Source organism: Brachyhypopomus gauderio, unplaced genomic scaffold (assembly GCF_052324685.1).
Source record: "Brachyhypopomus gauderio isolate BG-103 unplaced genomic scaffold, BGAUD_0.2 sc57, whole genome shotgun sequence".
Taxonomy (NCBI): domain Eukaryota; kingdom Metazoa; phylum Chordata; class Actinopteri; order Gymnotiformes; family Hypopomidae; genus Brachyhypopomus; species Brachyhypopomus gauderio.
Genome location: NW_027506880.1, coordinates 1,939,563 through 2,009,986, shown reverse-complemented (window position 1 = coordinate 2,009,986; position 70,424 = coordinate 1,939,563). Strand labels below are relative to the sequence as shown.

At 42.7% G+C, this 70,424-nt stretch overlaps 6 protein-coding genes and 1 long non-coding RNA gene across 14 annotated transcripts in view; 4 read left to right on the top strand and 3 right to left on the bottom strand.

Moving 5' to 3' along the window:
- Nucleotides 1–6,462, bottom strand: part of slc39a11 (solute carrier family 39, member 11) — a 110,272-nt gene extending 103,810 nt beyond the window's left edge. For both annotated transcript variants that reach the window (XM_076988014.1, XM_076988016.1), the window contains exons 1-3: nt 6,400–6,462; nt 5,699–5,816; nt 3,704–3,742 (exon numbers count right to left, since the gene is read on the bottom strand). In XM_076988014.1, coding sequence (XP_076844129.1) covers nt 3,704–3,742; nt 5,699–5,806 — 147 coding nt within the window. In that variant the 5' untranslated portion in view covers nt 5,807–5,816; nt 6,400–6,462. The remainder of the gene's footprint in view (nt 1–3,703; nt 3,743–5,698; nt 5,817–6,399) is intronic.
- Nucleotides 6,463–10,496: 4,034 nt separating this feature from the next.
- Nucleotides 10,497–12,980, top strand: LOC143488954 (somatostatin receptor type 2). Its single transcript, XM_076987962.1, has one exon. The coding sequence runs from the start codon at nt 11,104–11,106 to the stop codon at nt 12,148–12,150; it is 1,047 nt and encodes a 348-aa protein (XP_076844077.1). The 5' UTR covers nt 10,497–11,103; the 3' UTR covers nt 12,151–12,980.
- A 4,177-nt stretch (nt 12,981–17,157) lies between these two features.
- Nucleotides 17,158–24,030, top strand: sstr2a (somatostatin receptor 2a). 4 transcript variants are annotated; one of them, XM_076987937.1, is made up of 5 exons: nt 17,158–17,717; nt 19,049–20,147; nt 20,550–20,652; nt 20,834–20,879; nt 22,790–24,030. In XM_076987937.1, the coding sequence occupies exons 2-5, from the start codon at nt 19,131–19,133 to the stop codon at nt 22,863–22,865; spliced, it is 1,242 nt and encodes a 413-aa protein (XP_076844052.1). In that variant the 5' UTR covers nt 17,158–17,717; nt 19,049–19,130; the 3' UTR covers nt 22,866–24,030. The 4 variants fall into 4 exon arrangements, with proteins under 4 accessions (XP_076844052.1, XP_076844054.1, XP_076844053.1 ...); XM_076987939.1 differs by having other exon boundaries at nt 20,550–20,665; XM_076987938.1 differs by having other exon boundaries at nt 20,550–20,665; nt 20,834–24,030.
- Nucleotides 24,031–28,962: 4,932 nt separating this feature from the next.
- On the top strand, nt 28,963–32,804 carry tnfrsf13b (TNF receptor superfamily member 13B). Its single transcript, XM_076987973.1, has 5 exons — nt 28,963–29,190; nt 29,570–29,713; nt 31,035–31,151; nt 31,529–31,777; nt 31,935–32,804. Exons 2-5 carry the CDS (start codon nt 29,599–29,601, stop codon nt 32,189–32,191), a joined length of 738 nt encoding a protein of 245 aa, XP_076844088.1. The 5' UTR covers nt 28,963–29,190; nt 29,570–29,598; the 3' UTR covers nt 32,192–32,804.
- A 43-nt stretch (nt 32,805–32,847) lies between these two features.
- Nucleotides 32,848–60,551, bottom strand: usp22 (ubiquitin specific peptidase 22). Of its 3 annotated transcripts, none has more exons than XM_076987968.1 (13): nt 60,097–60,551; nt 53,446–53,578; nt 48,705–48,818; nt 48,275–48,376; nt 45,809–45,975; nt 38,259–38,406; nt 37,537–37,639; nt 36,974–37,132; nt 36,463–36,589; nt 35,583–35,674; nt 35,060–35,122; nt 34,707–34,856; nt 32,848–34,469 (listed from the first exon to the last, which is right to left on the bottom strand). In XM_076987968.1, the coding sequence occupies exons 1-13, from the start codon at nt 60,214–60,216 to the stop codon at nt 34,427–34,429; spliced, it is 1,521 nt and encodes a 506-aa protein (XP_076844083.1). In that variant the 5' UTR covers nt 60,217–60,551; the 3' UTR covers nt 32,848–34,426. The 3 variants fall into 3 exon arrangements, with proteins under 3 accessions (XP_076844083.1, XP_076844084.1, XP_076844082.1); XM_076987969.1 differs by lacking the exon at nt 60,097–60,551 and adding an exon at nt 54,130–54,760 and having other exon boundaries at nt 37,537–37,642; XM_076987967.1 differs by having other exon boundaries at nt 32,849–34,469; nt 37,537–37,642; nt 60,097–60,550.
- A 1,294-nt stretch (nt 60,552–61,845) lies between these two features.
- On the bottom strand, nt 61,846–68,965 carry cops3 (COP9 signalosome subunit 3). 2 transcript variants are annotated; one of them, XM_076987971.1, is made up of 12 exons: nt 68,855–68,965; nt 66,642–66,771; nt 66,208–66,320; nt 65,832–65,881; nt 65,267–65,359; nt 64,397–64,576; nt 64,132–64,272; nt 63,730–63,903; nt 63,500–63,586; nt 63,205–63,318; nt 62,386–62,466; nt 61,846–62,161 (listed from the first exon to the last, which is right to left on the bottom strand). In XM_076987971.1, the coding sequence occupies exons 1-12, from the start codon at nt 68,946–68,948 to the stop codon at nt 62,108–62,110; spliced, it is 1,311 nt and encodes a 436-aa protein (XP_076844086.1). In that variant the 5' UTR covers nt 68,949–68,965; the 3' UTR covers nt 61,846–62,107. The 2 variants fall into 2 exon arrangements, with proteins under 2 accessions (XP_076844086.1, XP_076844087.1); XM_076987972.1 differs by lacking the exon at nt 68,855–68,965 and adding an exon at nt 67,479–67,658.
- On the top strand, nt 67,625–68,873 carry LOC143488967 (uncharacterized). Its single transcript, XR_013124599.1, has 3 exons — nt 67,625–67,778; nt 67,991–68,082; nt 68,395–68,873. It is a non-coding gene; the product is annotated as an uncharacterized LOC143488967 (long non-coding RNA).
- Nucleotides 68,966–70,424: the final 1,459 nt, after the last annotated feature.

The window sequence follows — 70,424 nt, the reverse complement described above, 5'->3', positions numbered from 1 at the left end:
TGTTGGCATTAACCATAACTACAAAGGCATTTGGAATTCACTTGCACGGCAACACAGTAAGAAATGTGCTGAAACCTATAAATCATCATCAAAATCATGCAACCCCTTTTTAAGGATCTAGGGTTACAGTGCGATGTCTGCTAAATACCAGTTTATTCCCCTGAGCAAACCTTGCTCAAAATATTCTACATAATAACTAAAATATAATGTATAACATCTTATGATTGCCTGAAAGACAAAAGTATCATGGGTATAAATACATATGCATGTATTACTGTGTATATGGTACACACCAGGCTGTTTGTTAGAAACATGTATTTATTAGGAATGCTTTGGCATACATATGGAGACTATGGTCCCTCTGTTCCCATGCACAGATTGTGTTAACCTTTTTCAGGTGATACACTTCTCTTAGACCACAGTAGTGACACTGAGACATGCAGTGACTCAGGAACAATCCCAAAGCGGCTTAGCATACAGGCTAACAATGCTAACCGTGCTAACATTGCTAATAAAGGGTCATGCAGCTGCCCAAAGCTGATGGGTGGTTACCACCCTAACCCTAAATATAACCTAACCCTAACCCTAATTATCTAACCTAACCCTAACACAAACCTCTGATGCTTCATTCAAGTTCATTCCAAAGAGGTCAAATACAATTAATATCAGGCAAATGTGCTGGTCAAATTCTCATCATCTGACCCTACTATCAGCACACCGTGAATGCGTGCCCTGACCCTACTGTCACAAGTCTCCAGCATTCTAGAAGGGCAGCCTACCACCCACACACCCTGTTAAATTAAATTCATCTGACTTTCATCAAATGTCTGGTCAGTACACTCTGATTTTGATCATGAATATTGACCTTACAACTTGATAGGTCGATATTACACTTACAATGACCAGAATTGGATTCTGACCATTTTCTGACCAGTAATAATAATAATGTTTTTTTGTCCAAGTTGTCTGCCCTGACCTAGTCCTGGATTTAAACTGAACTACAAAGCAATTTTGAGAATGAAGCAGTTTATATGTCAGTATTATGGCACCTGTCAATATCCCTGTTATGACAATGGTGGTAATTCTATGATATATTGTGTAGCACTTCAAAAAGCCATAAACACACATACTTTCCTTCTCATTTTTCTCCAAAGCGTCTGGTCTCATAATTGCTTTGTCTATTACTCCCATCAACTTCTTTATTAGCCATTGAACTCATCGATGAGAATGTGAGTCTATGTCCCATTTCAACAGCAACAGATGCAATATACTTGCATATACTTCCATCTCAGCCTACTGGGGCGGGGCTGCTCACTAGGGGTTCAACCCACTCAATATCTAAAGAGACTGGCAAGACAACAGAGCAAAAAGTTTACAGTGCCATGCATCATGATGGCAAGTCTGGGTTCACTTATCCAGTTACTCGCATTCAAATGAGGAGCATGCGGCTCCTTCGCTAGGGGTCAGAAATATTTACACACTGCAGGACTGCTGCTGCCCCATACAGATCTGACCCAGAAAACCCAAATATTGAAGAGGGTCAGCAAAGTGATAAAGTTAGAGAGTTAGCATAGCTATACACCATGAAGACCTCCTCATTACTGTGTAGAGAAAGCAAAACATAAAGTGTATATTTATATAGGGTGCCAGAGTGAAAGTAATGATAACCTTGGGTATTCATTAGGATCTTTAAAAGATACTGCTCCTAAATTATGCTTTTATATTAAGACTGTCTCATTTCACCAATTATTTGGTGAAGTCTGCTTCCGCTGCCTTAGCCTATGACTGCATTTCTCGCAAATATACACGCCTACTTACCAAAACGCTAGCGCAGTGACACTAATGGCCAGGATATAGCTTCAGGAAGCAAGTAGAACAACAACAGGTTTTGTTTGTGTGTTTAACTGTTTGGTTACGAGTACATTGAAAAGAGTCATGATGAAGGAATGCGGCCTAAAAGGGCGAATGCCTCTGACTCAAAGTAGTGTAGCTTTAATCAGCTCTCCTGAGAGTTACAACAATGACGGAAGAGATCTTTGATACATAAGGGTTTGATGCAATGGCTCCTTGCTTATCACAAACATCAGTTATAGAGATTTCATGACCTTTCATCTCACTCAGCAAGGCAGCAAATGGGCCCTTCGCATGCTGCTGTGAATATTACATCAAAATAGAGGGTTTTCGATCCACCGAGTTTTTGCGCATTTTGAAAATGCGCATGAAAAAAGCTGGATGGAAAAAGACCAAAATTCGAAAAAAGCCCCAAATATCGCAAAAAGATTTTTACGCTAGGAGGAGTTGGAAAAGTTAGACTATCGCATCGCCAAAATTCGAAAAAAACTGGATGGAAAAGGGTTTTTCGCATAAACGATGACGTATCATGCCTCAAGTCATGTGGTTCTGTACATGATCGCGATGTAAAGATAGCAAATGCATGCAAAAACAGTTCTGGAGAGAGCAAAAATTGAATTTAACTTCACCATGTATAGAAAAGAAAAAGAAAAATGTTTCAAAACCTCAACGTGCAAAAATGCGTAACTGCCAGATGGACGTAAAACCACTATTGTTTTGTCGTCCTCTCACGTGATCTAAAGTTTATTCGCATAACTGTAATGAATGGAAACAAGGCTTAATTTGCATTGTTTTCTGCCGAAACTTGGAAATTGCGCATTATTTTTTCGAAAGGTTTGGATGGAAACCCGGCTACAGACTAGTTTACATCACAGTGAGGAACAGGACATTTAGAGAATAGTGCAAACTGAAACAATGTTATAGGTTTGCCCTGCAGCCGTGCAAACTTGTAACCTGGCAAACACAACGTCTAACTGATGTCTGGAACATCAATGGTTTTAATATCTAGTCTGGGCTTCATCATCCTTACAGGCCTCCAAGTTCCCATAAGTGTCTTGGAGATCTCAGATGTGGGAGGTGTTCAAACGAGGCCTACCTTCACCAACTCTCCATTCGCCCAGGTCAACTTTCAAACTCTATCTCATTAAATGGGAGTTTGGTGTGGAGTTTGGCATTTAATTGTAAATTCCTTTTGCAAGAAGGGACTTTTGGTAATTTGCTTGTTCAAACTGCAGAGTAAGCCAGCTTAGAACACAGAACAATAAATGTTCAAGTCATTACACATTAGTCAAGATACCAGTGAGTTTTCACACGACAAACCTTCCCACACGACATGTTGACACCCATTAGAAAAAACATTTACATTTACATCTGCGGCAAGTGGCATTTTTAATCAACAAAAAAAAAAAAACAGATTATATTCTCTTGTTCACATTTTAATAAGCTGAAACAATGGAAACTTTCTGACTTATTGGTCTGCTGGAATAGCGTAGACCCTTCTAAATGTTGAATATAGAATGACAAGCAGGAGTGGCAGAGTAATTAAATCATGCTCCAATGACAAATAACATCTGTCCTAGAAAACTTTTACTGGAAGTGTAAAACTGGGAAAGACTGGCCTCTCTCCACCTTCTAACACACACTCTAAGACAGCTGGGTACCACAGGCCTCCTCGGCCAACACATGCCCTCCCTCAAAATAGATTTTTAAATCAATGTTCCCCTCTTTTGTTGTGAAGAAAAAAGATCAACAGGTATGTCAACAAAAGGGAGGGTTACTGTGGAGAACAGTTGGTGGGAGACATGGAGCAAAGCGAGAAAGCTCAGTATGGTGTTTGGAGGTGCTCTCTTACCCCTGCCGCGAAGCCCAGGCTGCCATCCAAGATCCGCTTCTGTAAAGAACGAAAGAACAAGGCAGAAATAGAGAGAAACCATCAAAATGTGAAGCCGTCCTTGCACTGTTTTCCACCTTATCTTTATTCAAAAGGAAGATGGGGTTGAACTCCCCAGGCTTTAGAGAGGCTATCAGGCTCAGAATCAGAAGTGTTGCTCATGCCGAAATGTTTAAACAGCATTTTATCACAGAGACAGAGCCGTCACTGCAAACACGTCACAGCATATCTGTGTACCAAGCTAACAGCCAGTTGCAGCAGTCTATATGAACAGGGTAAATGGCCACTATGGAAACGCTTATGCTCGTCTTTTTCAATTGAAATACAATCATCAGAGATGCTGAAAAAAAAACTGGAGGTCAGATCACATTGATTGCATTCACACATGACACTAGTAACCTGTGTGAACTCTGGTCAGATAGAGACCACACTGATTCTCCCTACACTGTCATATGGAAAAGGGGCTACTTGTCAACTAAAGTGGCTGGATTCACAAATGTAGCACTGGCTAAATGAACCGCGCTGCTTGCCATAGCCAGGGTGTGGGCAGTAACAGAGGATTGAGATGTTTTAAAGCATTTAAAGGATATTTTAAAGCAAACAACTGCTCACTCAGATAACACCCTGAAAGCATGTCTGTGCAATGCTTACAGCACACAAGTTCACTCCTCATTGATGCTTCTGCAGCAAGGCAGAAATATCAGATTGTTGGATGCATCTGGTACACATGTGGATGGGAGAGTGCAGTCAGGAAGGGGCCTACAGGAAAACGAAGTATAATAGTTTTAACACTGTTCAATTTTACTATGATTTATTTACAGGCGCACTATATAACCAAAATATGTGCACCACCAAATCAATTTGAACTTGTTGGACATCCAGTTCCAAAAACCTGGACATTAACATGGAGTTGCACACCCCTTCTACTCACTTCTGGGAAGGTTTGCCAAAACATTCTCAAATGTGTGTGTGAGGGCATTTGCACCCAGTCAAAGCATTTATGAGGTCAGGCACTAATGCTGCATGGACGACCTTTCTCACAGCTGACATTCCAGTATATCCTGAAGGCCTTCAGTGGGGATGAGGACACAGTCTGTGCAGGCCACTCATCAAACCGAGTCCTGATGGACCTCGCTTTAGACAATGGGGGCATAGCCATGCTGAAACAGGAAGGGAACTCAATCCCAAACGTTTACCACAAGGTCTGAAGCATCTTACTGGCAAAAGAAGCATCTTACTGCATCAAAGCCGCTTAGCCAAAACCCTGAAAGCGAGCCCCTTTACCATTATCTCCTCCCCAAAATCATTACTAGTTTTATGTATTCCAGTTAGTATTAGCATTCCAGCTAGCATCCTCCTAACATGTGCAAAAGCCTGATAGTGAAACATAAATCATCACTCCTAAAGAACACACTTCCACTGCTTCAGAGTCAGTGGTTGCATGCTTTACACCAAACCTGCCCATGGCACTGCATACAGTGTTTTCAGGGTTGCTGCAAGACTTCAGCTAGGCTGTCCCCAAACACACTGCTCTACTGACATCACCTCCACAGGCAGTAATGAGTGATGTCTACGGACGCATCTGTTAGCAAAGGGTGTGGCTGAAACACCTCAGATTAACAATAACAGTGGCTGTTTAAAATACGTTTGGCCATACAGTTTATCCAAGGATAGAAGGCACAAACATCAGGCAAGTGAAGAAAAAAAAGCTCTAAACAAAAACGCAGAACTTGTTGCTGACGTGTGGCTCCAGACGCGTGGCTGGAAGTTTCTAGAAGCTTCCAAGTGGAAGCCAAAAAGCTGTGTCATGTAGCCCCACCTGACAGCTTCCTAACAATTTGTCCACCCATAGGTGTTACCCATTAGGATAGCCAAGCAAACAAAGCCCAGTAATAGAAATAGAATAGAAGTCTGTGGTACCCATAGAATAATATACTTATTTCTTTTCCAGCCTACCTGTCTGCCAGAGAAGACGAAAACCAGTGCAGCCCCTGCAGCGGTCAGCCCCCAGGTAAAAAGGGTTCCCAAGAGGGCTTGAACCACAGGACTGTGGCCCGGGAGCATGGTACCCAACCTGTCATAAGACGTGAAAAACGCTTTAAAAGAGGCAGGATATCAAGCTTACTTACGACTTTAATCACAAGACAAGACAGTGTGTGACATACTTATGTAAATCTTGTTTTCTTAGCTAGTAGATAGAACACGAAGCTTTTTAACTTGAATATAACCGCAGGCATATTTCATACAGGTGAGCCAAGGAGCCAATTAATGGTTTTTTAGACACTTTTGTTTTCCTGATTAACTTAGGCTGTCTTTTTAAGCATTCTCTTCTTACGCGTTCAACTGTTTCAAAATATTGTGTCCACACAAAATTAAGCAAACACTGTGTCTAAACTGAATTAAGTGGGGACATTCCTCGTCTCTTCGTATTAAGTTGACTTGCCTGCTGACTTGCAAGTGAGAGTCACTCTTGCAGACTAACTTAGCCAGCTAGCAGGCAAGCTAAGTTACTTGATTATCATGTAACCCTTGTCAATACTTTGCAATTTTCAGCTATTCGTAATTTTGTCGTCGGAAAACGTGATACTATGTTATAACGCCCCTGTCTATTCGCATTTTAATTCATTTTAACATAAACAATCCCGTGCTATACTTACTGTCAAAGCAGGTACCAACCGCCAAAGTCCAGGATATTTACTTCCTGCTTCCCTGTACACGTGTCTCCTCGCAAGCCCCTCCTCCCCTCTAATACTATTGGTATTAGTACCTCTGAGTACGCTGGTTATTTTAAATGGCCATTTTAAATTAGGATGGGTTTACGTATCATATTTTAAAGTACCAAATGACATATGTTTCTATATTCTTTATAGAATAATTCTTTACATAATTTAATCACAGAACAATTACACTAAATGGCGCTCATTAAATCAGTATCATAGTTTTAATTTAGGACAAATCCAAAAAGTAGCAAAATTGTAGGTTTCTTCCAGTTTTATAAGATCAAGTATTGACTGCCATAGCATTTAAACACATTTTGTCTCATTGTTACCCTAAAGGGATTGTACATACATTTCTATCTTGTGCTGTTTATGTCTGTTTCTTTGTTGCCTAAAAGCCATTTTGTGTTTAGTTTGACACGCTTTTATGAAAAATGTATAAATCTAGTGACATTTGTTACCTGGAAGCGCATAAGTGCATATGCTGGCAGCTACCTTTCTGAGAAATGATGTTTATTGTTTAAAGTTTATTTGTCTGTTGTTTAAAATGGGGCACTTTGTCAATCTTGGAATACAACCAACAAATTGGATGAATGCATCCAATAACAGAAATGTTAATCAGGATTAACATCAGAAGCCGCTAGTTTTCCAAGAAACACTCAGCAGATACATATAAAATACCTGCTAGCTGAACTTATTCCAAAGCTTTTCTGCTCTACTTGATTCTCTCTTGTATCCATGGACTCAATCTGTAATCAGAGAACTAAAAGACCTCTCGGCTTGTGTGCTGTGCTGTATGCAGTTGGCTGCCGCTTCTCACCGGTGTGTTGACCAGATTGTGTAGTATGGTATAGTGTATTGATTGTAAAGCATCTTTGGGTATCCCATATACTGCCTGAGAAAGTCACTATACAAGTGTAAGTTCATTCATTCATTCATTCATTCATTCTGCTGTCATTTCACCCTCAGATCCTGCTGTTGGATCTTCTGTTATAAGCTATGTTAATTTAAGGCTTGTTCAAGATCATTCATTTTGCACTGCATGGCCATAAAAAAACATGTGTATTGGCTTAAAAAAATGTGCATGTCATGTTTAAGTTTTCCTAAAGCTTCACAGGTCAATAATCAGATTGCTGCAACTACCATGTTTGGTATTCTTTCACAGCAATAACAATTTTAATTTTTCATGCAAAGCATTTGTAGCTTCTACATTTGTAGATATAAGGGTGTTTGTAGGTGGCATCATAAGTATTTTAGACCTTTTTTGAAAACTGTTGAAAGCTAGCACAGGCTCTATTGAAAACTTTCATTGAATCTTTTTTTTTCAGAAGCACTCTCTCAAAGCATCTCCATAGTTAAAAGCATCTTTCTGTATTGTGTCAATAAAAAGCGTCATCCTGCATTGTAAAATTGTCTGCAGATGGGGAAAGAAACAAAGTAAAAGGTTCAATATGTTTTTGGCCTCACACACATTGCAGAATGTCCTGAACTGATGGATGGAATTTAACCTCATAACCTCTGAGGAGTTTATCCTCCACTTCAGGCCGTTCACCCTTCATGTTCCACCATTCAGCAAAACAGAAAAACACAACTAATCTTAATTATCACTTCAGCAGTGGCCAAACATCATTCCCTCAAAAAAAAAAGAAAACAAAACAAACAAAAAAAGGCTATTTTCTTGTCTTGGCATATGGAAACTATTATTTACGACCTGATATATCTTCTGGTAGATAGACAATAACTTAAGACCAAAGGAATGACTTTGTGCAGTGTCTGGAATAAGAAAATATGCTAGAACTTCGAGTGTAATGCAAGAGCTGTGTTGTGGTCCTCTTCTGGCCTCTGTCACTTGGTGATTGAAAGGGTGTTATTTTAAGATCTGTGAAAGACAAGATCTATTGAAGGTGCAATTCTTAGATAATTCCACATAATTCTCATTGAAAATGTTGAAAACATCCTAAGCATGCTGATCAGAATGACTCGATGCGAAGCATCTTGTTATAACAATGAACCACTACGACACCAGGAAGCTCAATTTGGAGTCAAAAGCCAAACGCAGCGGTCACGCTGACAACATGATGAATAGGTCCAGCAAACACACATCACATTAACATGTGGATGCAGCCAAGGGCCGTAGGATATCTTAGAGGCTCATTGTAACAGCAAGGGTGACACGGCATTTGGTCTGTAATTACGGAATGCTTCTGCTCTCACGTTTGACTGAATTTGAAAACCTAAATTAATGGCATTCAGTCAACAGGTCAACAGATTTTAGTGTTATTTCAGTTTACTGCTGTAAATGATGCATTTTTGCAAGATCAGTTCATTTTAAAAATTTATGTAGCACCTCTATAATGTATCAAGTCCTGGATAATGTTTTGCTTGCACTGAATCTTCAGGCATTTCTACAAGCTAACACTCTATTGCATAAATATACCGTCAGCACCCTATCAATCACTAATACTGATATAAACCAGCCCTGCTATTACACTACATTACTGGAGCCTCTCTAGATTTACTAGGGCCCCTCTAGGGTTTACTGGGGTGCCTCTAGATTTACTAGAGCTCCTCTAGGTTTACTGGGAAATGTGAGTGACAATCTGACTGGTACACTGTAACCCTGTCATAAGTCAGTACTACAAAGACATCTAGTAGTTTCCTGTCGTGACTGGAAGACCCACTAAAACTGTGGAGAACTTCCTCTACCACAAGTTCATTCACCCACTCCCCATACCAGGCAATGGTGCTTCATCAAAGATGCAGTCCAGAAAAGATTTGTTTCAGTACTTCCTTCTGTTAAGGTGGAAGTACCTTTCCAAAAAGCATCTAAAGATAAAGAACTTTAAAGACACAAGAATTACATAATATTAGATTTGTCAACAGGTCAGTATAACAAAATCTATTCCTGTAGCAGACATTAAAAAGCTTTTTTTCCAAGGTCAGTAGAAATTTCTCAGAATTCTAAGTAGCTCATGTCCTTGGAAAAAAGGTTCACTGACACTTTTTGTTAAAATGTGTTAGGATGCCAAGGTGCTTAGATGAGGGAATTTATCACCCTTTCCCATAAGTTGTGAATATGTTGCCGGGTCCATACACCAAAGGCAGTCACTAAACTAAGACTTATGAAAGACACAGATGTGCCAGCTGTGCCAGATGGCTAATGGAATTTGCAAGAGAAGAAACCCGATACATAGAGGTGGATCTGATACACAAAAAGATAAAGGACTTTATCTGTGTCATGAAGATGGATCTGGCAGGTGGAGGTGGATCTGATGCATGGAGGTGAATCTGACGGGTGGAGGTAGATCTGATGCGTGAAGATGGATCTGACACTTGGTGGTGGATCTGATGTGTGGAGGTGGACCTGACGTGTGGTGGTGGATATGATGCATGTAAGTGGATCTAACGCATAGAGGTGGATGTGGCGGGTGGAGGTGGATCTGGCGCATGGAGGTGGATCTGATATGTGGAGGCATGGGTGACGCATCTTACTCCGCCACCTCCAACCTGCCCTTCCTCCTTCTTGCTGGTTCATCTTGCCTTTGACATGGCACACCTTATCTGTGCAGTGCCAGCCACTGCTGGCGGGGGTGGGCGGTCATTCCAGCAATGCATGTCGGAAGAGGAACGGTGCAGAGGTGACATGATTCATGAGCTCCACTGCTCCCACAGCTCCTTTCATCTGCTGCTTCTCCCCACATCATGGCCCACAGCACTGCCTCCAGGTGCTGGAGGATCCCTCTGAGCACCACACAAGAAAGGGCCCAGAGACAGATGAGATGCCTAACGGAGGAGATTTTTTTTAAGTGTGATTTTTTTTTAAAAAGGCAGCAGAGAATGGAAGTGTAGAGTGTCTCCACCTCCAGGACCGGTCCTCTGGGAACATGTCTGAAAGGTGGGTGGCCCTGAGGGGGAGCTTGTTGGGGGTGGAGGAGCACGGGGGACGTCCAACCCCCCACTGAACTGTGAGGGAAGGAGAGAAACAGAGGGGTGGAGAGAGGAAAAGGGGAGAAACACACGCAAGGGAGGGAACGTTGGGGGAGATGAAGAAAAAGGCTGGAGAGCACTTTAGAGAAGCAAACGTCTAGTTATGAAAACAAAAAGTAGTGCAACAGACGGCACCTTGGAAACCACATGACAACGGATTGGAAGGAGTCAGCGCAGCTTATCAGATAAACAGCCCAGACGGAATAAGGCTGTCACCGCCTCACTTCTCTCTCTCTCTCACACACACACACACAGATAAATGAGCACCCTGTGAATGCTGCTGAAGAGGTATATAAGAACTCGTCAAGAGGGTTTATCACCCGCTACTACTCTCTAAAAGGCTCTGGAGTACTGTGGGTATTTTCTTCAGACAGATCTCCTAACATCTAACCAGTGGTTTGACTGCTAGAGGGGTTGAAAAACCTTCAAGGTCGAAAGGTGTGACTCCACAAAACTTTGTACTTTTAATTCCACACATTTATTCCTTGGAGCGCGTGGCAACGAAGACTGGTAAAACAAAGCAACTGATTTTACTTGTTATTTCAGCAAGGAAACCAAATTTTGAGATGTAAACTTGCTAAATACAGATTAGCGATTATTTGGAAGAGCTTTTGTAGTCTGTGTCTTTTTAAATTGAGTCTGATACTTTGATGCAAAATGGAGGCTTCTGAACTTTTACAAAGATTTTCAGACAACGAGTCCACTCTGGAACTAGACGGCAAGTCATTTCACAGCTTTGAGGCTACCCAGACCATTGATGCCTTCAGCGTGAGCATGGCTGTCCTCCACCTAGCAGTTTGTATTATGGGATTGTGTGGAAACTCCTTGGTCATCATTGCCATTCTCAAGCTAGATAAAATGGCCTCCACAACAACCGTGTACATCTTCAACCTGGCTTTGGCCGATGGCCTTTTTATGGTGGGGCTCCCATTTGTGGCCTTCCAGAACTTCCATAACCAGTGGATCTTCGGCGACCTGGCCTGCAAACTGGTCATGGTCCTGGATGGAATCAACCAGTTCACCAGCGTTTTCTGCCTCACAGTTATGAGCGTGGACCGATACATGGCTCTGGTAGACCCTGTGCGCTTTGCTCGCTGGAGAACCCCAAAACGGGCGAAGATCATCTCCGCTTTTCTGTGGCTGTTCTCTCTGCTTCCCGTCCTGCCCATCGCACTTCACTTCTCCGTGCACTACGGCCTGTGCATGGCAGACACGTTTGTAGTCAAGTGGTGGATGACGTTCCTCGCCTACACATTCGTGCTGGGCTTCGTCCTGCCCTTCCTGGTGATGATCGTCTTCTACACAGCTCTGGTGATGACCTTGAGAAGCTCCAGACAGCAGGGTAGGAGCTCACCCTCACAGGACAGCTTGAGGTTGGAGAAGCAGGTCACCAAGATGGTAGTAGCTGTGGTTGTTGTCTTTGGAATATGTTGGCTGCCGTTCTATGTCTTCAACTTCTGCGCATTATATGGAACCAACATCATGCTTGCCTTTGCCCGGGGCTTTGAGATTGCAGTGCTGCTGTCTTATTCTTGGAGTTGTGCCAATCCGATCCTGTATGCCTGCCTGTCAGAGACCTTTGGCAGGTATTTCCGCATTCTGCTCTGCCCCCTCAAGGACTCCTCCAGTATGTATTGCAACAGGGACACTGAGGGCTATGACCTACGTGACACTAATGGACAGGATGTAAGTGTGCTTACTTAGAACTTTCCTGAACTTTGAAAGCTAGAAAGAACTTTACCTTTGAAGCATTTATAGTTTTATGTTTAATTTTGCAAAACCATATCTTCCTGTTTGATTTTGTTAGTAATAATCGATGTGCTTAACGCTAATCTAACTACACATTTTGAACTGAAAGATTTGCCTTTGAGACTTCCTACTGCTGTGACAGGCGTTATGTACAATGAGATGTGTAAGACTTTGATGATTTAGGGAAAACAAATGTACTTTGTGCCTATATGGGAACAAAACCTCATGATGGAGATAATACAGCATATCATGTGCCTTTTGCATATGAGTGCATTCCGGTCTCATTGGTAAAAGAATGACCTGTTGCCATGATATTCAGGTGGACATGGATACCACAAGGTGAGCTTTTCATTTGACTGTTGCACAATACTAGATGACTGAAGAACACAAGACATAAGGAGTTTGTTTGAAGAAATTATTGGACTTGCTGTGTTGAGAATTGCTTATATTGTCGGCTCTGCCCTGTGTTGTAAATCACTGTCTGTTTCCGCTCAGAGAGTTTAATACATTCTTTTGCTTTGAAATGTAAAATAATAATGGTAGCATTGTTTGGAAAACAAATATCATTTTACATTATGTTTTCTGCTTCCTGCTGTTGACATGGTATCATTGTACATGTTATTTTGCATTTCTGTGTATTTGCATATTGTGTGGTATTTAATAGCATTTTTTTACTTCTTATATAATAGCTCCTCTATAAACAATGTCTGCTCATAACACATTCATCATACAGCAACTTAATAAAATATTGCATTGTTTATTTGCAGGACAATATTAGTGTTTTATGTTTGGGGAGAATGCAAACTTTTTTATATAAGTGTGTACTGTTATCTGGCTAATCAAATACAATAAAACAAATAATAAATCAAAAGTATTGAAAGAAATACAAGGAAAAAACAAATAAAAATATAAAGGAAGAAAAATAACCAACCACATATATAGTCATTAATATAGCACATTTAGAAGAAAGGAATCAGTTTACTGGCGTTTCAGGTGAGTGAAATCTCTTGGCTTCCTGTTCAGATGTTAATTTCCAGTAAAAGCCACTGTGGTCTCAGCCTGTTGACGAGGTTGTGGTACATTACACTGAAATCACACACTGGAGGCAAAGTTGGAAGCTCTAAGGAGATGTTCACAGGGGAAGAAACCCATAGGGAGTGTCTGGCATTGGGCCTGTGTTTAATAAAACCCCTCCTTTATTCAACAGTGAAAATTAACAGCTGAAGTGAACCATCAGGTTCAGCCTTGGACATAACTCACAATTTAAATAAAGTCCCTAAATCAAGAGCTTTAGTCAGCCTAAGAATATTAAATAGATACATGTATTTATAGCAGAACATTACATAGTTTGTAAACGTGATAATGTGTGTAATTTTTTTTTCTAAACTGACAATAGTAGATACACAGGTACAGCCCACACACACACACACTTCCAGAAGGTCTACAAACAATTGTATTTGTCTTTATTTAAAAGACACACACACATCAAACTTCCCTTATAGGCACAAGAAGAGGAATGATTTAACATTTAGCAAGTGAAATGCCATCACGTAAGTCTAAGCATTTAATCATGTCTATAATAACACTGTTATGACAGCTCCTCATGAACCATATCCCTTTTCTCAGAAATGCAGTGTGATTTTAACACTACATTAAATATCAATCATATTGCAGCATTGACTGGTACTAGTTTTTATTTAGATTGCTTGGCAGTGTGTAAAAGGTTGTGATCTTATATTTCATTAGATTGTTTTATTTTAGCACCTTTTAATCATGATGTTTATAATCGTGCATTCTACATTGTTATCAACACATTTGAATTTGACTCAACACAATCACCAAACTTAATGTAGGCCTACTATATATACGTAGACAGTCCATTCTGAGTGTTTCTTAGTAAAGGGAGTGAGAGAACTGAAGAAAACAAATGAGAAATTGAAAAACTGAAGAAAGCAAATGGTCACTGCCCCTGATACACACCAAAGAGTCTCTGCAACATTTGTGTGTTGTTATATATAATGAAATGGGCTCTCAGAATAAAGGTGAGAGGTGAATCTTGTCATGGAAATGTACTTTTTCTGTGATTTATGATGTGCTTTCCTGTAACCCAAATGCTTGAAATAGTAATGTAATGTAACCATGCGATGTTCCCAGCAAGTGGACTCCATATTGTTTCCTAATATGCACTGGCAGAATGAAACCACTTAACACAGAACATAAAGCAGAACCTCTGTGATCAAAATAGTCACAAATCAGTACAGAAAGAAGCATCACTCTCACAGAGATACCTTATCACGAGATGTTTCAAGAAGTATTTTAAAGCATCGTCTCACGAGAACGAAGGAGCCGAATCTCACTGTCACTGGGAGGCCATGTCTTTCTCATGAGAGAACACCGAGATGATCGCTCAACAGCACATAAATAAATATATAAATTCTGTATTCCAAGTCAGCCAAGCACACAGGAAGCTTTAAGATAAACATGGCAGAGGTTTATTTGTCTGTGAGGAAAACTGGAAGTCTCCTTAACTCTGAGTTAAGTTTCATTTAAAGATCAGTCTTTCTTGTACAGTGCTTCATAAGCCTTACAGGGTTATTAGGAACATGCAAAAAAAAGGTCATTTTCATCTTGCCATTCAGGAGACAGTTTCTACTGAAACATTTCAAGCTATGTATCTGCTTTCCTGAAACAGAAATCATTTAATTTACTCAGATGCCATCAAACATCAAGCTGTGCTGCTAAAGTTGAGATAGGATCAGAAAGTAAGTAATCAGTCCAGACCAGAGTCTTTCCTCTGAAGTGCTGTTACTGTCATTACATTGTAAGATCACTTGTAAGAATCATTCAGATTTTCAGCAAGCATCTTGTACCAAAAAATATTTTTTTTCAAGCTACAAATGACAAACTTTTCATTTTGGGTAACACTGATCATCACATCTGCTCCTCGTCAGCAAAGGAGTATTAAGATGATCCAAGAGTGTGTTTAATGTGTTGTTCACTAACACATCTCACAGTGTATTTTTTATCATCTAAATATGTTACTAAACTTGATAGTCACGCAGAAGCTCCTTTAACTCATAAATAACTCTTAATGGCTGAAGGATTTTGTCCCCTGATGAACCGTATCTAATTCACTAATAGTTCTCACCTTTAATCCAGACTTCATGAGTACCTTGGCTGGATATTATATGGTTCTACAAAGGATCACATTTCAAAGTCTTCTTTCTTATAAATTGTTTTTCTATGCAACACAATGGTTGGCTGTAGCAATCAGAGATGTAATCTAACACATGTACACACCACCACCATCACCACCACCACCTCCACCACCACCATCACCTCCTCACACTTTACTGGCCATTATTTTCCTCATCACCATTTTGTTATTTGATGTCTGAATTCTGAACATATTTGCTCAGTAACTGCAATTTGCTGATTAGTTTCCTTAATATGCAGTAGGCCTACTGTCAGTTTCACTAAATGTTCTATTTTTATTAAAACAAAATGTTTTAAAACATCCATTTCAAGTTTATTTCAGCACATGCGTTCCAGTTTTAGTTTGCTTTTGCATGTTTGTTTTCCTACGCTATGATTTGCCTTTCCTCAAGGTTATTCAAGCTCTATCAGTCAGTGCCCTTTAACTTCACAAACCCTCAGGATCTGTTTTGCTTTGGCTGATTAATTGACCGCAGTTGAAGGTAAAGGCCTTTGTGTTAACCATCTCTCTCCCTTTAGTGTAAGTGTTGTACATATAGGCCAGGCCTACGACGATGCTGTTAACAGTATCTTTTCAGTTGAATCTTTCTGAAGGCTGGGGGCTCAATGTCAACAAATAAGGAGTGAAGGCTGAGTAATAGAAAATGAATAGAAAGTGATCATGTTTAACAAGGAGTGGGTTTCACGATTAATGACACACTGCAAAGCCAATATAGTAAGATGGCTTGTTGAATGAACACACTACTTACTACTGTCCCCCGAAACCTTGATAATTAGTTTCTGGAATACTGCTGGAATCCTACTGTGGTCTTAATGGATAAGAAATGTGGGGCATTACAACCAAATCAGTATGCCAGTCTTGGACTACTTCAATTTTAGTCAAAACGCAACATGGTAAACAAACAAACAAACAAAAAAAATCATGTATACATCCTGTGTAGAAAGAGATTGGGAAAGGCTCCTAGGTTTGATGTTTTCAAGGTCTACATCCTTCTTTGTTCAGAAGCCATAGACCAGAAAATATCGTTTGAGTTGTGTTTCAAATCTATTCAGTACTGAGGCTTAAAATGCTGTCACAAGCACAAAAAATTCCAAACATCTAGTACTCATCTGAATTAGCTGTTACAGAACATTTGTTAAAATTTTATTATTTAGTCAGTTGTTGCTAATGTAATTATTTCACTCTTTAGTTTTCTACATCTTTGATTTAATTTATTTGTTTTAAACCTTATAATCAAGCGAAATGTACTTTTGGCAATACACAAAAATACACTATTTTGTGAACTGATTTTAGCGTTTAGTTTTAGACTAGATTTAAAGAAACGACGTTTTCTCCTGTGCCTGTGATTTTGTGCTGATGTTGCTTAAGTGCGTGTAAACGTGCCACACCGCCTTGACCTGCCGACCTGCAATCCGTCCTTAAATAATGATCTGGTTACTATTCTACCCTACTCGAAGTTTCACAGATCGTGTGTAACTGCTATTTTACTGTTATTAACACGATTTGGTCCGGCGTGTGTAACTCCGTTCAGTTCAGCCTATTGTTTGCCAAGGACTGGCCTGTGTTGGCAAGTCGTGCCAAGATTTAGTGATTTAATCTTCCCACAAGCGTTTATTTTAAACCCAGATTCAAGGGCTCTGTTGGGATTCGTTTGACGAATTATTTTGACCCCTGTCATTACCCCTTATCGCTGTCAGAAGGACACACGGGATAAATAGGCTACCTCAAATTAGCCCGTATTCGGAATTTGCATACGGTAATGCATCTTTGTTTTTCTCCGCGACGGGGAATTTATTAACCTGCACCAGCTCGGATGCTGTCGCAGTGCAGCGAGTGGTCATCGCCGAGAGGCAGATGAAGTTAGCTCGGTGGGTCGGTAGCTCCATCTGCACGTGGAACGGCACGCTGCAACAGTCCAGATGTCACGGGGCAGTGCGCGCGCAACACGCGCGAGGCGCCGACTGACCGCTTCTTCGCTTTGAACAGACGAGGAATTCATTGTTTTATTTTTGCAATAACACAGAAGTGCTTGGTTCGCTATTCGCAAGAACAGTCTTAACTTTTCCTATAATATTTAGCCATTTGGTAAATGAAAAGGTGTCTAATACTGATGAATCGTCGATAATCCTGGAATCTGGAAATTCACAAGCGAGAAGTAAAACAGGTGAACAAAGTGCACGCGGAGCCGGCAACACGTTTCTGAGTGGATTTGTGCTCCGTCTCTATAGTTCACAATGATCAGCAGAAGGGAATTCTAAAAATGTTACACAGCTCAAATGGATTTCGTGGCGTTCCGTGACACAAGGTAAAAAAAAGTCTTTTTGTGTCCGCAGAGAAGCTTATACCTCTCAATATGACATTTTAATAGCTAATTTAGTTCAGATCTAAGTTGATTTGTCAGAATGCAGATGTATATAGTTTTGAAAAAATTGCAATTATATAAGTTCGTTGCACTGTAAAAATGTAAACACAGAGCAAGTTGTAAAGAGATCATACATTTAAAACAACAAACCACTACTTAATTGCACAAAAGGATGGCGTTCGTGCTTCGTTCCCCAAAATGTAAATCTATGGATCACTATTGTTTCCGAGCCACGTCGGTAGTGCGCAGATTCAACCGTGCGATCAAGTGCGTCTGTTCACTCAATTCGGCGTATAAGCTTTCAGAAACGCAAGCGTATTTTTATGTATTTCTCCCTGTGGGATTTTGACGAGGTACATTATAACTCCCCAAACTAATATTCAAACACAAGATGAATCGGTGTCAAATAATGGGTCTCAGCTGAGCGCAAAACTAAACGTGCTAGGATGCTCAAATTGTGTCCAGGAGAGTTACGCTCGTTCTGATATCAAACCAGCATCAGCTACAAAGACTAGAACCAGTTCGGAATGTGTGCCTTCAAGATATAAGATACAAGGATATCGTCTTTCTAATTTAGGCTTTGCTTTTATTATCTACCATGAGCATCTTTCTAATTCTGAAATTACAAATGTTGCATGTCGCGTTGCTGTATAACATAATCCAGGAAAAGGTGTAGTGACAGCAGGAATGTGGACGTTACGCCGGAATATTAAAAAATATATATTTTTTAACATATTTTAGGCCATTACGGGCGTTTGCTCAACGCAAATCAATTAAATCAACACTTGTCACGGTGCTGCCACAGGACTGGAAGATGAGGCAGACTAGGTTAAAGTCCTGCATGTCCAAAGTATCAAAAGTTACACCAGAAAGCGGAATGGGAAATGTGGCATAGTTATGGACAGTTTAGTTTCTTCATCAAAATTTGTTATTTTTCCCCTCGAAATTTCTCAGTTGTTGCTGTTTGCTGAGTGGTTTTCTGAAAATGATGTCAGTTAGTTAGGCTACTTTGAGTTACTTTACTCTTACTCTAAAAATGTCCAGGCAGGACAAAAATTAATCTCCATCTAGAACAATTGCTCTTGGTGTAACCTAATCCTATAAACCCAGGATTGACTGATTTCTGTTCCACAGCTTTAGAACTGGCAGTGTAGAGATACTATGCTCATTGTGGCCATTTCTTGCTGACACTTGTCAAAGCACATTAAAAGTTTACATGAAAAAGCAACTTTATTAATTTTCCACTAATATTTTTTCTTCACACTTGCATTCAGGTCTGACATGATGGTGTGGAGACCAGTATTATAAAAAAGAAAGAAAGAAACTAACAAACAAAGAAGAACAGACACAGACAAAATGGAGGCGTGGACGTTACTCCCTGATCCTCCTAATATTTCCTTCCCTGAGCCTCTTCTCTCCGACAGCTTCACCCCAGGCAATGAGTCTGATTTTGGCTTGGAAGACTATGTTGTCAATGCTAGCAACCCTACTCTTGACCAGACCAGCTCTGTGGTCATCACCTTCATGTACTTTGTGGTGTGTGCTGTGGGACTCTGCGGCAACGCCCTGGTCATCTATGTGATCCTACGTTATGCCAAGATGAAGACAGTCACCAACATTTACATCCTTAACCTGGCCGTGGCCGACGTCCTTTGCATGCTTAGTCTTCCATTCATCGCCATACAGCTAGCACTGATACACTGGCCCTTCGGGGTTGCCATCTGCCGCATTGTCCTGACCTTGGACTCGTTGAACCAGTTCACCAGTATCTTCTTCCTGACTGTGATGAGCATTGACCGGTACCTGGCTGTGGTTCACCCCATCAAATCCACCAAATGGCGCAAGCCCCGGGTGGCCAAGATGATCAGCATGGCCATGTGGGGCGTGTCTCTGCTGGTCAACTTGCCCATTATGATCTACAGTGGCCTGAACACCAATAAGAATGAAGACCAAATGTGCACCATGCTGTGGCCAGAGCCGATGGATACCTACTACACGGCCTTCATCTTCTACATGTTCTTCGTTGGCTTCTTCCTACCGCTGGTAGTCATTTGCCTGTGCTACTTGTTCATCGTCATCAAGGTGAGGTCTTCGGGCATGCGGGTCAGCTCCAGCAAGCGCAAGCGCTCAGAGCGTAAGGTGACTCGCATGGTGTCCATTGTGGTGGTGGTCTTCGTGCTCTGCTGGTTACCTTTCTACATGTTCAACATGGTGTCAGTGACCTACACAGTCATGACAACGTCAGTGCTGAAGAGCACCTTTGACTTCGTGGTAGTGCTGGGGTACGCCAACAGCTGTGCCAACCCCTTCCTCTACGCCTTCCTGTCCGACAACTTCAAGAAGAGCTTTCAGAATGTTCTGTGCATCAAGAGGGTGAGTGGCTTGGATGAGATAGAGCGAAGCGATAGCCATCAAGACAGGGCACGCATGGTTAATGACATCATGACGGAAACTCACAATGCTGGTCTGCTCAATGGAGACCTGCAGACTAGCATCTAGCCATAGTTTAGAACATTGATCTGCAGATCAGTGGTTACAACTAAATGCCCTTGCCTGTTAGAAAAGACAGAAGATCACAGCAGACGTCCAGCTAAATTTCATCAGCATTCCTGCTAGAGCAGTATTGATAGGTCCAATAAAATGCATGGGCATAACTCAGAAGTTCTCAAATATGAGTTACAAGAACGTGTTTAAATCTGCCAAATGTTATGAACAACTTACTCCATTTAATTCAAGTCCATTCATGCTTAATAATCTTCTTTAATGACTCTGAAGGGGCATTGCATTAACCTGGATGAAGACTGCTACCGATTCTACGGACACATTTCAACAGTCTTGCACCTGACTGCCCCAGACAGTCCAGATGAGCATCATACAGGTTATTGTGTTAGGTTCAGATTTTTACTTTTTCCAAAGAACTCTATATGATTTTCTCCTACATATATTTAAGCAAGATGTTTAAATGTGATTTCAAGTTCAAGAAGTTCAAAAAGACACTGGGAATGTGATTTGACTACTGTATATAACACATTTTTATTGCTTGGTGTATTTGTGTGCAGCTGTCAAAACTATTACTGATGCTGAAGCGGTCACTGTCCTCATAAGGTAAACAGACATTTGCTCTCTGAAACATCACGTCACAGTGCTGCCTGGGAAGAAGACTTTCCTGACGTTCATGTTTCATTGTTTGTTTTTATGTGTGTGTCCATTAATCATTACAAATTAGGCAAACCAAAGTACCATCAAGATTAAAACCGTCCTAGCAAACCACAAATGTCCAGACCTAAGAATTGCAAATCTAAAACATAAATGTACTGGGAATTCCAGGGCTTAATTCATTCTCTGAACAACTTAAGTGTAGTAACACAGCCTCAGCGAAAATATAATACAAGCCTATTTTCTCCAACTGATTTTCTATCTGTCAGTAATAATGTTAACTGCCCATTTGTGGTTGTGACATTCAATTATATGATATAAAAAGTGCATTATTTCCCTTTAAAATGTCTTGTTGAAAGTCATTCTCATCGGCGCTCTGCTGTGGTAGTTACTGTGGCAGTGGCACCTGACAGATGCCCAATTGGAACTAGGAGAAGGGGAACAAGCAACAAATACATAATCACCTAAAAAAAAACCTCTTCAATTCTTTAAACCTATACATAACGGATTAAGTGTTTTCATTTAGCAAGTCATGCAGTTTTAAGCCTAACTAGCATAAGACCATCCAAACACATGCTAAGTCCTTCCTGTGGAAACCCCTCTTCCCTATGATCACTAGTGTGAGTGGGAAGGAGTGAAACGGAGAGAACGGTCCAAGTCGATTCAGGCGAAGAACGCACTTAATCACTCATCTCATAACTGAACTGTCAGAAAAAGTGCTATCGCTAAAAGAGGGCCTCCTGTCTTTAACTCTATTAAATGTCATGGGTCATTATAGGCTGTGCCACAGCTGATGTGTAATCAGCAATCAGAGAAGCTTAGGGGTCACTGGGCAAGTAGATAATGTGAATTGAAAGTGAATTGTGAAGTGTGGAACTTGAAGATGGATAAGTGCCTTAAAGAGAATGCAGGTCTTACACATCCTCACAGAGAAGAAGTAATGGTGTGCTTGTAACTGGCCAATCAGAGTTAAGACGTGGACTACACAATGTCTACAAGGAAACATGTTTCAGGTAGAGCTTATTCACCAATTGTGCATGTTCAGACACCACCATGCAACACTAGTGTGAAGTAGTCCAGAAATATCGGTTAATAAAGACCCAAGTCTGTTTCTCACATGCCTCTGGAAAAAAACTTACATTATATCAGGGTTTCTTTTCCAACAAAAGCTAATTCTCAAGCTTGTTTCTCAGTGGACTTCTTGGGCTTTCTTACTAGAAGGTGTCCTGGGTGGGTGGACAGTCCTGGCAAGCTTCACAGCTGTTCCATGTTTTATTCAGTGTTTAAGGATAGACGTAGCTGTGCTTTGAGGTATATCCATGCCTGCTGTTTTACGGGAAAGCTGCCTGTATTGGTGTGGAGTGTGTTCCTGGACATGTACTCTCTAACCAGGCATGACCCCGCCACACACACACACACACACACACACACACACACACACACACACACACACACACACACACACACACACACACACACACACACACACACACACACACACACAGGTGCATTCTGCCATCATATGAAACACTTCACCTGCACACAGGTGGATGCCAATCAGGCAATCAGGACACTGTCTGACTCAGAGAAGACACGTAATTTCAGAGGTAGATTAGGTGTGTCAAAAAAGAGGTTAAATGATGCAATCCATTATTATTATATATATATTTGTACGGTAATTATTTTAGCATATGTGTGGATTTCTTTTGCACTCTGACAAGTTATATATATATACCCAACCCATCCACAATGTCCATTCACAGGTTAGAGGATAAAAAATTTCTGAATTTGTGAAGGGCTACAATAACTTTATTCAGAACTTTAGTTTAGAATTTATTCTTTGATTTCTTTGTTGCAAGCACCATGTCCTCTGACCATGATGCTGGGCGTTTGACCAGGCTCACGTGTCCTCTGACCATGATGCTGGGCGTTTGACCAGGCTCACGTGTCCTCTGACCATGATGCTGGGCGTTTGACCAGGCTCACGTGTCCTCTGACCATGATGCTGGGCGTCTGACCAGGCTCACGTGTCCTCTGACCATGATGCTGGGCGTTTGACCAGGCTCACATGTCCTCTGACCATGATGCTGGGCGTCTGACCAGGCTCACGTGTCCTCTGACCATGATGCTGGGTGTCTGTCCAGGCTCACATGTGCTGACAAATGTGTGATGCACTCATATAATTTGTTAGGTTTAAAATAGGCAGGTCTGTGCACTCTTGTGATATTACACTTTGAACAGCAGAGATATGTACAAATAGTGTTAATCAATCAGATTTACTGCTTTAATTCAACTGAGATTATGTGCACATTAAACTTAAAAACATATACATGGGGGTTGTCAAGCTATCCCTCTTTTATGTGGAGTATTAAGATGTGGAGTATTTCACACCAGCTTAAAAAAAGTGCTTCACATTAAAGAAACTGGAAATGCAGTGTTGTACATTGGTATTTATTCATAACACCAAGTTCATTACATGAGAATCACTACTAATGAAACTGATTTGGATTATACATAGAATTGGGGCAAGGAGTTGCATCTGAAAAGTGTAAACAAGAATGTGAATTACAAGCTCAATTTGATGCAATGTGTACAGATTATCTGATTGAATCAAGGCTCAGATACAGAGAACAATATCCATCCTTGTGTTTAAAATACTCACACATGTTTCCCATGTACTTTTAACACAAACGTGATAAACCAGAAGTGTATTTTGGACTGTCGAAGTTAACAAAATTGTTAAAGAAATTTTCATCCATAAATGTGAAGTGCAAATTGTGTGTTGCTGAATGTCTCCCTCTGTTGCCCAGTTTGGAGTACTTCAGTCAAGTATTCTCAAAAAAACAACTACAGTACACTGTATTATAGATACTATAATATATAACGATTTGAAGTTTTCAGTAAGATCTTAGGAAATGTGCTTGAGTTCTGTTTATATGATTAATTGTGTTTAATTGTTGTTATTTCCTTAAATAACAAGCTTTTGTGCCACACCATGATGGAGTATTTAAACATTTTTCAGTGTTGTTGAAATGACAAAAAAGAGGAAAAAATGTAATGCTTTTTACTATATCAGCAAATAAAGTTTGAAGTAAGCTAATGCTTGACGTAGTCTGTGTTTTGCAAGAATCCACATGTGAATAAGCCCACCAAGAAAATCTCAATCTCAAAGTACAATATTGCCCACTGTAGATAATACACTATAATTGTTTATTACTGCTCAGTAATATCATTAAATTGCCATTCACTCACTGGCTGTTGCAATAGATACACCAAAATCAGTATTTGTGGTAAGCATTCACCACAGTTTTGGAAACACTGCTTTTAGGTTTTGGATTCCATTTAAGACATTTGGACTAATTGCTGCAGATTTGTCTGCTGAGCATTAATTGTGCATATCCCTCATTCAATTCCATCCCACAGGGACTGTAAGGTTGTAGTTCAGTAAGATTGTAGTTCAGTAAGACTAGTTTAGTAGGACTGTAGGACTGAAGCACTTTTGTGCCTTCAAATCTGGTGACTGGGGAGGCAATGGTCACATGTGCTTTGTCACACAGCACATTATCACAAATGATGGAACTGGACCATAAACAAATATATATGGTCAGCTGTTCTTCTGTGACAACTTTTCTCCAACCTCAAGTATCTACTAAAACTTTATCCACTGTAAACGGAGCTTCCTGCTAGGAACTGACAGGAATTAAACCCAAAATACTCTTCCCCTGTTGTGCTTTTCACAATTTCTCATGTTTAAATGTAATATAAAAGGCAATTAGATAAGCCTCACCTGTCATTCGCTTCACAGCAGTTTTCACATACACTATGGAATCTGACACAACACAACTGGCAAACTCCAGAGAAAGCTAGTGATTTCAGCAGGCTTGTGCTTCTGCAGAAATGCCTGCTATCTTGCAAGCTATCAGGTGCATGGAGTGGCAGAATAGCTTGCTTTGTACTGTGTGTTAGTGATAAGACCCTGCTAACAATAACTGTAGTAACTTTCGCTCCATGAAGTGCCTTGGATAACAGATGGAAGGTAGTTAAAAGACACCAACATTTCCCAAGATAAATATATTTCTACATGGGTTTGTCTACTAAAGTGCTTTAGTTCAGTGTCCAAAAACCCACTTATGTTCATATGTGACTAATGTTTTGTGATATACAGCTACCCTAGCTCATGCATGTGTGTTATGCAGCTAGCCGGCTCATATGTGTGTCTTATATAGCTAGCCAGCTCATGTATGTTCTTTAAACATCTAGCCAGCTCATGTATGTGTGCTATACAGTTAGCCAGCTCGTATATGTGTGTTATACATCTAGCCAGCTCATGTATGTGTGCTATAGAGTTAGCCAGCTCGTATATGTGCGTTATACATCTAGCCAGCTCATGTATGTGTGTTGCCTTGCTAAATGTGTCCTGAGAAGTCATTTCTAAATGAGAAGCACCTCATGGAACTCCACTGAAGTTCATTTACTCAGTCACTGACTCACTGATTCACTCAATGACTCACTCACGCTATCTCAAACATCGAGCCTGACAATCCAGCAATCTAGACCGAAACATTTTTGGTGTGCACATTACTGAAAATAACCAATATATCGAATTCACTAATCATGTGATTATGGGAGATCAATGATCATTCTTCACAGGCAACAAGGTGTTTATTGCAGTCTTCACTGCAAACCACTTTGTCACTAAGTGATTAGTGTGATTCTTATTTCTGGCTATGATCTCTGCCTCTAGCTTGCAGAACGTTCAATTAGAACGGTTTTATATCAGCGACAGGATGTAAATGAGGCAGTTATGGCATGATGGTATAACTGTTTTGATTATATGGTATGGTATAACATATACTGTATTTATATTATGCATAGTATTAAAGTATTATAAATAAAATATTAATAGCAGCAATATAAGTTTTGTAGTGCAAAGTTGCAAATGAGAAATAGTGCAATAGTGCTGATATAAATAATATAGTGCAATAGGTCCTAAGGGTTTGGGTTTGCAGGGGGAGTCATGGATGCTACAGCTCTGGGAAAGAAACTGTTCCTCAGTCTGTTTGTCCGGGTTTTTATAGTCCTGTATCTTCGTCCTGAAGGTAGAGGAACAAAGAGATGGTGTCCTGGCTGGGTGGGATCTTTAATAATGTTGCTGGCTTTGTTATGAGGGCGGCCAGCATACACAGAGTCCAGATCTGTGAGTGGACTCCCTATGATCCTCTGCGCTGTTCTGACCACACAGGTCAGGTCCTTTCTCTCTTGTACTGTACAGCTGGAATACCATACAGTCATGCAGAGACAAAGGACGCTCTCAATTGTGCTGGTGTAAAAATTCACAAGTAGCTGTGAATGGAGTCCAGACTGCTGTAGTTTCCTCAGAAAGAAAAATCTTTGATGAGCCTTCTTTATGAGGTGTGAGGTATTTAGAGTTCAGGTGAGATCAGCTGTGATGTGGAGTCCCAGGTATTTGATGCTGTGCACACGTTCCACTTCATCTCCATCTACAAGTAAAGGGGCATGTGCGGCTCTTTTAACTATCCTGTAGTCCATGATGATCTGGTTTTGGTGGTGTTCAGAACTAGGTTGTTGTCTGAGCACCACCGTGCCAGACGCTGAATCTCCTCTCTGTAGTGAATTTCACTGTTGTTAGAGATGCAGCCTATCATTATGGTGCCATCAGCATATTTCACAAATGTGTTGGAGGCATGGATGGGGCTGCAGTCATGAGTAAAAAGTGTGAAGAGGTCTGGACTGAGCACACAGCCCTGCGGTGTACCAGTGGGACGATGTGTGGGCCCCTATTCTCACCACTTGCGGTCTGTTAGTGAGAAAGTATTTGATCCATGAGCACAGTGAGAGGGACAGTCCTAGATTGCAGAGTTTAGCCACCAGTTTATGAGGGATTATTGTGTTGAACGCGGAGCTATAGTTGATGAATAACATCCTGACATATGTGTCAGGTTGCTCCAGGTGAGACAGGCCCGTGTGGAGTGCAATGGAGACGGCATCTTCTGTGGAATGATTCCCCCTGTAGGCAAACTGGTGTTTGTCCAAACTGAGTGGAATACTGTCCCCAATATGTTTCAGGATGAGTCTCTCAAAGCATTTTGTGATGACAGGGGTCAGAGCAACTGGTCGGTAGTCATTGAGACAGGTTATTGCTGACGTTTTAGGCACAGGTACAATAACAGATGATTTAAGGCAGGTGGGGACTACAGCCTGCTGTAAGTAGATGTTGAAATTGTCCAGAAATACATTTGCTATTGGTCCGCACATGATTTTAGCGTCTTGCCTGAAACCTTGTCCGGCCCCGCAGCCTTGGAAGTATCTATCTTCCTCAGAGTAGATCTCACCTGATGGTGCTGAAGAGTGAGATATGGCTGCTGCTCTTCAGGTCTCGGGGGCTCGGCCAGCCCCCGACGTTCAAATATCTACATGAACTCACCCCACTCTAATTCAGTGAACTGATAGTTACATAAGTTTATGTTTAAAATATGTTGAATATTATAAATCATTATTAGATATGTCCTGCCAGAGCTACAGTATCAGACATACTGACATTGAGTAATGACAACCACGTGGTGTGTCAAAACCAGCTCAGTTTAGCCTTTATATTTAAACTTCTTAATTGAAAAATATATTTGTTATTTTTAACATTATTGTTTCTGTTGTTTATATTTTAAATTGTTTTATTTTTCTCAATTTACTTTTAGTTTCATTGTTTTCATTTTTTATTTTTTTCCCCCATTTTGTTCTTATTAAATAAACATTGTTACAAAGGTTCTAATAGAATAAATAATTTGAATACATTCTTCTTATTACTACTACTAATAAAAGTAGTACTGTAGTAGAACTTGGCTAGACACTTAACTAGATACACTGAGAACTAGCAAATATAACAAATGAACATCTCCACGATGGGACGCAACACTAATGGATCATTATAAGGAAAAAAAAATAAATAAATAAATAAAAAAAAACTCCAGTGACATTCAAATCAAAGGTAAGTAACATATCCCAGGGACCAATTAAAGTGATCTTGATTATATAAAATAATAGCACTTTGAGCTTCTCATGGTCAGGATAGTCGTGATTACAGGTCAAAGGCTGTTGAGAGTCTTTGGAGATTAGCAGTCTGTTGTATGGGAAGACTCGTATCACAGGTGCCTTGTGTTGTTTTGAGTGAGCGTTTCCTGCTGTGAAGAACCATCTGTCCCATCGGTTCAGCTTTGCTGCTTCTTACAACCAAAGTCCTTCACCTAACAACTGTAGTCAACACATAGTCATCTTCTACTGTGCTGATTATACAGTTTCCTGTCACATCTATTCTTGGCTTTAGTAGGTTTCTGTAGGTAGACCGTGAAACACGGGGCCTCTGACTACGTGACATCTAAATAAGTCAAGTTGCAGGTGTTGAACCGTGTGTATGAGTGTGCACTTCAGTTTCAGGTCTAAGGAAACAAGATGACTTGTGTGATTCAAGCTTTACAAATTCATATTAATAATTGCAGGATTGCTGTATTCTTCCTGTTGATTCCCCCAAAACAACAGGGTTAATGATACATTAACACAATTGAATAAAAAAAATATATCAGTACCTCACTAAAATTAATGTGATCTTCTGAATGGACTTCATTGGGACTCAGTAGGTAATATCAGAAAATTAATTCTTGAATGTACAAGAGACCACTAATACAAGTTATGTAACAAGTAATTCAGCCACATTGAACTAAATAAGCTATGTGTACCTTATATTACCAGAAGAAAATGTGGATTGTGAAACACTAGTTTAACATAATTCAAACTTTGGCTTCAGTGTACCCATAACTGTCACTCTAGTCTTTGCATTGTAAATTATAGTAACATAAGTTCAGTTGAATTGAGCATCATGTGTTTATCCCTATAGTGGATGGATAAATGGATTTTATAGTTATTGTTTAATTGATGTAATATGTATTTAAGCCCTCAAGAATCATATACTAGAGGTTTCCTAATCTCCCGCTGACTAGGAAGATTAAGGCGTGACAGCTGATTGGCCAATTACATAAAAGAATTGTTCAATTAACTAACACTGACTAGGAAAGTGAATTTGAGATCCAGGGTTGAATGTGATAGGCTGTCTGCCAGTGCCCTGCACAGATGTCATCTGCTGCTGAAATCCAAGGTGAAGTCCCAGGAGGTACCGCGTGGCTTTATTTAAATAGGGCTGCTCAAAACGCAACCCCTTGCAATCTCATCAGATTCCTGATGTCTTCTGAAGGTAAGATTGAAGGTTTTACAGACTCTGTCTGTTATGCACACTGCTATATACCTGAATATATCTAATTATATTTACATGTATCTAAAGATATACTCTAATAATGTTTTGTTTTAGATTGATGTGACATCGAAATTGTGAGCATAATGAAAGTAGGACCAGACCAATTTGGAGCAATCAACAAAGCAACATTTTGTCAGGCTATTTTATATACACTGTGAACAGATGTGTAACAGCACGTTCAATGTTTGAGAACATTAGTTGTACAAGACAGATTTTTTTTTAAGTGTCGAGTTTCCATATTGAACATTAGGACAAATATGTCTTTTGTGTTTACTGGTATAAAGTTAAATGTTATTTTTTTTGTTCTGCTAATGTGCAGTAAATGAGGTCCATGCAGTGTGAGGAGTAATGGGTCGAGGCTGTACAGAGGGGCAGTACTGGGATGGACTGGTGAGGCAGTGCATGTCCTGTCGCATGGTCTGTGGCAAAGCACACCCTCACCCCCGCTGCCTGGGCCCCTGTGGTGAGTTCCAGAGAGAGCCCCGCAGCTGGGGCAACACACGCCGTTGCTCTACATAGCCACAAGTACACCCACAAATGGCCACAAACAGCCCTCCCACTTATTTAGTTCAAGCTTTTCACCACATCCTGGCTTACTGGTGTGTGGAGTCCGACACAGAGCCATGTGTTCATTACCAGACACTGGCAGTACGATCAGAATGAAGAGCTCTGTGATGTTAAACTTTGACGCCGCAGTCAGCTGTGCTGCTATTGTGAAATAGAGACTGAGCTATAATGCAGTAGACCACAAACTCACCCAAGATTTGACTGGATGGATCACAAAAACATTTTTGGAGACTTTACCTACATGTTCATACTTCAAAATTATTTAATTCACTAAAATGAGGGAAACTTATCCAATGTCCTTAAACAATAAAACAGTATGTATGTTGCCTCACTAACTAGAGAGCTCCACTATGCCTCTGTAAGCTACATCAAGAGCATTATGGCCATCATGGACTGGGTTTCCATGGCAGCTATGCACGTACAGCTAAGATCACTGAATCACACTACACCGTCAGTCTAATGGATGAAACTGGGTCGGGGGGTAGAACACAGTGTTCCAGAATGCATAGTGCTGAGAGTAATGGTGGAGCAGAGACAACTCAGGAACTGGGATATGGCTTGTAGCTCCTGAGAAGGCTAACAATAATGCTACAGCATACAAAGACATTTTAGGCTATTCAATCCTTCCACGTTTTTGGAAACTGGGAGAGACATGACTGAGGGAGGTCCATGAAGACATGGTTAGAAGAGATGGGTGTGGAGAACGTCCAGCATCCTACACAGAGCCCTGACCTCTAATCCACTCAACACCTTTAGCATGAATTGGCAGCTCATGAGTGGAGTTTTGACTCAAGGGGCACAAATGCCCACTCCAAAACCTTACAGAAAGTCTTCCCAGAAGAACGGAGGGCGTCATAGCTACCGTCATTGGGCTGGGGACTCCATACTAAGGTCTATAGATTTGGCCAGGGTTGTCCAGCAAGCTGATATAGGTGTGATGGCTAGATGTCCTCACACTGTCCAGGTCAGTGTGAGTCCAGGTTTGTGTTACGCCCAAATGCAAGTAGCCTCAAGGCATGCTGGGAAATAACACAAAGCATTGTGTGACTTGTAGTCCATATTTCGTGTGCTGACATGTTAAATAAATCAAGTTATTCTGGGACAAACCTATGTCTTATTTGAAATTGAAGCTGTAGATCCTTCATGTCTGGGCAGTAAATTGTGATTAAAGTGATTGTGCAACTGGTCATCATGGTAATTTTGCGCTGTTCCCACAGTGGTCTATGACTGTAAGAGTGTGGCAGGCCAGTTCTACGACGCACTGCTGAAGAAGTGCTTAAAGTGTTCAGAACTGTGTGGCCACCACCCGGCCGAGTGCTCGTCTGAGTGTCTGGGTAAGTAGACAGGGATGCTACACTCCAAACACACCAAGATGACTCGCATGAGGACCACAGTAGTATGCACCATCTTAGAATGTCAGACAGAGGCATTTGCTACTCATCCCAATTCAGCACAATAGACAGGAAAAACAAATAACATATTAAGTGTTAATATTAAGTGACATTAAGAGACATTGAGTAAATGTCTGTCAGGTTTCAATGTCTGTCATGCTTTGTAGTTTAATGAGGGAAAATTCATTTGAAATCTAATAGGATTCTTACTCATCTAAAAATCATATTTGCATGAGGTAGGTTAAGCCGTGTGGAACGGCGAGTTTAGAAGATGCGTCACTGTTTTGATGCTACTTCTTAACATGTACTCACTGCTACAGGTCATAAGGCTGCGAAGGCAACGTCAAAGCCTGCGACTACAATGCAACCCTTGGCCACTAGAGGGAGCTCGGTGGCCCGGGGCTTGCCTTCCTCGGAGGTGCTGGTGTATGCCCTGCTGGGCCTGGCCTTCGCCATCCTGGTCAGCACCGTGCTGCTGGCGCTGCTGGCTCTGCTGAGGAGGGCCAGGCAGCAGAGGGAGTGCGGGGAGAAGTGCGGCCAGACCGACGGGCACCGGCAGCCCTCTAAAGGTGCGTTGCTGCAGAGATCTACCCACTGGCTCCTTTCCCAGATGATTATCATATACTTTACATATATTTACATATGTACATATTTAAAACAACTCATTATGGGCTCTTCTCCTAGTACAAAGTGTTCTTAATCTGTGTATATAATTGCATGCTACAGACTGGCTGATGGCTGAGGCCCTCACACAGGAGGCTGGCATGGTGGCGGACAGACCCAGGGCGATCGAAACCTGCGCACACTGCTTCTCTGAGCAGGCGGAGGCCACCTACACGTTCTATCAGCAGGCCGTGCCGCAACCCCTCCATGGGGAGCGCCGGCATGCGGATGAGATGATCCGCAGCCACGCTGCCCGGGTGGCGGGAGAAGCGGGCGAGGCCCTCAGGATCATATGCTCGCCCACGCAGACCAGCATGTGAGGGGGAGGGTTCACCCTCGCTGAAACGCTGGCTGGGATTGGCTATGAGCAGCTTCAGTGTGCCAGTGAGCATATTAACTACTAAATGGCCCGAGACAAAGGAATGGTGTTAAAACCACACCATACACCCTGACGAGGAAGTGGCCACCCTGGAGGTAGGATCTAAACACCATAGTGGGAACGTGGGCCGTGACTTCTGCTGCTCCAGGATCAGGGCTCACACTTCACTTCCCAGTGGGATCCTAATATGACTGTACCCACAGGAGAGGTAGTCTTAGTTCAGCAGTCCTACACAGGGGCCTGTCTTATAGAAAATTATGATCAGTAGTGCAAACCTATACGTATTTTAATACTCTAAGCTGTAGTTTCAAGGTTGAATAAACAATTCACTGGTAAAACGATACTGTCTCTGAAACACACTCACTGGTAGCGGAAAGCAAAAACATCAAAACCAAACCACGTGGAACCAAAAAGTGGGGGGGGCCTCTCACCGTGAAATGAACAGTCATGAAACCCTTGATATGTGCTGATCTGTGTAGATTTGCTCTAGCTTGCAGCCTGCAGACATATCTCCCTCTATAAAAGTACTAATATGCGTTTACAATGAACGTAGCCCCAATCCTCCATTCAATACTAGCAAAGTTAAAATTCAAATAAAACAGATGACCACTTTTCCCCCATTTTTTCATTGATTTGTTTTACATACATACATATGATACATACGTACATACTATACATACATACATGATTAACATTTATTTAAAAAAAAGAAAAAAAAAAAAATCTTTTAGAATCCAGTTTAGACAGCATGCCAAAGTTGAAGTACTGATTCAGTACACACACACACACACAACACATACGCTTACAACGACGCAGGCTCATACACACACAGCATACTCAAGCACGCGCATATACTCATCGAGCACACATAGACAGGCGCACGCACAGAACACAGGCACACTTGTGCACACATTAGTGAGAGCAACGTGTGGCCGTGTGGCAACACCGCCAGACGGGGAAGTGCTGCACGACAACGTCCGTCGTCCACGGCGCCGCCGGAACACGACGAAGTGCCTTGGCGACCAAAAGGGACAAAACTTCACAATCACAGACTCACTTCTCAGATCAGGGCAAAAAAAAATAAAAACCCAACTAAACAAACAAAACATGAGGCGAGATAAAGAAGACAAGGACGGGGCGGGGCAAGTTCTGTAAACAATAATTCAATGACTTATAAAAATATATGTATATATACACGTGATACATTTCCCTGCCCTCAACCGAAAGAAGAAAAAGAGGAATAAAAAGATGAGGGGACTGTGAGAAGTCAGATGAGAGCGGATGTAGCGTCAGTCTGTTCTGCTCTTCTCAATCACACACATCCACACAGACGAACGCGCGTGTGTGTGAGTGTGTGTGTGTGTGTGTGTGTGTGTGCGCGGATGCATGGGGTGGGGGTTTGTGGGTTGAATAACAGTTATACAGATATTTGAAAACTCAATTCACAGATGATAAAACGATCAAGAATGTCTCACCACGAAACCTGTAATACCATATTTTCTCTCATTTGCATTCAGACTAATGATGCATTAAAAGAAGACAGAGAAAAGGAACACCCTCCTCATTTCACAACGCTTGGTCATACTGTAACGGAGTAAAGACCGGACAGCAAAGTGAAGGCGGAGTTGATGGGAAAGGGGGTGGAGCTAGCAGCAGTCACTGGGCCTCGGTCCCCTCTGTCTGGGCATGAGAGAAAGAGAGAGAGAACGAGAGAGCACAAGTGAACGTGAGAGAGCAACAGCATGAGAATGAGACAGCAAGGAGAGAGAATGCAAGTTAGGGTACACATACGAGTGAGAGAGAGATGGAGAGAAAGAGAAGGAGGGAGAATGCAAGAAAGGCAGAGAGATACAGCGAGAGAGAGAGAGAGGGAGGGAGGGAGGATGCGGCCTTCCAGTCTTTTCTCTGGGCTCCCCTCACGTCTCTCTTTCTGTCAAGTAGATCCTGGTAGCTCAGTGCAGACTGACTTAGCTAGCTAGGTAACTCTATGGGTTGACTCCATTCAATTTTTTCTCTTTTAGATGTTAATCTCTGGTGGTTTATTTCGCTGTTTGTGCATGCCCATGGTCAGCTGTACACAGCCACGGTCAGCTGGACTGCGTGAGGCTCCATGTCTCCACCCGCGTGGCGCTGTGCCCCCTCACTACACCACCTCTGCTCCGCCGGCCTCAGAAGGTCACTCGTACTCCAGGAACTGTTTATGATAGAACAGCAGGTACCTGGGGGAACAGAAACACCGTCACACTGATCATCCTTGTGTTACCTCTGAAACGCAGCTAGTGCAGCCAGATCGTGTCTTTAGCAGTTGAAATCTCCTTGGAGCCCATTACATCAGAGGGCATTCTCTGAGCGGGATTACTAATGCCTGATGTTGCTGGTCTCCATCAGTGCACACTGTTGTTGCTGCCCAGGGTGTGGAGGCGGGGCTTGGTCGCTAAGAGCCCACAGGGACTGACCCCTCGCTGTCCAGCACGTCCTTAATGCTGGCCTTGGTGATGATGGCGTCGTCACACTTAAACCACTGGTCCTTGTGCTGGCGGATGAAGGTGGTGTAGTGACCACTCTCCAGTGTGCCCTGGTGATTCACTACAGCAAACAGGGAATACCTGCAGTGGAAGGGAGAAGAGAGAGGGGGAGGGAAGGAGAGAGGGATAGAGGGAGAGAGAGAGAAGGAAAGAGGGAGAGAGAGGGAGGGAGGAAGAAGGAGGGGGGAGAGGGAGAGAGAGAGAGGGAAGGTGAGGTAAAGCTGCGACATTTTTCCATCATACAGACACTGACGCTGTAGGTAATGTCGTGAGCTCTCACTTACTTGTTATCATTGTTTAACGAGTCTACTGGCTGCTGGTACTGTCCGTTCATCCGACTCTCTTTGCTGTGAATGAACATGTGCACACACACAGCGTTCTTAGTTAGATGGTGATGAGTATATGCACTACTAATTCCTCTCAGCACCTGCCGTGTTCTGGTGATTACGACAACGAGATCACAGCTTAATGTGATAAAGGTTTACTCAAATCCCTGAATTCATTCCAGTGCTGTCTTCAAGGTGTGTGTGTGTGTGTGTGTGAGAGTGAGAGAGAAGAGAACAGCAGGTGGCTGGTGGCCTGTGCTGCCCGTGTTACTCCCGCTTTTACAATCAATTCCAGAGGAGCGGTGGAGCAGCAGGGTGGAGCAGCAGGGTGGAGCAGGCCATAGTGAGGTGGTCTGAGCAAACCCACTCAACACACCACCACACAACACCCTTCCTCCACTACTGTCTAAATCAGTGCAGTTGAGCTCCTACTGGGTCACAGCCATGTGAAGTGTGTCCTGCCCCACTGCGTGTCCCTCACCTGGAGGCCATGAAGGGGGTCATGTCCAGCTCCAGGGGGAAGGACACGTAGGTGCTGATCTTCCGCCGCAACTTCGCCGAATGCTCGAACCGCTGGACAGGGGAGACAACAGTTCACCAGTGGAAAACCAGACTGTCTCAGGCACACACACATACACGTACACACATTCACACTTACACACACACACTTACAGATACACTCACCGGTCACTTTATTGGGTACACCTGTCCAACTGCTCATTAACGCAAATGCCAAATCAGCCAATCACATGACAGCAACTCAATGCATTTAGGCATGTAGACATGGCCAAGACAATCTGCTGCAGTTCAAACCGAGCATCAGAATGGGGAAGAAAAGTGATTTAAGTGACTTTGAACATGACATGGTTGTTGGTGCCAGACAGGCTGGTCTGAGTATTTCAGAAACTGCCAATTTATTGGGATTTTCACACACAACCATCTCTAGGGTTTACAGAGAATGGTCTGAAAGAGGAAATATCTAGTGAGCAGCAGTTCTGTGGGCGCAAATGCCTTATTGATGCTGGAGGTCAGAGGAGAATGGCCAGACTATCCAGCAGGATAACGCGCCATGTCAAAGTGGGAATCATCTCAGACTGGGATGTGATGAAACAGGAGATTCGCATCATGGATGTGCAGCAGACAAATCTGCAGCAACTGTGTGATGTTATCATGTCAATATGGACCAGACTCTCTGAGAAATGTTTCCAGTACCTTGTTGAATCTATGCCATGAAGGATTAAAGCAGTTCTGAAGGCAAAAGGTGATCCAACCCGGTATTATCAAGGTGTACCTAATAAAGTGGCCAATGAGTATACACACACACACACTTAAAATATACACACACACACACACACACTCACTTTGAGGTGGAAGCATGCCACGATGGGGAGTCTCTTCATTGTCAGCTGCTTGGTGGACTCCTGGTAACTATGGCAACCACTGCACTTGATCTTGGCGCTGCTACCCAAGTGCTCGGGCCGAGTGAATCTGTAGCAGCGCAAAAGAGTCAGCACTGCAGTGTGTGTGTGTGTGTGTGTGTGTGTGTGTATGAGGTGTGCGTGCGTGTGTGTGGTATGTGTGTAGTGTGTGCGTGTGCCTGTGTCAGAGCTGTGTCGTATCTCTAAAGCTGCAGACATGCTAACCTTCATGCCCAATATTCACATAGGAAGACTAATATTCTCTACCGCATGTTCTGTTGCTACCACGAGAGCCTCAGTAATGACCTTGAGACGGCGACGGCAGGTGTGTGTCCCCGTGCGTGTCTGTGTGCGTGCATCTGTATCTGTATACATGTCTATATTATGTGCGTGTGCTTGCATATGTGCGTGACTATGTAGACGTGTGTGTGTGCGCACGCGCGTGTGTACGTACCTGCGCAGGCAGTCGGTTAGTGTGGTGGCCCCTGGAGGCGGGCCTTCACCATTGACCACGCCTCCATCAGAGCCGGGACTCAGTGGCCAGAACGGAGAGGACGAACCGGGAAGGTCTAGACTGATATCCCAGAATGGGTCTATCGTTGTGGAAACGCCGCTGCAATGGAGAAGACAAGTCAAGCAAACAAAATTTAAAAATACTGTCAGAACGTTTGTTCATCGTTTGTGCGAAATTTGCACAATGAAATGTGTCGCTCAACAGTCCATTTTGAACACCAGATGGCATCAGAGGGTAAAGTGAAGAGATGAGTAGAGGCTGGAGCTCAGGGAGGAGACCAACACTGCGTTACGTTCCCTCCCACACTGCCGTCGGGCTTACATACAGCACACTGAATATTTCAACGCTATTGATTTGCAACTCTGTTTCACTGCTCTTACTAAAAAGGTAATTGTACACATTTGTGCACACAGAATGAAGGACATTGTCTCAAAAATATGAGATGTTTTTTCTCTCTCTCTCTCTCACACACACACACACACACACACACAAGTCATTCTTACTGGCAGACTTGACAGGTGACGTCAGACTGCAGACCCCCGGTGAAGATTTGGTCGATGATGCAGTTGCAGTGGTTTGGGTTGTTGGCCTTCTTGCCATTGTCATCTCCTTGGTGGACATCAGCACGCATGCACGTGCACACACACGTATGCGCACACACACACACACACACACACACACACACACACAGACAACACACACAACACACACAGACACACACACAGAAATTGTGATTAATGCCCAGTGGGGAGAGAGCTACAGAAGCCCACCTGACTTCCCCTGCACAGGCTACAGAAGGAGGGCTGTAGCCTGCCCCGCCCCACCCCCGCTCCGCCCCCGCCCCCGCCCCACCCCCGCTCCACCCCTGCCCCACCCCGCCCCTCTGCCTTCCCAGCTGTGCTCTCTCCTCTCTAAACTTTGGCGTCTGCTTCCACTTTTCTACCCATTTCTGCTGGAGTCTGAAGAGCCTGCCTTCCTACCAAGACCTGTTCTCCCCCTCATTAGAGCACGCTCAGACTTGCAACGGACACGACGATCCAGGCAGCAGTCCAGCCCACACCCCTGAATTAGGACCCAGTCTGTCAGCATCTATGTCAAGCCGTCAATCAATCAGGAGCCAAAGAAACTGCAGAGTAAGGAACTAGCATTCGCTAGTCCAACAGCGGGTGAACACCTCTCCTGTGTGTGTGTGTGTGTGTGTGTGTGTGTGTGTGTGTGTGTGTACCTTTGCAGTGGCGGTGCAGCACGTCCAGGGCTGCTATGAGGAACTCGTGCGCATCCTGCTGTTCATAGCCGGCCAGGTGTCTTGCGTGCGTCCACACCAGGTGCAGCAGGCGGAAGGGGATATGGGGCGAGCGGTGGCCAGAGTAGAACTGGGAGACGGAGGGTGAGAGCAGCGTTACTGAGCGAGGCCGGATGGGAGCGAGAGCTTCTGCAGCATCCGAGGAGCGTAGCCTTCACACGGGGCAGAGTCTAACTTATCATGACGCATGGGTAAATGAAACGATAAAGATCAATGCACAGACAAGGGCTCATTTGGTTTAAAGCCATCTGTCCCTTAGCAGGACAGGGCTGTGCGCTCTGGCCTCTCCTGTAAGCGTCTAGAGGCTTTTAACAGCTATTGTGGTATAATACCCATATTTTTAAAACAAGAGTGGATTGTTCGTGTACATGGGCTGGTCTGGATGTGGTTAGCAGTAGTCAAACTCAAATACAGGAGACTCCTGTTACACTGAGGCCCAGCTATAAACACAGCAAGAGGAAAAGGTTCCAATAAAATGTAAAATTCATATTGCATGATTTGACCCTTTACACCTCCTAGGACTTCAGAAGCACATTGCTTGCAAAAGCCGATAATGGATCTCGGACTCTTTTGATAAGGTCCGGTTTCTTTTTATAAGGTCTGCAGAAGCACTATCCTTCTGCGGTGCCAACAGGTGATTCGTCTTCAGAACAGTAGATGTTTAATGACATTAATTCCTTAAGTTCCCACAGTATAGAGGATGCTTTTTTCCCCCCTCACTGTTGCCATAGCAACATCTGACAATGCCAACAGACACATCATTAATGCAAAGTGTATTAGCGTTAAAACGCTTTGGCACCGAAAACTGAATTCTGATGGTCTGAAGGGGATCAACAGAATAATGGACAAGCCTTGACTCCCATTTACAGCTGAGCATGCATGTTGTAACTAAGACAGCAGACGACTTGTGCAGTAATGCGTGAGGGGGATTATTAGAGGATCATTAAGGGTTGAGTTACTTGAGGATTCTGAACCGCTTTTTAAATATTAGCCAGGTATTATGAGCAAGAACCAAAGGAATTCATGAGAAAGTATGAGCAACGGAATGATATGATTTCCTCAGGACATCTACAGCTGTGCATGTGGTGGTATTTAAACCAGAATTTTCAGACTTAACATGACGCATCTAAAAATGCTGTCCACATGCCGGGATGATTCCAGAGCTGGGTGAAATTTGGAGAAGGATGAAAACTATGATACGATATTATGAAACTATGATTTTGTGCAGTATCTAGGAGTCCTGCTTAAATGGACATGATAAATAATCAACTGAATGCAGGGTTGAAACTGTGGAAAGACATCAGAGTTGCTCTGCCTGTAAAACCTGGTATTTTAAAAGCTGTGTCATTTCCTTTTATAAAGGTCTTTTCTTCAAAGGACAACAGCAGTACCTTCATCCACTGACTTAGTAATGTCAATCCTGCTGTTGAAATCTTTAAGCACAGAGTATGCAGATTTATTTGTTTTATTGGTTTGTTGAAATTTTTGTTACTAATTTACCTCTAAAGTTAGGTTTATACTTTCGTGAGTGACCATAGCGCGCAACTCCGCCCACCTCGCACGAACCTCCGCGAACGGTGGAAGCGTTTATACTTGCTGCGTCACATTCTTTGCAGTGTTGTTCGAAACGATATGTGGTAGTTAGGCCTGTGTTGAAAAAATCTATTTTCCGATTCAGAATCGATTCGCATATGATGATCTGATAATCGATTCGTACGTCCAAAGATCGATTTTTTTAGTGAACTTTTACCCCCGCCTCGTCACTGAATTCACGCAGGCGTGCTCGGTCTAACTAACTGCAAAACAACATGGCGTCGGACAGTGCCGGTAACGACAATAGTCAAATCGGCAATCTAAAAGCAGAAGGACAGTTTATCCAGTGTCAGTTTACAGTTAGTCCATGTCACTGACAGTTTACCCAGTGTTTTTACAGTTTAAAAAAGTTTAAAATGTTCTTGTAACGTTGGGCGCAAGGCGATGGACGAGACAGAATCCTTTGCACTTTCCAAATCGTTACGTTTATTACATTTACCGAAGCGCAGACAGCGCACATAAAACACGTTTACATAGAACATGTGTGACTCAAACAACGACGAGCACAGGACGCTGCGCGAACACACAAACCCCACGTGACGAGACGAGCCACAGGTGAGACCAGTGACTGTATATACGGTCTCTGGGTGAGACGGACTATCACAAGACGCACCCGCACCCACGGAGATCCACAGACGCAGACGAGTAGACGCAGACAACGTTAACACACGCCCAAAAGGGAGGGGTCGGGGACCGTAACATGACAGTTCTGTTCTTATATTCGCACTTTAAAGAAAAATACACGTTTACATTTTATACTTTCAGTTTATTAAGTGTGAGCACTTTTAAAATAAAAATGCATTTCGTAGCAACAGCTTTTGGGTGAATTCTTAATTATTTCAATCATAATAATAATGCACTGGTTAGTGTCCCAGTAGGAGTCCACTGTTGCAGATATAGACACCTCAAAGATGTCCTCTGTTTATTGTCCTGGATTACCTTTCTTGAAGGTAGATTTATGATGACCCTTTTCACCAGTCTTCCAGCCATCAGTAACTACCAACTACCAGTAACTATTTGCTGCACTGTAAAAAAAATCTTTGTTTGCTTATGTTCTGTGAATATAAAAATTTATGTGGGCAAAGCATGAAACATAAAAATAGTTACTCCAAAAACAAAAAACGAGTTGTGCCATCAGCTGCTGCATTTTTACCATTCAACTTAATATTTTGTGTTCAGTGAATGAGCATTATGGTTCTCAGTCAACATGTCAAGTCCAAAGTAAAAAACTGTGTTGGGCGAGCAATAGTGGTAGTGGTGAAACTAATGCGCATGCTCGAGAGAAGATTTTCTTGGCGCCTTCTGCACCAAAACTAAAATGAAGACCCAGCGTTTCACCGTTTATCTAGACTCTAGATTCTAGAGGACTTCAAACGTTCACTGAGTGAAGTTAATGTGGATCTTTACTAAGCTAACACAACTATCTTGGTGGTGTTTGTTGAGTTTGAATTTTGAACTAGGTCGTATTTCAACATATTTTCCAAACGTATAGTTATCAAAACTAGAGCTAAGCCAACAAGTTGTTTTTCAGTATTTAACTTTGCTATGAGTTTAGTAATGTTAGTGTTAATACTGTTGTGGTTGGCAAGGACAAGCTACCGATTAACGGTTAACACTAGAGCTCCTGGGAATTCAGGATTCTGAGGACATCACCCCTCCTTCTTCTCCTTCTTGCCAGCAATTAGCAAAGCCAAACATCACCCTTTATTATGTTAATTCACAGAGCAAGACTGAGGCAGCAGCCTCACCCAGAAAGTCTCTGATCACAGAGATCACAGATCACAGATCACAAACAACCAGAAACACAAATGCTTCTATCAAATGCTTCTAACACAAATATAGATAGATAGATAGATAGATAGATAGATAGATAGATAGATAGATAGATAGATAGATAGATAGATAGAGAGGTAGTATAAGAAATGTACAAAGAGCAAGATTCAAGCCTGCTGTTTAGATCACAAACAAGCAGAAACACAAATGCTTCTATCAAATGCTTCTAACACAAACATAGATAGATAGATAGATAGATAGATAGATAGATAGATAGATAGATAGATAGATAGTATAAGAAATGTACAAAGAGCAAGATTCAAGCCTGCTGTTTAGATCACAAACAAGCAGAAACACAAATGCTTCTATCAAATGCTTCTAACACAAATATAGATAGATAGATAGATAGTATAAGAAATGTACAAAGAGCAAGATTCAAGCCTGCTGTTTAGATCACAAACAAGCAGAAACACAAATGCTTCTATCAAATGCTTCTAACACAAATATAGATAGATAGATAGTATAAGAAATGTACAAAGAGCAAGATTCAAGCCTGCTGTTTAGATCACAAACAAGCAGAAACACAAATGCTTCTATCAAATGCTTCTAACACAAATATAGATAGATAGATAGATAGATAGATAGATAGATAGATAGATAGATAGATAGTATAAGAAATGTACAAAGAGCAAGATTCAAGCCTGCTGTTTAGATCACAAACAAGCAGAAACACAAATGCTTCTATCAAATGCTTCTAACACAAATATAGATAGATAGATAGTATAAGAAATGTACAGAGCAAGATTCAAGCCTGCTGTTTAGATCACAAACAAGCAGAAACACAAATGCTTCTATCAAATGCTTCTAACACAAATATAGATAGATAGATAGATAGATAGATAGATAGATAGATAGATAGATAGATAGATAGATAGATAGATAGATAGTATGAGAAATGTACAAAGAGCAAGATTCAAGCCTGCTGTTTAGATCACAAACAAGCAGAAACACAAATGCTTCTATCAAATGCTTCTAACACAAATATAGATAGATAGATAGATAGATAGATAGATAGATAGATAGATAGATAGATAGATAGATAGATAGTATGAGAAATGTACAAAGAGCAAGATTCAAGCCTGCTGTTTAGATCACAAACAAGCAGAAACACAAATGCTTCTATCAAATGCTTCTAACACAAATATATATATATAGATAGATAGATAGATAGATAGATAGATAGATAGATAGATAGATAGAGAGCACATGAATTTGTTTTCCTGTCTTTTCCTCTCCTTTTCCAGCCTGCTGTTTAGATCACAACATTTATCAGTGATGCAGTGATGCAACGCGACCATGCTAATTTTCGCTAGCAATGATATGGGATTTCCTATATAACATTAGCATCAAGCTAATTGCACCATATAATTTCTTAGCTTTTCATACGCGAATTCAAACGCGGAAACAGAAAGTGTTTGATTACAACAAATATTATATAGTATAGTATATGAAATATACAAAGAGCAAGATTCAAACATTTTTATTTATTTTTATTGTTTGACGGGACTCATTAGAGAAACTGTCGTCTCTACGTGCGATTGAATTGTAACTTTTGAAACACGAGTCTACAAATTTTCTGCCGTTTGTTGTAGTATCGGTAACATACAGTCTGCTTGTAACTTCAACTTTTTCGTGAAGTATCACGTTTAGTGTTTTGGTCATATGAGCTTGGGGGTGAGCCAGCTTGTGCTTTGGCAGGCGTATGAGCTGGGGGTGAGCTGCTTCCACCGCATTACCAAGACAATGGGCGTTAATCCCTTCACAGCAGGGGAGTGGGCTACATGGACCCCACCAAGCCCTGTGAAATTTTTCGCTTCTCTAGGAGCTCTAGTGTTAATTAACCGTCATGCGTTAACTGTCCATTTGGAATTTAACTACCTCACGTCGGCAAACTGTTAGCATGCGGACTAACGTTAGGTACCTAGCTAGCTAGATCTGCGTAGTAATTAAGCGTTTGCTGAAGCCCAATCGATTTCTAATTAAGTACTTTTTTAGATACTTTTTCCAACCACATACAGCTCCGCGGTCAGTTCTCCCGTTTCCCTGGGTGTGTGTTGTATGCGTGTTAGTGTCCCCCCTCCCTTAGAAACAGTGTGTTTTTGCCGTTAGCGTATTGCTAATAAATTAGCATTGAGCTAACGTTGGTGTCATGGCTCATTCTTGTCCTCCTGACTTGACGTTTCAATTTTTATTACATTTATAAAGCAGCTCTCATATGCCTGTTTGGTAATATTTTATGTTTACTTTTTGACATGCAAATAAAATGCACAATTACTTGATTATATTCTGTATACTTTGAATTTACTTCATAAAGCATAAAATGTATAGTTCAGACAACTTGGATACTAATGAATAATTACCTGAACTAAACAATTGTAGCTGGAACAACATAAAACATTTTGTTGGACTCACTAGGTGTATTTGGTTAATATATAACATTTTGTTGGCTCAACTTATTTTCTTTAATTAGACTGAATTCTGTAGTTGTCAGCAGAACTTAAAATGTGCAATTTGCAGAGCTTAAATTAGACCAACTAAAAAAATTAGGTGCAACGGGTCACTAAGATTTTTTTAGTTGGTGAGACTTGAAATTTTTTACAGTGTGATTAATATCGATATAATACTAGTTTTAACATGTTGCTTCTGTACATATTCAGGAAACAGCTCAAATACATTTTAATAATACTAAACCCTGAATTAGATCGAATCGGATCGATTAAATCGGATGAAATCGAAATAAATCGATTCTTAATCTTCAGAATCAGATCGATTCTTGGAATTTGAATCGATACCCAGCCCTAGTGGTAGTATAAAGAAACACCCCTCAAAAACAGGGGAATGAATATTTACCTGACGAATTTTAATGTTGCTTTGTGTTTCAAGTTTGAAAAGTGTTGGAATTTAGACTAAACTACTTCGTTTCACAACAAATAGTTGTCTGACTGAACAGTTCTCCTGTATTACGTTAACAAATACGAGTATTGTAATTCCAGGACGAAACATGAGAGAACGTAAAGACGTTAAGATTGGGCATTCTGAAAATAAACAACCATAAATAATGTGATAAAGCGAATTATTTCAAATTATTTTAGAGTATATGTATAAATATTTAACTTAATTAAGTTTAACATGCTGGGAAATATTGAAAACGGACCTTGGAAGTGATGTACAAGTGCTTGAATTCCACCTTGTAAAAGGTGTATGAACCCTGCAAACATGACTTTGTTCATTGTGGTGAAGCACAGCATGCGCAAGCCACCGCAATTGTGTCATTTTTGCCGAGCAGACCCTAACGCCAGTCGCAACGTGTCAAGTATAAACCTAGCTTAGTTATAAGTATTAAGAGATTCTTCTGTAGGAGTTATGTTTTGAGAAAGGAACGTTGCACTAGCATTGTGACATTTGGACACAATATTCTGTATTTTAATCTTGATTGAAGCATGCAAGTAGTTTTAAATGCTGTGTCATTAATGGACTTAAGTTCATATTACGTACACATGTAAGATTATTGAGAACATTTTACATTTTATGATGAGTGGAACAGGGAAAATGCCCCACTCATATGTGGACACCTGACCATCACACTTCTAAGAGCTTGTCAGACATGGTGTTAATATGGAATATAGGTTTATAACACCATCCATGTTTCTGGCAAGGTTTTGCATTACTGTCTATGGAGAAACTGGGCCCATTCAAAAGAGCATTTGTCAGGTTATAGTCCAAATCTTGGATGACGGGTCTCTGTTTACTTTCAACATTCAGATTCAATCTCAAAGGTGCTCAGTGGGGAAATTTCATGAAATGACTGTGGAATAATGTGTACTGAAGAGCTTATAGGATGCCACCTTTGCCAACATTGTTTGTCTATGGACCCACACAGCTGTGAGATTTTAGACGTGCTAGCAATTAATTCAATAGGGAAGGGAACCTACATACTCCTGGTCATACAGTGCAATAAGACCTTAGAAAACATGTCCTACGAAGTTCCTTTGTGGAAATACAAGGTATTCTTAGAACAGAGACCAGGGAGTGTGTGCATGCTTTACCTCTTGAAAGAGCTGGGACATCTCGCAAACGAGGCAGGAATTGGCCTGCATTTCACACTTGTGTCTGTCAGACAGGAAGAAGTCCCTCAGCAGTGGGGTGTGGGTCAGAGCCTGCACTATGCAGTTCATAAAGCAAGTGTTGCCCAGGTTTATCAAGCCCCTTAAGCCTGGAGAGGAACAGAAAAGCAGAGAGAGCCACAGAGGGAGGGAGGGAGGGAGGGAAAGAGAGAGAAACAGAGTTGCATCACACCCCTGTGAATACTTGGTCCTTTCTACAGCCCTTCCTCCCTAACTAGGTGACCAGGAGCTAAGATGCCTGTGGGGTTTGGGGCACAAACACTTTGGGCAGACAGAAGGCCAGGCTCTTGCAGAAAGGCTAAAAGGTGTTTCCTGGCTCTGCTCCAAACCTAAATCTCCCAGACATCTGCTCCAACGCGGGCTTCAGTTTAGTTAAAAGGAGGCAAGGGAGAGGGATGGAGAAAACGAGGAGCCCTGCTGTGAGCGCCTAAACTGTGGGTGTAAACAGGAAGAAAGGGGGGCAGGGTATCTGCACATTTTAAAATCTCAAATTCAATGACTTTTAAGACCTTTTTAATACCGCTCACAAGAAAAAAATAATACCATTACTGGGGATGCAGGTGTGTTCCACATCGTGGACTGGTTGGGGGTGGCGGCGTCGAATGAAAATTGTTGACCGGGGGGCGGAGGCCTACCGAGCTTGCGGGAGGGGACATGGGTAAAAAATAAAAATTAAACAAGGGAACGTTTTACCATTCGAGTGCACGACCTCGCGAATCGACAGCGCGCTAGACCCTCGCGCACGGGCAGAGCCACAGCGTGCGGACCCTCGCACCGCTCGCGACATGTCAAGTAAACCAGGCTTAGGAGTCAGTGATCTCTACCAAGATGATATGCCATGAAGTCTTCCAGAACCTTGAAGCTGGTCAACAAAGTCAATAACTTCCTCTATGTTAGCTATGTTATAAACCAGGCTTTATACTTGACGCGTCGCGAGTACTTTTCAAACCTGAAACACAAAGCAACATTAAAATTCGTCATAAATGTTCATTAAAAGGCTTAGAATTCGCTTCAGATGCCGTTTATTGATTGTGATTCCCCGTTGTGCAAGGGAAGCTACAATGTCCTCATGACGCATAAGCAAATAAGACCTAATAAACGCATCTCTGTTCATTGTGGCATAAATCTAAACAATCAAAGTATATACAGTTTCAGGGAACGGTTACTGCTTCTCTCCTTGTATCTGCAATGCATGCGCTTAGGCCAGTAGTGTTTGCAAGTGAATGAATGAAAACATGCGCACGATTAAAACAAAACGTGTGCACGAATTGTTAATCGTGTGGACGAATTACTAAATCGTGAGCACGAGTTTAATTAAAACGTGCGCTCGAATGGTAAAACGTTACCTCGTTTAATTTTTATTTTTTACCCATGTCCCCTCCCGGGCTCCGTAGAGGCCGTATACTCCAGCGCTAATAATCTAGCGCTAGGACCCTGGAGCGGTTATTTTCTGCATGGTCCTAGCGCTAGATTCGGCAAAGTTCACATCGCGCCATCTACCATGCGGAGTATACGGCCGTTGCGGAAATTTTAATATACATATCGTCGGTAAAATAAAACAGAACAACTGAGCAACGCACACTTATAATAATTTAATGCCTCCCCTCATAAAATTCCAGACATTTAAAGACATTTTTAGGCCTTGAATATGGAAAACTAAATTTAAGACATTTTAAGACTTTTTAAGGACCCGCGGGTACCCTGGGGGCGGGGGGGTGCCTAGCACTTTGTGTAGGTGATGCACAACCTGGGCCATGTCATCCTGTCCACCAGTGTAAGACAAAGGTAAGATTTCATCCTGTCCACGAGTGCAAGACAAATGTAAGACTTCATCCTGTCTACAGGTGCCCACCTGGTCCTGAGACAGACGCCCATGTAGAACACTGGGACAATGATAACTTTATAATATATTGTATTTGGGTATCAGACCTTTGCATATTTGGATACATTCACAGTAATGCACTAAGTAGTTATTTGCTTTTCCATTGTAGTAACTGTAATGCTCATCATCTAGAGTGTATTAGTGCATCAGATAAGTAATTGTGTGCGTTTTGGAAGGGAGAAGGAATGAAAAGGTGTGCGCACACGAGAGAAAGAATGAAACAGGTCACACACTCATTCAGGGTAAACAGTGCGGTGTGACCGAGCAGGGCAGCAGATAACATTGGATGACCTCTGCCATCTGCAATCCCTGCACACAGGCCCGGAGAGAAAAACTAATTTGGAGAGATTAAACTGCATTGAACTAAGCACAAGACTAAAGCCCACTAAAACACGCTGCAGAGTGAACTAGTGCATTGAGGCACAAAGCTTCAATCGGACAACGGTTTTTTTTAGACCACTTCAGTATCTGGAGGCATAGGGGTTGATGGGAAATGGAGTTCCAACCTATGGTGCAGTTTGCGGTTATTTTCCGCCTTTTGGGGTTGTGTCGAAGCAGCTCCAGTTCTCGCTTGGTGGGCTCCCATGTTGAATACTTCTCCCCGATACCTAAAATCGAACAACAGGCAATATGACTCACATGCTATTAAAAGAGATGTGGTAAGACTTTATGGTTCAGTCTATAAATATGCTCTGCATTATTAATGGAAGTGTTATGTTAACCCTCAGCTTCACATTGCTCCCTGGCGTCACGTATGTGTAAATGGAAGAGTGAACCGAACGTGGCCATTTGCCGTTCTGGACGGGCGTTCTGATCGGTCGCCCGTCCAGCCAGCTGTGGTCCTCTAATCCCTCGGCTGTTCCTTCAGCCGCTTCTGCCACCCAGCTACAACATGGCCGCCAAAGGAGAGTGGAAGAGATCTATACAAACCGCTACCTTGTAGCTTCCACGCCTTCCTCTGTTCCTCTTTGGCAATCTGTTCCATGTCCTTGTCGTATATGTAGTCTTGGCACACAAAGCAGTACACTCCGCCATACAACAGGTCTATAGCTGTGTGAGAGCATGACAGACAGATGGGTGGAGAAAGAAAAAAATATATAGTGTTAGTAAGTGAGGGAGGTTTTGCATTGTGGGGTTTGTGTATAATGCAGATAGAGATGCACTGTGGCCCTGTAAAGAATTCAACGAGGAGACACATAGTATACAAGACTCATCGCAACAGGCCCCCCCAGACAGTGGGAAAGAAGAGTTGATTAACGTCACTTAGATTACACACTGCTGAGAAGCCCGCTAACACCGCTGATGGTCCGCTAATCTTCGCTAGCTGTGGTCCGGTGTTCTCATGGAATAAATAGGTTTTCAACACATCAACAAAAGGGCATGTTTGCTTACTGAATGCTAGGTTCATGTTGGCAGCTCATGACCAAAATGCATTTTTCATATTCATATGCATATTTCAAATACATAAATTCCTGTCATTTCCTGATCTGAGATCAGTGAAATCTCAGTATGTGGCACATCTCCACAAATCAGATCCTTGCACTGCCGATCCATGTGCTTTGCTCCCATAGCAACGTGACGAAGGCCTGTTACACACAGACGTGCTAAACTCTTCCAGGTGAGGCAGAGCTGTGGGGACTGTTGTCGCCTCAAGCTAGCGCACGAATGTTAGCATCAGCAGAACACCTGGGCAGGTGCGTGCTCAGGAGCAAGGAACATCTCACACCAAAAACACTGCCATGAATTATGAAGAAAAAAGAAATGAAGAAAAAATATCAATAACCGAAAACCAGATATCATTTGGGGTGAACATGAAAACGTTCTAACTGGTCTTTATTTTATTTTTAAACTGGGGCATGAATGGAAAATGACAATGCTCACAAATGCAGGCTGCCACAATGGTGAAGACCAACACCACCATGCAGGGAAGGAAAGAAACCAATGGGAAATGTAATGCCATAACACACCATACACTTGTGGAATGAATGACTTATCATGCAACACTCAAATTATACCATGATGTTCCTTTAAAAGTAACACTAGCAGATGTTAAAGGTGTTTGTCAGAGTTTTTAGAAAACCACAATGGGATGATGTCACACTCAAACAAGCCCAAAGGGCCAAATCTGACAATGAGCCTTTTGTAAAGTGACCGGGTTTTATAGTTTAAAGTAGACAGTTGTTAAAAGACTCATTTGGTTTAAATAGGCCCATAAATGTAAAGGTTTCAAAGCTCCATGGACTTTTTAGGCTATGCTTATATTCAACATGGACGGACACACACACACACGCACACAGAGAACATTTTAATGGACTAGCTGTTAGCATATAGACCTATACACGTGAAGACACAACTGACACAACGCCTTCTAAATTAAGATGACCCTCTAACAAAAAGACCATTTATGAATTCTGGAGATTTAGTGCTCACATACTCTCCTAAATCAAAGGTGGACTCATAACTCCTCGATGCCCACAGTCACACGTAATGAAGTGCTGTGTGCAGGTGTGTCTGCTGCGTGTAGGTGTGTGACATCTGCTGTCTGAGATCCTTCTATGCCCTGGACATCTGGACAATGGGACAGAGAGGAAGGAGATGGATTTAACATTATTTTAAGGAGCAGTACTTTTTTGAGAGATGAGAATACCAATAAACATGCCTGCCAGGCCTTCAGTATTGCGTTCGGATTCAAAACTACCATACATTGCAAAATCAGCCCAGCCATGGTGTGAGGGCCTGGTTTACTAAATAACAGCAAATATATATATCTGATATATATATATATATATATATATATATATATATATATATATCACATTCATGGAAAATGTTCAGCATAAAACCATTGTTGGCCTGTTAACTAGTTAAAAGGCAGCTTTCTGACAGGACCAGCTTTAGTTCCAGTGGTTGGGAGGCTCACTGTGAAAGGACTGCTAGCCACAACATTCAAGAAACATGGAGCAAGAAACACACTCCCAGGTGACTTACAAGATCACATGTATCCTGATCATGAAGAAAGCCGAACAAAGCCAGGCTCTCTTGGGGAGCACTGGTGTCACTAAACCACACGCACATTCCCAGTTCAACGTAATCAATACCAAGAAGGCAGATACCAAAATGAACCTGGCCGTTGGTCACAGGGTCTGCAGATCGATAGTGAGAAGCTACACCGTGTACTTTACATTGGCACTTCTGTTCAGACTAGGCCTTAAACCACGACTTGTCAAATTCCTTCTAAAATAAACTGCTCAAAATAAACTGAAAATTCTCATATCCAGAATTTTGCTTCAGAATAACAAAAACAGCAACCTCTTATACAGGTTATTTACTCGTTCATTTATTTAGCTATTCTCCAGTGAAACACCCCCCACCCTAGTTTTAGACTAGGGGTCTGCATCAACTTCAATGCAGTGGAGACACTGACTTCTACATTGTTAATTTTGATATATTATCATTTTGAGATTATGAGTGACTGATATACGAGTGTCATTTTCCCGCTGCTATTCAAAGCTAGAAGTTAAGAGGTTTTCAGGATGACCATACATGTTCGTCTACAGTGACGAGCAAAACCATTCAAAGAAATGTCATCACACACGACAACGCTACCCAACAGTTTTATATACCAAGGCCAGTTAACTTCGTAAGTGCATCACTCCAGGCACTTGGCAGGTGGAGGCACTGCTGATGTAGATAGCCTCCATCCATGAAGGTTCCTCCTGTAGCACTCCACAACATGGCGTCCTGTACGGAGACACATGTTCTCTTGTCTATCTTTCCAACTCGAAGAACACAAGTTATTTAACGAGCAGGTGCTCCAGCTGTAATTCTGCACTACTCACCATGAGGTTCTGAGTGTGGTGAAACTTAGTGTCGATTATGCTTAATATTCTGAATATTCCAATGCATACACATCAGGTTACTCTGTATTTATGCTGGCCCTGTATCTGTAAGCGCATTTGGGATAACCCATAATATAACCCATATTAAAAGCACACAGCAAGCACCTTCCCTTTGGTCAAACCCTGGTCATGACGGTGCCCGATAACGACTCCAGTACAGTTCTGCCAACCTGACTTCACTGCACAACCGTGCCGACACCAATAGCCGATTACCGCTGACTTAGCAAAATGGCTTTGTAAAATATACCGCTGCCTGTCAGGAAGAGCAACCTTCTCAAGAAAGGCTTTTCTTTTGGGAGCAAAACACTGAAATTTTCATTTAACAAGCATGCACAGCTCAAGACTAGATAAACAAGGGACTTCGTCACCAAAAACCCAGCCAGGAAGGGTGGTGGACGGGCTCCTGGTCGTCCATGCAGTTCCGGCTGCCTGGAGGCTCGTGCTGCATGCGGACGTGGTGAGAGTCCAGGCGGGGGAGGGAGGGGGGTGAGGTGAGGATCTCACACCACATGTGCACATGTGACTAGAATAACCCAACAGCATGGCAGGCCTTCAGGTAACCATGGAAACCGGCGCAAGAGAACATACAAAAAAACACCAGGCCGAGCAAACGTGAACGAGGCGGCCAATCGAAGAAAAAAAAAAAAAAAACGCAAATGGAATTCACTGGAGGCTTCTGCCTTCTTAGACTGTAATTCAGACAGGTTTTTTTTTTAACCCTGGTTAATTTCTGGTGTGTTGATTAAGACGACTTAATTACACGCCCTTTCGTCTGTGGAGATTAAGTCTAGGTCCACCCCTCCCTTTCCTCTTGAGCTGAGAGCGGTACTCTGCAGATACCCGATGTTGGTGGATAACCTAATTAAACATTAAATCAAACTGATGCGGCGGCATGGGGGGTGGGGGTGCGGACACCACACTGTCCTGGGGAATGGGGGGGGGGGGGGGGGGGGGGGGGGGGGGGCTGAAGTCCTAAAGGCGCTGGAGGGTGACGATACATGTGCTGCGATAATGTTGGGCATGCTCATGATGAAGAAACTAATGATTATAGTGTATGTGTCGGGGGGTGTCTGTGAGTGTGTGTCTCCTAAGACATTAAGAGAACAAGACACAAGTTTGTTCAACATAATTAAAGTTATTTCTTTGGTGCCCCGTGTGAGGTAACAGGATGGTCAGCATATATGCACGTTCATCTCAAGAATGTGAAGTTTGGTGTAGCTGAACTCGCCTACAAGTGAACTTTAAAATGGAAGCAGTAAATGCTCCGTGTATAAGCCTTCTATATAACGTGCACTCACACACACCCACCCCAGATATTGCTCCCCAGCACTCTACAATTACCCTCTTATCCATCTGTTTATGTGTACAGTTTGTTTTGTGGCAGAAGGGACCCTCCCACCTCGTTAAAGGAGAGGGGATAATTACAGGCCTTTGATCTCAGCGAGGCTCTGGGGAGTAAGGAGTGTGCTTTTAAAGCAGGCGTAAGCCCTCATACTCCACTGGTGAACAGGAACGAGGGTCACAGTGACCGGTAGGGCCTTCTAACGGAGAGTTGCTGTTTGGGATTATGGCTCCGCCTCTTAGTTTAGTACTGTTCTGCAACCGCATTACGTTTGCCAAGTTAATGTCTCTGCGCATGTCATCCCCTTGCGTTTCTCGTTAATGATGTGTGGCGACGTCGATGTGTGTCTTTGGTTGCGCTGCACCTGGTTTTGGGAGGGACCTGGCTAAAAGTGGCAGGAGTGGGTGTTGTGATGGGTGGTGCGTGGGTGTCTCACCCAAGTTGTGTCTCTTGTTCTTGGCGTGATCGTGGATGTGCTTCTTGGCGAAGCATCCGAAGAAGACGCAGTGCAGGCAGGAGTGGAGCCGGTTCAGGTGCGCCCCGCACATGTGACACATGCATGACTTGGCCTGGGAGAGAGGGCAGAGAAAAGACACACAGGCGTGTGCGTTCAGAGACGTGGACCCGAGGTACAGAACACCGTCCTGCTCCTGCTCTCTGGGTGGGCGGGACAGTGCTGCCTGTCGATCAGAGCGACGCTAGCCAATGGTGGGCGTCCGTGGGCTCCGGCCGGTAGGTTATTGGTTTTCGGCTGCGCCGTGTCGCAGCATGACAGCAGCTTGAAAACACGCTGCTTCGTTCGCTCGTCTGCACCCTGGGTGGCAGCCGTCATCAGTTAGAGGAGAGCTAGTGGGTGGCAGCCGTCATCAGTTAGAGGAGAGCTAGTGGGAGCTGGCATTACAACAAAAACAAAAAGTACAGGCCACACAGGAACAAATGCCCTTGCTTTCACTCTATACTCTTATTAGTGAGTAAGGATGTCAAAGCATCTCCGGCACGAATAAAATCAACCAGACTGATACCCGCTGCCAAAACAGACAATCAACAAACCAGAACTTGAGAAGAGACTACAACAGTAAAAACATGGGAGTAGTCAGTGAGATCAGTATTCCAAGCCCACCTGTGGAAGATGTTGCACATGCATGCAGAGGATTAGGGTCTGTGCATCCATGTCTCTGGAGGGAAGAAAGTTTGAAGCTGAAAGCTTTGACCGCTCGGTACCGGACCTCACATGCACCGGCAACAAGGGAGTCTATACAGAGAAGTGCTCCGAACAGGATGCCTTATTCCTCTGGCCCTTCCATTTCAAATTCAACAGGTTAAGCCAAGATGCAACTCTCACACACCCACACTAAAGGCTAAAGATGGTGAGGGTGGAATAGAACAGGAGAAATTCAATGAGGGATCTGAGGAAATACACAATCAAACTGTGACAAGAAGGGAGTTAATCCAGATGGATGCATACATGAAAACAGGACTATTTAATTCATTATTGAACAAAAAAAACAGAGTATGTGGACATAAGGTATGATGGGAGAGAGAAAGAGGCGTCATTTTTCATCCTTATTCCGTTAGAGTAATTTGATCTGAGACACTGGGAGAGAAAGGCTTGTGGTAAGGTGAGCTTAGTAAACACACACACACACACACACACACACATACACACACACACCTCTTCAGCAGCTCCTAACACACTTCAGTAGACCTGCAGTGTGTGTGCTGCAGTTCAGGATGGGCGGCTCTGCTGCGGCTCCACAACAGCCACAGAATCCCCGCCCACCCATTGGCCCCGCCCTCCATTATCCACTGCCCTACTCTCTCACCAGCTCCGTGCATCTCTCTCAATCCCATTTGGCCCTCCAAGCTCCACCCCCACCCCCCACCTCCTGCCCCCACCCCCTTTCCCGAGGCTCTGCGCTGCTGTTAACGTCTTGTTAGATGATGTATTGATCCGCACATCGGTGGAGAGCGGCAGGCCTGCTACACAGAACAAGAGCCTGCGTCTGATCCTCTGCCACTGAGCAGACTCTCTCTCACACACTCACACACACACACACACTTTACAGCAAAACAAGTTTCATACAACACTGTTAAACATTCAATTTGGAATGACCAAATTTTCAGTTTGCCTGCTGTTCTTAGTGTTACCCTATAAAACAGACTACCCACTTCAACAGACTGTGTGTGCATGCATGCGTGTGTGTGTGTGTGCTGACAGTGGGGCACATGACCTCAGTGCGTGGCGGAGGCGGAGAGAAGGGCCCCTCTGTCAGGCCTGGTGGTGCCCAGCGGAAAGGGAACCGCCACCACTGACTCAACCAAGACCAACATCAAAGGAGAGGAGGAGCCACAAGAACCAGGCTGACCGACTGGGTGATGGAGCTTCACTGGGCACAAACAGTACTCACACACACCCAAACCGCCTGCGCACGCGCGCACACACACACACACACACACACACTATCCATACAGACGCATATACTCACACGCACACACACACACACACACACTATCCATACAGACGCATATACTCACACGCACACAATCCATACAGACACATACTCACACGCACACACACACAATCCATACACATACTCACACGCACACACAAACCATCTGCGCGCGCGCGCACACACACACACACTATCCATACAGACACATATACTCACACGCACACACAAACCATCTGCGCGCGTGCGCGCACACACACACACTATCCATACAGACACATATACTCACACGCACACACAAACCATCTGCGCGCGTGCGCACGCGCACACACACACACACACACACACACACACACTCGAAGGCACTAAGAGTAAGGAACATGCACAGCCTGCATTAGACTGAAACGCCTCTTTTAGGTAAATGGTCCTCTTGCTATTCACAGCAAATGAAACAAATGACACAGTCAACAACCCTGCATGATTGAACTTCAACATAATGGGGCTCGTTGTTTCCCCAAGAATCACGAGCCCAATCACCACACCATAATCTATTTTTGCTCTGATCAGTGTGAGGAATGGCACACAATGGTCAATGGTATCAATATTAGCAATCGGGGACATTTTATCATCAGGATGATCTGAAACGCGTAGGTGAAGGGAAGGCATGGGTCAATGCCTGCGAGCGGTAGACCTGCCAGACCTGCCCGTTGTCATGCCGCCTATCCAAATCCTGCTTCGGGTTTCTGCGGCAACCGAGCACCCAATCAGCAGCCGGCTGCCGCATCTCCTAGGTCTCAGGAGAAGTAGGAGGCATGTGGGTGATGAAGAAAGTCAGAGGAAGAGGAGGGTCACAGAGGAACAAAGAGGGAAAAGAGGATATATGACAGTTCAAACACATGCAGATGAAGCATAGAACGAGAGAAATAGGAGGGAGAGAGAAAATGGGGGAAAAGAGGAGGAAAGAAAGAGGAGAAGCAGGAATGACTGTGAAAAGCTACATATGGCACCGCAGTGCAGTCGAAAGAGAGGGCTGGCATCTTAGCCTTGAAGCACTTTGGTGGTGTAGGTATGGGAAGGCATGGACAACGTACATTATGTGGCCTATATTTATTATTTAAACGTGAAAAATGTCCATTTTGGACATTTAAGACCAATAAATAGTCTTCCACTTTGCCAGCAAATAAACACGCGTGGTGCGTGAACGATGAGCTGTTTGTCCAATCGTAAGAAGAGGCCAGCACCGGCACCAGAACAATCACTGATCTTTTATGTAGATCTCTGTCCACATATTACCCCTATTAAGCTGCAAATGTGCCGTCATCACATCACCGTCACGCAACGTTGAAAACCAAACAGTGTTTAATTCATTGTCAGGACATTATGAAGCAGGATTTTTATGGAGGTGAATGATGAAGCTGTGCAGGAGGAGTCCGGCCTTTCTCCCTCCACCGCATGGCACCGTCACGCTGATTTAAAATGTCCTCCACACCCCTGAAGAGTCTCTTCAACTGCCTGCTATCTGGCGCCTTGGGCCTCTTCAATGTCTTCCTCCATAAATTCATCTTGATGGTCCATAATGGATGACTCTCACAATATGAGCAGGTCTGGCCTATATACTCTAACAGCAGCTTCTCAGAATATGAAAAATGACTGGCAGTTGGAGTGGGGATGAATTATTGATGGTAGGCTAGGAGATCATATAACAACGTTGGCCCATAGATATGGTGCATGTAGTCCATTAAAAGTGCCGTTAGCAATTAATAAGGGAGACATTAATAAAGCGACATGTCATGGCTGAGGTGGGTGCAGATCACTGCAGAAAGGATATGGGAACTTTTGCAGCATGGTGATACTTGAAGAGCATCATCCTTGCTTCTCTAAAGTGGGCGGAGCACATTCTGATGATTGATCTCTTGGGTAAAACATTTTCCAGAAGGATGCCTCTGTTGATCACGAGAAAGATAGAGATATACACGACAGGAGAAAATTGTTTGTTTTATTCCCTTGACAGGCCCCTATGTCCAGAATTACAAAACATAACAACCATACTATGCAGAAAACAATGCACTGCAATGAAGACTGCATCAAAAGGATTTACACCTTATTGAATTAGGCCGGAAATCTGTTCTGTTCACAATTACATTTCAAAGTGTTTTAAAAATGGAATTATCCATTCAAGGACCCATTAGCACTCCAATCAGAAGCCATCAATATATTTGTTTTCCTGTTCTTTGTCTCTGCTCTTCTTTCTTTTCACCACGTACATTTAATTCTAGTTACCATGGCAGTGGGGTGTCATGGCAGCAGGTCGTTGATAAAAACGTACTAATGATATGTGACCATGGATCCCAAACCATAACGTGGTGTCACTTCATCCACACGGTGCTTTCTCAACCCACCCTAGTCTTCTAAAAAGCATCGCAGTGCTGCAATATGCCTAAGCGGAACAGAACCTGAAGACACTGGCAGAGACGGACCTCTCCGAGCTCGCACTCTTCTAAGCAGTGAAGTGCTCGGAGTCTTCTGAGCAACTCTTGAATTAACAAACAGTCGCAACGCGAGCCTCGTTTCGCAAAACATAATCTGCCGTCAATAGCCTCCTTGTTATTGGCTGGAGGGGTGTGGGGGCGGGGTGGGCAGGCAGATGCGTCTTGAATGTTTACAGAGCATCTCTCATCCCCGTTGTCGGCGCTCATGTTCTCACCAACAGATGAGGAGCGAGCTCGTTTCCTCTCCTCCTGCTGCACCACCCCACCCCACCCCACCCCACGCTCTGGTCTAGAAACTGCACTACAGCACTGGGAGGGGGAGGTCTTGCTAGCACAGGACCCACTGCACACACTTGCCCAATTGGAAGAAGGAACGCTCGTCTGGCTGCACCCCCTCTCCTCCCAAATGGCTAAAACCCATTTTCTTCCTTATGTTTGCTTGGGTACATGGGTGAAGATGTCCAGCTTTCAACTGAGACGGTATAGCAGTAGGTTTAAATGGGACAGACGGAGAGAGGCTTAGATTTATTATTAAATACTCTAGAACCAAGAATCTCCCAGCTGCAGATATGCTAACCTCATAATACAGCAGGGTCAGGACAGAAAAAAATGAATGTTTATATGCAGGCAAGGAAAAAAAACCCACACACATAGCAGACAATAAAAACAAAACAGCTGGAAGGGGCTTCCTGAAGGGTCATATTCAAGATCTCAGGATTTCATCAGGGGACGTGCTATTGTACTCACTACTGTCTTGTTGATGCAATCCCTGGTGTCTTATGAAATTACTAGAGCTCCCACCTTCTGAGAATATTAAATCTGCCTAGGTATTTGAAAGGAGCAGTATTATGTCCAGAGTCGGACATAATATGCCTGAGGAAAGGAATGCGGCAATCACACATGGCAACCAATGGCCAGATGAAAGAAAGAAAAAAAAAAACTTGGTTGGATGAAGGATGAAGAGGATGAAGATGCAGGCCTCTTCGATGCAAAAGCCAACATAATGCTTTACAATTTTGAACCATTCACCCAAAACTGAAACCTAGACTTGTACTTCCAACACATGCCAACATTTGACAATGTTGTGCACAGCTACTTCAGTAGTAAAATTGCAGAATCTACAATCACAGTTGTGACAGCTTAAGAAAGAAGCCTAAAAGCCAGAATATTGACAACCAGCCAAACACTTCACATCGATAGCTCATCTACCAGCGACTGGTGTACACGCCTAAAAACCTAAGGTCTGAGGCTAGTGATGACAAGTGACGCTCTTATAATCCATTTGACGAATTGTCAATTGCCTCTAAGCTTTCTTCCTAATCACGAGTTACTGCCCTGGCATGCGAGTATTAGTCGTGGACAGTCAAACCATCCATGTCCTGGAGAACAAAACCGCTCAGCACGGGCGGCGTGTCTCGCTGCATCACATTGCGCGAGACGAGCGCGGGAGCTCGTGCCGTCTCGCGCAGGTTGGATGCTGCCGACCGCGGATGTAACGAACTACAGTCACCGTTGGGTTTTTTTAGCGTTCGTATTCAGAAATAAAATATAGTTAAAGAAAGCATGTTATCGTCTAGTACGGACTGGAAACAAAATTGTTTAAAAATCAACAGTGAAAACGGAAAGGGTGGTTAGTGAAAACGGTCCATTACGAGATTCGCCAGTGATTCGTTTAACAACGGCACCATCACGGGAAACTTCACAGTGAAACGGCACCGACGCCAAGTTTGACCACCGCGCAGCCAACGGCGTAACAAAACCGCCCAGCACGCAGGCCACGCCAATGTCGGTGTGTTTAAGCCATGAGGTGAAGTACACGAAAACACACAAGGTCACAGCCCAGCCCCGGAGAACGCCGTCATTAGCGGCGAGTCCCCCCTACACACACACCACCCCACACGGCGAAGCCTCCACTTCAGACCGCGCAGGCCAGCACAGACTCCCCCGGTGCGTCCAGCGAACACACACTGGGCGTGGGATGCGAAGGAGCCGTTCACTTTCGTTACTTTATACGAAATACCGTGTCATACGGACATATTTGTTCCAGCAGTCCCGGCTAAGCATCGGCGGGGTGGCGGGGGGGAGAGGGAGGGATGGAGGGCTTGGCACGTCCTGGCGTTGGTGCACTCGGACTAGCCACATATTTACCTTGCGTTTCCTGGTTTCAGCCGAGCCACTCCACACAAAGCACTGATATATGACTCGCAGATTCTGTTTCCAGTTATCCACTTTAAAGACGTTTACGTGGGAGCACCCAGCCGGACTCATGACAGAAGCGACATCCGAATTGCTATTTATTTGAACGATGAAACGTGCTCCACCGAGTCAAAGGAAGAATTATCCACCAATTGTTCCGTTTTGGCGAGCTATGCAGGCGACCACGGCACTGACGAAGATACGTGTGCTACACATGCGGCAATCCTTTTGCGAGATCCTCGTTTCAAAAATCACCGTCCTTAATTATGCCAGTCTCCAAGCTATAGCTTCATATCATTCGGGCCACTTTAATATTGTATTTTCCAAGTCGGATGTTTTAATGGACGGCAATGGAATTCAAGTGAACACCGTAGGCGATACGATCCTTACAGCATCGTTGTCTGATTGGCAGAGAGCTTATCCTGTTCCAGCTCGATTGGCTTATGCCAGTGTCATTTCTCTTTCCAGCACCGCCTCTTTCGATGAAAACTATGAAATGATTGGCGAACCGGCCCGTCTGTCTTCGTTCAAAGGCATGTACACTGCACGAAGCTTTGCAATTGGGTATATCTAGAAATGCCAGGCCAGCTTGTTAGTTATGTCAATCATTACTACCCCCCCCAAGAAGTTTAGTTTTTATTAGTATCGCAGATGAACAAGTTCAGACGCACTGTATATCTAAACTGGTTTAGATCATATATACATGTTAGCATTATTTCATTAGGGAACATTGGCAGGCCAGATAACCGGGGTGTCCATTCATGATTATACTTTTGTTTTTCAGGCCTGTTGTTGACTTTATTATGTTTTCTACGTCATTTCCGACGTTGCCTAAACAACTCTGCCTACATCAGCGTGGTGTGGTATCACTTCCAGGGATATATATGCGTGATTATTCCAACAAACAAATAACATATTGCATTAAATTCAACATTTTAAATGAGTCACACACCCCTTCCAGGCATGAAACTGATAAAAATGCTAACTTAATGCTAAGTTAGTTTTTTAATTCAAGTTAAATTGATGTTTTCAGTTGACCAGATTTGAGTATCTGAGGTAGAATAAGTTCAGAGCTTCGAGAGGAAGTACATATTTTTGTGCAATACAGAACTATCTAGAAGTGCTACTGAGGAAACACTTGGAGCTGTCGTCCACACCCCACATGTATGGCTTAATTAACATAACTCACTAGTGATCCTGTTTCCAACATGAATCCCACCACCACCACCACACACGCATTTTTTAAACTACAACTCAATTGATAATTTAAAAATGTAATTATCAATTTAGACTGGAGCATGTGCAGGTCCCCGACTATCTGACAGAAGGCCATGTGCCCGACCTACCCATGAGATTAAAGCCGAGATGTTCCATGTGTGTCATAGCTTACATGATCTCGTCAGTGCTGCCGATGTTGGCATGGCCGGTTACCTTGGTAAACCTCAAAACCGTACCAAGCAACACCTTATCAACTGGACCTTCACACTGTTCACGGTCACATGTCTGAAATAATTGCTTAACACTCTCCAGTGCTGCAAAGATGCCTATTTGTATCAGACATTTACAACTGGAAAGGGTGGAGGACTCCAATCACTAACACTGCCCTAGGCATCTAGCACACTATTAATAAAGGTCAGAAATGCAAGATGTAAAGTGTGATTTTTTCAGTGGAATGAAAAGGCACACACACACACACACACACATCTTTTTGAACAAAGAAGTCCAGTAATTTTATTGTTATGGGCATAAATGGAGTAGTGGGTTCTCCACTTCAACATTGATAAATAAAACACTGACAAAACAGGTTCGATGTTTATGGGTGCGCTGTGAAAGAAAGAACCAGATGATAATTTCAGACACATTTACATTTTTGTCCTATATAGTCCATAATCGATAGATCGACTTTCTTTTTGATGGTTTCTTAATGTTTACAAGAGGCTTGGCGGTGCTGGGTGCACAGGCCTCAGGAGTAGGACGACGTCTTGCTGCCAACATCGTCTTCTTGTGTTCCCATACTCTGAAGCAGCAGGAGGAGACAGACACCATTTGTTATTGGAGCCGAAGTTAATACTCCTGAATTTGCCCACTGGATGCCACCACAAAACCATGTTCGCTGTAAGAATATAGTACTTCCCCGAAAAGAGATTATACCTTTTTGGAGAAAGTGTGTGTATGTGTGTGTGTGTTTCACAATGATGGAAATCATTCTTTTTGATAGGTCGTGACAGGAATCCTTTGTACCTTTTGCACAAACTGGGGATTGACAGTAATCTCCTGATCCATGGCCTTTAGTTTCTCATCTAATTCTATACACTTCAGCATCTGTGAGAAAGAATCACAAAGGGAAAGATTATACAGACCAGCGGAACCTGAGCCTTAACATGGCAGCAAGGGAGATCAAAATCCCCTACACACAGAAAGGAGGCCTAATAACTTGTGAGAATCTTGCTATGGTTGTGCCTAACTGCTTCTGAAGAACACTGAAACCAAACACTAACGGTACATGCAGTAAGTATTAAGTGGAACCGGCTGACTGTGTTTTAAGATCTTCTCAAAGGTCTTCTTCCACTCTTCGAAAGCTCGTTTTTGTTAATAGGTGTTGGTATTACTGCTTTATTTCACCAAGTTTGTCAGGCAAATCCACCTTAGCGATCAGTTTCCGCCTGCACGTTCAATTTTAATCTAGACTAACCAGCATCCTCTGATTCACTGATAATGAGACTGATGCACCCCAGTGGTGGGTGGTGAAGCTAAAAATGATTAAAAAAATATATAGTCATGTGTCATGTGGTTAAAGCCACAGTCAGAGTGTCTGAAAGAACAGTTTGCCAGACTGAATCTCACAGTGCAAGAAGCTCACAGACAATGAATCTTCTAATTGCCCTCTGTCACAAGTCGATTCTCTTTAGAACCTGTATTTGCACATATGAAACCATCGTTCTGATTCCAGATACAAGCATCAGTGATCAAGCTGTGCTAGCCTAGCGTAGCCATACATTAGTTTACGTCCTCTTTAGACTGGCAGTAGATTAGTAAAAGCTTTGCAGTGTCATTACAAACCTCTTGGTCAATTTTGTGAAGCATTGCGGGGTTGTTGTATTTTTCTGGGTTGTCATGGAAACAGACCATGCCATCTTTCTGGTTGATACTGGCATAAATCTCTCCATCTTCAATCTGTGGGGAGGGATTTCGTTCACAAAACCAAAAACAAAAGATAAAAAATTTAAAACCCTGCCATTGCTTTTTGGCAGGGGTTTATTCTTTTAAAATCTGCGTATGACTGGGAAACCATGAACTAGTCTGTGAAAAGCAGATGATTACAGGATGTTGTAGTTTGTGGTGACCACTGACTTACCATATGCAGGATGTATTTCTCAGCTTCCTGAGGGCCCGACAGCTGCACTCGGCTAGCCATGTCTTGCAAGGACAACGTCAGGAAGGTCTGCGGAACAGGGGCAAACTATTACTTACACCATAAAACCGACTCTGATTAGAACATCATCGAACCATCATCATGATGGGGATGGGTGGCGGCGCGTGGCGCTCGGCGGGGAGGCCCTCTGCGGGGAGGCGCTCGTGGAAGACCTTGGTTAGCCGCTGGATGTTCTTCTTGTAGAGTGAGGAGAGGCACTGCTTCACTAGGCCTGTGTTGCTGTCACGCGCAAACGCCTCGCTGTGCTTGCTGACCACACCGCGCAGCTCGGCAGCGTTGTTCGTGCTGTACACCTGCGCCAGCTCGTGGTAAGAGTTACTGAGGGGCTGCGTGGACACAAGGACGGAGATGCACAGGCATTACATGCTTGTTACTAAAGATGCCTCTGGACAGGAAGTGAGGCATGAGAAATGACATGCACAATAAAGTAATGCAGCAACTGTTGCATTATGGGTAGTGGTGGTAATATTAGCATTATTAAAAGCCCCACATCGTCAAGACATTCTGCGTTCCACAGAAAAGGAATCTGCTTGTGCTCCAGCTTGTTTCCTCACCTTTATGAACCTGCCCACGATTTGTGACGTGTATTTAGGGAGCTGCTGAACCTTGCCGTGGAGGATCAGGGAGACCAGAATGTATTTCTTATAAGCCTCTAGCATGATGTGACTGACTGCCATAGCTGGAGTGGTTATTGCCTGCAGGGCAATGAAGACAGAGCTGTTAGTGCTGCAAAATATTAGAAAAAAAAAACAACAACAACCAAAAAAACCACACAGTGGATGTAATAAGTTTTGTAAGTTTCTAGATAAGACAGGAGACCTGCTCGAAAAAATAGAGTGCCCGTTCAAAGTTCTTCAGACCCGTGTAGATCATGCCGCCGTAATAGTAGTAGCAGAGGAAGTGCTTGGCGTCGTAGGCGCCGTTCTCCTTGCAGATGTCCATCATGTCCAGCTCCAGGAATGGCACCGCAGGCTTGAAGCACTTCGCCAACAGACACAGCTGCCCAGAGCACAGTTCTCACGGTTATTCCTCCTGGCATGTCATATTACGGTGCTTAAATCATATTTACATACTAGTGACTATTAGTTTTAGGTTCGCTTTAGAGCTCTCAGGCTGGTAAGGAAATGGGAATTAAGGTGGATTTATTTGGAGCTGCTACATTTGATTTTAATTAAGCTCTTGCAGAATTATTGCATCTCTTGCCATTTCAGAAAGAACAAAAACAAAAAAAAAAGACAAAAGAATCTTCCCAAGTTGGATGTTTTTTATTAGTGCTGTCAATTCCAGGTGCCGCGATTAAAAGTCCTCACCAGAATTTTGCTCAAGCTTGCTAGATTTTCTAATTAGCAATCCAGGTAAAATTAGTGGAATCAACACAATCCAGGAAGCCTGAACAAAATCCTGGTGAGGACATTTAATTCGCGGCACATGGAATTGACAGCACTATTTTTTATCAATCATTTTAATAATCTTTAAAAGAATGTTAGTTACTTTGATAATAATGTATAATTACTATTGCAGCTCTTCTATTTGAAAAGTGCATCTTTCTAAATTGCGACTTCAGTCTGAAATTCACTAATCGTTGAGCCTTAAACGTGACAAATAACTACACAATCATGCATGTTTGGGGAAAGTCTCACCCTGAATGGATCCCCTGCGAGAACACAGCTAAAGCGTTCCTTGACCTACCTGACACAGGTCTGCGTGAACGGAGGTAAGCTGGTTTGTGTTGATCTGCATTTTGTCTATTGCCTGTTTGAGTATACTGATGCCTCGCAAGGGCTGTAAGAGCAAAGGAAATACATGGACATTAGACAGACATACTGTGTTCTGTTATTATAATGCTTCTCTCCCAATCCATTTGTACATTATGTGCCTGCACTGGCAGTAATAAGCATGTAATAAATATGTAATAAACATCCACCAGAAAAGGATGAACATGCACATTTTGAATGGATGCATTACTGTCAACATTCTGCAAAGGGGCTAGGCAAGCTATTCTGCTAAAGGCCGGTGAGAACACACCAACCAATCATGACACCAGATATAAAAGCATAACTACTTTTATTCTAAAATATTACATTTTTACACACGTGAATAAATTAATGAACGATTAAATGCTGAAAAGGAACAAGGTTATTGTCAGAATGGAAAAACCTGCTGGCCTGTTCTAGGTAATGTAACTATGACATGCTGACAGGCTCCATCAGGTTGCTAATTAAATTCAGCAGTGCTCCGGCGAAAACCTCCTCACCTGTTTCCGTTCTACAAGGGCATTGGTCAACTGATGGCAGAGGCCAGCAACTGAAAAGAAACCAAGAGATCAGCGGCTTTGAGCCTTCTGGGTATTCACAGTGGGCTCTATACAGGGCACACGGTCGCCTGCAAGATATGCACGATTATTTTGTTATGTAGAAGGGTGCAATCTAAATTTACCTAACTAAATCCCCAACACCATCAATCAAGAGGACATGTGAAAGGTAGCAATTACAAGGGCAGGGGCACATTTACTAATAATCTCATTTAGTTCCTCAGTCAGTACAGAAACCAGTGTGGAACTGGGTGCTTTCAGAGTGCGAGAGTTAGGCAAAATTTACAGAAACTGCAGGAACTAAAGTCTGTAAACTCACAAGTGTCTGTTGCGTAGCGAATGTGCTCTCCGTTGCAAGTGCTTATGAAGAGCTGGACTTGGGAAAACAACGTCTCAAAGTCAGGGATGTTTGGCATGGAGAACTTCACAAACCTACCGCAAAACACAGATTGAAGGAATCAGTCTTAGAAGTGATACAGGGCAGCGATTTCTCAAAACCCAGGTTAGAATTTAGTTGTGTTCCAACATACCTGCTTCAGTTCAGCAGATATAGTACAACAGTATAGTACAAATGAACAGTCATTAATTATTTGTAAAAGTTAAAATTGGTCTTACGTGCAGGCTACGTAATAAATGACCATAACTTCTACATTGACTTTGAATCTGATCATTTGATCTATAATCATTTGTGTGCAGCATGTTTATAGTAAACACCAAAGGTTGGCTGGTGTGAGACTCAAGACAGTGACTTACAGCACGGCTAACACGCCAAGCGAGTGGTCTTGGATATCCAGTGCCCCTAAGACAGTGTCCAGGTGGGAGAGGTTCTTAGCCAACAGCTCCCCACTCTTGTTGATCAGCTCACATAGCTGAGTCATCTGACCTGCGATGTCACACCACAACACAGACAACTGACTACTCAAAAGTGTTTACTTCGGAAACAAGAGCATTTCTCAAAGACGCAACCCTGTGTGTCACAAACATATCACATTGCATTCAGGAATGACGCTTTAATCTAAAGTTGAGGAAACTCGGTAATGAACTTAAATTGCTATGGCCTGAATAATGTTTGCCATGGTGCCAGAGTTCACGAACGTGGAGCCGGGTTTTTGTTTTGACTGTTCAATGGCAGCACTCATGGGCATGTGCACATACTTAAGTCCCCGCTCACTACAAACCTCAGCCAACACTGCTGCTGGGAGGTCTAATGAGAAACTTTCAGAAGGGCACATCAGTATCCTTCAGTCCAGATGTGTGTAATCATATACTTTGGCCAGCTAGTGAAGGCTAATCTTTCTTCTTGCTTTGGACCTGAACTGGCTGGCCAGTAATCTTAGCTGGACAGCGGGTCAGGTTAGCTATCGCAAGCCATGTTGTGAGGCAAGAGGTGAATTTGTGATCGGAGAGCTTAACTGAAGCTCGGCACCAAATCAAGCCGATTCACAGATAGCAAGCTTAGCTAAGTAGCCGAGTTAGCCGTCAACAGACCTGTTCCTAGGCAGCTTGTTTTAACCTAAGCTAGTCAGTTAGGTAGCCAGCTAGCCAGCTTGCTAACCGCGACTGTTTCGATATCATGAGCTGTGTCCGTACCTTGAGCAGATAGTTGCCGCACATTGTTCACGAATTGCTCCAGTGCCGAAGCCATGATTCTGCAAGTTTGTGAAGAGGCTTCTCTCGTTTGTTTTCATTCAAATATCTACTAGCTAAACTGAGGAGGTGGGCCAGAGAGGGTTTGGGGCCTCGGCCGCCACCAACAGCTACCGAATAATCGCGAGATTTTGCCGTGACATCCGTTCCCGAGATTTTTGGGTTGATTTTAAGGGGGCATTTTCTGTAACGTCGTATGTCATATTTTCTGACATCTATAAATTGCGTCTAGATCACATTGGTGTAAGTATGTTTGACTCTTTCGGCATTAAATATAAATTGTACGATTTAGGGGTCAAAGATTAAATGTATGTGTAGCTTTATGAATACGTGTTCGATAGTTTCAACGCTGCAATTATAAAAATATATTGCTCCTGAAGTTAAATAATTATTGTATGTAATTATTGTATTTTACATTATTCATTATAGCACTCCGACTCCTTTAAATCTTACAGGATTGTTTTCTTCATCAAACACTTCCGGGATAGAAAGTGCACCGCAACAAAGATGTTTACCTCTTGAAGATAGCCTACAAGCTACATTATAAGTTGGGTGATGGTGCATAAATACAGTATAAATACTGCTATTTGCTGCGGCAAAGAAAAAAATAACACGTCTAATAAATTTGCTATTTGATTTATACCTTGTGTGTAAAATACCACCAGAGTTGGACTTTTAATTTGCATTTTTAAACTAACGTATGACAAAAAAAAAAAAAAGTGTGTGTTCCACATTTTCCATATTATCCTTTAACATCTGCAAATAATGAAAAAAACAGAGAACCAGAACACTGCCTGTACATTCAAAAGATTGTCTGTGTTGTTGATCTTTTTTCTTTATGATTGTTTATGGTCCACAGATTAGCACATGCTACTCCTCTCTGACACCGCATCCTTTTGAAATTAAACTGGCCTCTTTTGGACAATAAGCCAGAATGTAATGACAAAAGAGAGTCTAAGCAAAAATATGTTTTTGTTCCTAACCAGGAATTTGTTGGGTAATGGTGTCTAATGTGTTTCATGAATTTAAACTGGCATCATATGTTTGGGCTCAAACAGCAAAAAGGAAGAGGAAGGAGGGTACTCCTCCTTGTACTAATAATATGTACATACTGTATATTCACACAGAGTTACATGCAAAGCTTCCTTGGCTAGATAACACAATAAATGATGGTTTGCTTCTAGGATACATATGACCTGTATATTTGCTAATGACTGCGGAACTACTTATCTATCAGCAGAATAGCAACTGTCTGCCTGACTGAGGGAAGAGAAGAACCCAATGGAGATGATAGAAAGTGAGCACTGTGTAATTCTCACCACCATTTGCTATACAGCACCCAACAGCTGATGGTTGTTGTGGTATATTGTTGTGGTATACAACAGCACTGGGTCTTATCTCCAATGGCACCATTGTGGCAAACCAGGGAAAAAGCCGGTGGACATCAGTGGACTTCAGGTAGCAAAAGGGAAAACGCCATACTGTAGTGAGGGATCAGTTCCTCAAAATTTCTTGGAAAAACACATTTCCGGGGACCTAATGTCTACAAAGCATTCAGATAAAACAATAGCTATTTCCTCAGATGGCTAAAGAGGTTTAGTATGGACCTACGTATGTTCCGACGCACACCGAAAACCGGTTTACGACGCGATGTAGGAATGGATCAATGTCTTAAGTCGAGGACCCCCTGTATAGCAACTTTTCATTTGGGTATCAGTACCGTGACAGCATTGGTGAAAATGCTGTAAAAAAACTGTAACCATGGGTGCAGATGGAAATTCCAAAGTGAGGGGGACCAAGCTGTATAATATATATATATATATATATATATATATATATATATATATATATATATATATATATATATATATGCTTGTAGATGCTAGATTTTGGATGGGGTCAATATAAATCTGGAGGGGACATGTCCCCCCCCGTCCCCAGTGCCATCTGCTCCCCTGACTGTAACTTTCTCTTGCATCCAAGTTCCAACTTGTGCTAGGTTGTGTTAAAATTATTAATCTCTTAAATTTGTAAAAAATTGGTGATACCCAAAATAAAAGTTGCTATACAGGGGGTCCTCGACAAGACGTTGATCCATTACTACATCGCGTCATAAAACAATTTTCGGTGTACATCGGAACATACGTACATACTGTACGTAAATAAGATACTGTAAGCACTTTTCCTATCCTCTCACCTATTCTAACACAGTAATTATCAAAAAACACATATAAAATACATTTAATAATTAAATGAAACAGAAATAATAAACTAATAAAATAAAATAAAATTCCTTACCTTTATTCCTATGGTTGGCTTGCACACTGGAAGGGGCGTTGCAAGGGAGGGAGAGACAGGCATATTGTGAGTAGGGTGACCACCTGTCCCGCTTTACATTGCACTGTACAGCAATTTTACCCTTTGTCCCACATCATGCAAATTGAGCATTCTATCCCGCTTTTTCATTCCACCTTAACTTACCACCTATCCACCTAAAAAGACCGTGGATAGGTTTACGCTTGACTTTTGTCCAATAGTTCAGTCAACAGCAATAAAAGCGGTAGTTGATAGGCTGAGACATATGTCAATCAAGCTGTTGACATGCGCACAAATGCCTCCTCAACATTGTTAACACACTTAAATTATAGAGCGCGCTGTTGGGTCAGGATAGACAGCCATGGCTAGTGTGGCCCCGAAAAAGAGAAGATGTGTTTTCAGTAGCAGATGGACAACAACATACCCTTGGTTAAGACCGGTGGATGGTGAAGCAGAGACAGCTTTTTGCATTTTATGTAAAAGCAGTTTTTGTTGGGCATGGCGGAGAATATGATGTGAAGCGGCATGGTGCATGTGAGTCTCACAGAAAAATAGCACAACAAGAAACATGCA

Coding starts and splice junctions, on each gene's coding strand:
- LOC143488954 (XM_076987962.1), top strand. CDS start 11,104: ATGGAGGCTTCTGAACTTTTACAAAGATTTTCAGACAACGAGTCCACT.
- usp22 (XM_076987967.1), bottom strand. CDS start 60,216: ATGAGTCCGGCTGGGTGCTCCCACGTAAACGTCTTTAAAGTGGATAAC. Junction 36,590..36,973: donor CTAACCGACTGCCTGCGCAG/GTACGTACACAC, acceptor GCGCTGCTACAG/ATTCACTCGGCCCGAGCACT. Junction 34,470..34,706: donor GACGTGCTGGACAGCGAGGG/GTCAGTCCCTGT, acceptor CTGTTCCCCCAG/GTACCTGCTGTTCTATCATA.
- tnfrsf13b (XM_076987973.1), top strand. CDS start 29,599: ATGGGTCGAGGCTGTACAGAGGGGCAGTACTGGGATGGACTGGTGAGG. Junction 29,714..31,034: donor CCGCTGCCTGGGCCCCTGTG/GTGAGTTCCAGA, acceptor CTGTTCCCACAG/TGGTCTATGACTGTAAGAGT. Junction 31,152..31,528: donor GTGCTCGTCTGAGTGTCTGG/GTAAGTAGACAG, acceptor TCACTGCTACAG/GTCATAAGGCTGCGAAGGCA.
- sstr2a (XM_076987937.1), top strand. CDS start 19,131: ATGGAGGCGTGGACGTTACTCCCTGATCCTCCTAATATTTCCTTCCCT. Junction 20,653..20,833: donor TCCAGATGAGCATCATACAG/GTTATTGTGTTA, acceptor ATTTGTGTGCAG/CTGTCAAAACTATTACTGAT. Junction 20,880..22,789: donor GCGGTCACTGTCCTCATAAG/GTAAACAGACAT, acceptor CTTTGTTGCAAG/CACCATGTCCTCTGACCATG.
- cops3 (XM_076987971.1), bottom strand. CDS start 68,948: ATGGTGCCATTGGAGATAAGACCCAGTGCTGTTGTATACCACAACAAT. Junction 64,273..64,396: donor CACTCTATTTTTTCGAGCAG/GTCTCCTGTCTT, acceptor ATTGCCCTGCAG/GCAATAACCACTCCAGCTAT. Junction 62,162..62,385: donor ATCCCCAGTTTGTGCAAAAG/GTACAAAGGATT, acceptor CTGCTGCTTCAG/AGTATGGGAACACAAGAAGA.